The following is a 72,089-nucleotide window of genomic DNA, read 5'->3' on the forward strand; positions in this document are numbered from 1 at the left end:
TACACATTTCTAACACATATAGAATAAAAATTACACAGGTACAGTGCAATTATGATATTTCAAGAATTGTTAAAAAAATTTGATGTAAATCCTTACCTTTTCATAGATTCTATCACTGTTCTATTAAGTTCCTCCTCTGTTAAATTATAATTAACAGGGATGAAACAAATTGCGTCGAATAAATTTTCAGACATTGTGAATTTAAATTAAACACTGTTCTACTAACTTCTACTAAGTTTAGCAAGACACTGAATGAAAACATAGGGAGAACAGAACCATGAAGCTAAAGATCTTCATAGAGCAGATACCTTTTTCTTCTTCTTTTCTTTGGGATCTAGGATTCTATTCTCAAACTTATAATATTGATTTTGAACGATCAAATTGATGAAAACATTATAACAGTATGCCATTAAAAGATTAATTATTCATGTATTTCAAACAGAAAAAATTATTTGGATGAATATGTTAAAATTTTGATATATTTACTTGAACACAGATTCACAATTAGGGTGAAGATCTTCATAGAGCAGATACCTTTTTCTTCTTCTTTTTCTTGGGAAATTTTTTATTATCCCCGTATCACATTAGGCCTTATTTGTGTCCATTTCTGAATGAGTATGCCTACAGGCCTATTTTTGACAATTGAATCAAGCATCAATTAAACATTTTACCCTGATATATCAAAATGCAGGTCGACCAACACCATTTTTATCTGTTTGATGTGGCATTGCTCAAATTATAAAGGACACTTTCTATAACAGCGTTTGTGTTTGCAATTCATGTTTTGTTGATTGTGGAATTGTATTAATGGCGAAAATATTAATCTTTCAAATATTTATTAACAAATCATGAATATAACTTCAAGGTTTGAGAGAATTAATTCTGTCAGCAAAAGATTTTGAGGTTTCATGAGAAAAATATTCGCGAATTATCATTATATTTCGTTTCTTAGTTGAACTTTTCAATATTTAACCTAAATAATGTCATAAAAAATATGTTTCTTATTTTTGATCAGTTATAAAAGTACTTAAGAACTCAATTTAAGCATTATACTATTACTTACTAAATAGATAGTTAAATAATTCTTGAAATTTTTTCTTAAACTTTAAAACTATCCGTTTTTGTAACTAATAGATGGTTTAATAATTCCCTGAATGACTGTTATTATTAGATGAATAACATCAGTTTGATGTCTTCTAAGTATTCAAAATGTTTTTTAAGTCAAACTATTATAAATATCTTACTTTTGAATCTTCTAATTATTCTTAGTACATTTGGACGTAATAAGCCGTGTAGTTTATTGTATTTTTAATAGGGAAATATCAAATTGTTTTCAAAAATGTGAATTCAAGTCGAATCATGTTGACATAATTTTTATTGAATTATATTAACAACCAGTTTTCCAAAAATCGTTAACTACCTACTTTTATGTTGAAAGACTTGAAATTCCTGTACTGATGTGAATTTTTCTTTCAGATATATTTTAGAGGGTTACAACGGTTGATTGTAGAATTGTATTAATGGCGAAAATATTAATCTTTCAAATATTTATTTACAAAACATGAACATAACTTCAAAAACAACTTCAAGGTTTAAGGGAATTAATTCTGTCAGCAAAAGATTTTGAATTTGTTTAATCTTTATTAGTCAATTATTTTTGACATAATATGTACATATGTACATTCATGAAAGACATGTTACATGCAAAGTAAAATATAAAATATGTCCCATTCTACATTCCACACTACACTGTATTTTGTAAAATATTTGAGAATAAAACTACTCTTTTTGCGATAAAAACAGACGTTAATACATATGTGCTTTCAACACTGTCAGTTAAACAAAACAATTAGCATTTTAGACCGTCGTATTGCCGTGAAACCCCGAGGGGGACCACCTAACAGTATAGGTGAATCCTAGACGCGTTTCGTATAATGCGAATTTTTTCGGTTAATCGGGATTTTATTTTTCAATAGTTTGTTTCGGATTTTGGAAAATCGCGATTCGTATAATCGGGATTGTACTGTATATCTGATTCAATTCATCACACCGGTACAATTAAACATTTTAAAAAAGAATTAAACTGTCTTATCTTATCTGATGAAGTCACATTCATTTCAAGAATTATTCATCTAATAATAAATTAGATAGTTAAAAATTCTTAGAAATGCCAATAACCTCATTAGGTAAGCCATTATATATATATGGCAAATAAACATTTTAAAAGTAGGTACTTAAGATCTCAAAAGAGGAAACGTCAAACTTTTGTTGGTTACCTGATGATGTCACGGTCATTAAAGCTAACAGTGTATTCGACTGGCTGCACCAATGCGAAATAAATCGAATTTTTTCAGTGCTAAATGACGTAATTAGTTCGAATTGATTCGCTCTGGTGCAGCCTGTCAATACGCTATAAGATGCATAGGGTTTTCTATGCATCTTAATTAAAGTATAATTTAACTTTCTAATAGCTATCTCAGATATCCATGATAATTTGAGAATAAACTAAATTTAGGTTCTGTTACTAGCAAATACTTGTTGTTTAAGGGTCAGCAATGAATAAATAATACGAAAAAAAATTATTAATAACATAAACAATTTTAAAATACTTGAAAAAAAGTCTAAATTGATTTTTGCTTATCTGATGACGTCATGGTTATTAAAACATTATTTAATTATCTACCAATAGATAGTAAACTCTTTCAAGCACACAGAATCTCCATTGAAATATAACCTGAAAGCACAGCCAAATTTTTTTTTTATTTTCTAAATATTTCTTTAGTGATTATTGGTAAAGGGGCAATAGAATGAAACGTAGTACAATCAAAAACAGATTTTTTTCTACTGAAGTACAGTTTTTGAGGTGGTATATCTTATGTACCACCATGCAATATAAGAAACTCATAACAGTATCGAAAATATTGAAGTTGAATAAAAAATTTTTAATTTGCATGATACTCAGCAAAACAGATTTTAGATTTTGACAGACATAATGGTACACTACAAGTTTTTTGTACTACAATGGTCACATCTTCTTCTGGATGCGTATATCGGCATGTGCGAATTATATTTGTTTTTTATTTCTGGATGCACGGAAGGAAATTGAAATTGTTCGATAAATATCGATACTTTCATTTCAGATACTATCGATAGTCGATATTTTCAATACCGCTACATGTATATTATCTATATTTAAGAGTATCAAATTCGCTATTTCTTAATATTTCGCACTATGATTTCGACCTCACGAAACTTATTATACTTTTTCATTCGGTATTATCTCTCAAAATTATTTCATTTAAAACTCTAGTTCCATTAGTCGAAAATCCTGATTTAGCGGACTCAAAAATAAATATGTAGAGCAGTTTTGAAATTCTACACATCGAAAATAAAAAGTTAACTAACTAAATCATATCCTCTACATGCTATGACTAAGATGTCTAAAAACATGGTGTATGCACTCGTCAATTTTTGAATGCAATGACATTCGACCAAATTGAGAATATTAGTTTGAATTTCAAATTGCGAGTGATGCCAAATATTATAAACACAGCAGTTCGGTTCGAATAATCTATGTTCTAACCTAAAATTTTCATTTACAGTTTACACTGTTATTGTTATAAGATATTTGTTATGAAATGAAGCATTTGATTTGTTCCAACTATCAGCCATCAGTATGAAAATATGGAAATATGTAAAATATTCTGGCTCTGTAATCAATGGAAAATGTTAGACTCCACTTGTAATCAAATTTGTTCTTAATGTGTACCTACATTATAGCCAACTTTACTACTTAATTCATCTTGATTTTGGCATTGAAAATAAATGAGAAGTATTCAATATGAATATCCACAATAGAATATTATCCTGTTTCTTTCAACTCGCCTAATTTGTTTTCACATTAAAACAATTATGGCCCTCTTGGAAGTATGTCAATCATATGCTCTTAGGATGAATTTATGGAATAGCAAAAGAATAAAAGTATTCAATCTCAATCACATGAAAATTTGTCTAGTGGTATGTTTCGATGTGAGTTTGAATGACCCGAAGAAGAAGTATTGTTCGATAGCAGCAGTCTTTAGTGGGAAATGATTGTTGTCATTATAATGGAACTATTTTGTGAAAACTTTTTTAAACACGGGCTTTATGAATAATCTGGACTTTTCAAAAAGAATGTTGATTTTAGTGAAGTATCTTCTTATTATCAGAGCTGTGCCAAAGCTCAGTAATTTGTAATCAAATCGAGGAGTTGAGGTGAGCTTATTCAAATAACTTCATTTTCAAACTAAGTTGGCTAGTACTTCAATTCTAAAATCTGAGACATGACATCATAGTAAATATTCATTTCTGTGGTTTTTTTTCCACAACAGAACAGAGTTGCATTCAGCCAAAGTAACCAATTTTTTGAATTTCACAGATAATTTTTTTTTAAGATCAAGTTATTCGAAAACGGCGCTTTGTACGAGAAAATATGAAGAATACTTTTATTTTTCAAATTAGCCAAATATTCTTCAATGAACGTTCAAATTACTCTTAAGAGTTGGTTTCTTCGAATTTCTGGTATTTTTATGGGATGTAATGTTCATAATAAAGAAACAGAAGAATGTGTATGGAATCTTGTGTTCGGAGAATAATAGCTTTTTCTGCTTCAGAAGTCGACGGAAAAAGGCGTCTGCTCGAAGGATAGGACTTCATAATCGGGGTGCTTTCGCAAAGCGCCAGACCTTGGAGGCTGGTGGTAGGTCGGCTTGGAAGAATTTGCCACGGAGAACTCAAAGGATGGAGCTGGTTGCTTAGCAAGAAGAACCTGCTGAAGGCCTCTCAACATCTTGAGGAATTGTGTACACAGTGTGCCTTTATGTATCCGTCTTCGGTGCCCTGCATCCTTAGCGCTTGCCTGGTCAGTCTGGAGCCAGATACCACATTGAGGTGAGTTTGTCATAGAGAACATTAGAAATTTTAAAATTTGGTTTAGGTAATTCTAAAAATATTTTTTGTGAGGTAATATAAATAACTTAATATCTCCCATTTTTTATGGATGAATGAGATGTCACTTTGACATGTTATACATATATGTTGAACTCATGGAAGAATGTCAATGCCTTCTGCACTTGTATTATAAAAAATATTTGCATTAAAAATAAACTTAAATCCATGCGCATTTCTAAGACATACTGTGAAGCTCTGATATACAGGGTGAGTCTTTGACTTGTACATATATTTTAACCGAAGGTTCTTGAGGTCAAAAGAAACACTTTTTTCATTTACCATTTTTTCCGATTCGGCCCTGTTAAAAAGATATAGCCATTTTAAATTTTCAAAATGAGCTAATTCACCCCTGAAAACCGGAACACTGAAGTTTTCTCAAGCATAAGATATACCTCTTGAACCTTGGAAATAAGCTACTAAATTAGAAAAACCATCATAAACTCACGTTTAACATTCCATTTGTTGAACAAAGTAGTGTTTATAATCAAATAAATGAGTTATTCCAATTTCGTTGACGCTAAAGATTAAATATTCTTCTCTTGATTTCTATTTCATTTTCGATAATTATAACGAATTGAGCTCGCTACCACCCATATTAGCTCTGATACTCATATCCATTCATTCATTATATTTCATTTATATGATATCGTTGTTTATTTTTCGTGCAAGAATTAACCTTAAAATCTCAAATAAATAATATTCATCTATGAAAGATCTAACACAGACTATAGTAATCTGTGGTTTTAAGTTTGAATTTCAAACTTCGAGTGATGCCAAATATAAACACAGCAGTTCGGTTCGAATAATCTATGTTCTAAGTTCTAACCTAAAATTTTCATTTACAGTTTACACTGTTATTGTTATAAGATATTTGTTATGAAATGAAGCATTTGATTTGTTCCAGCTATCTCATAAAAATATTGAAATGCATCAATATTTTTGAAACCATCAGTATGAAAAGATGGAAATATGTAAAATATTCTGGCTCTGTAATCAATGGAAAATGTTAGACTCCACTTGTAATCAAATTTGTTGTTAATGTGTACCTACATTATAGCCAACTTTACTACTTAATTCATCTTGATTTTGGCATTGAAAATAAATGAGAAGTATTCAATATAAATATCCACAATAGAATATTATCCTGTTTCTTTCAACTCGCCTAATTTGTTTTCACATTAAAACAATTATGGCCCTCTTGGAAGTATGTCAATCATATGCTCTTAGGATGAATTTATGGAATAGCAAAAGAATAAAAGTATTCAATCTCAATCACATGAAAATTTGTCTAGTATGTACCTAGTCCTAGTGATATGTTTCGATGTGAGTTTGAATGAGCCGAAGAAGAATACAGTATTGTTCGATAGCAGCAGTCTTTAGTGGGATATTGATTGTTGTCATTATAATGGGACTATTTTGTGAAAACTTTTTTAAACATGGGTTTTATGAATAATCTGGACTTTTCAAAAAGAATGTTGATTTTAGTGAAGTATCTTCTTATTATCAGAGCTGTGCCAAAGCTCAGTGATTTTTAATCAAATCGAGGAGTTGAGGTGAGCTTATTCAAATAACTTCATTTTCAAACTAAGTTGGCTAGTACTTCAATTTTTAAATCTGAGACATGACTTCATAGTAAATATTCATTTCTGTGGTTTTTTTTTCCACAATAGAACAGAGTTGCATTCAGCCAAAATACCCAATTTTTTGAATTTCACAGATAATTTTTTTTTTTTAAGATCAAGTTATTCGAAAACGGCGCTTTGTACGAGAAAATATGAAGAATACTTTTATTTTTCAAATTAGCCAAATATTCTTCAATGAACGTTCAAATTACTATTAAGAGTTGGTTTCTTCGAATTTCTGGTATTTTTATGGTATGTTATGTTCATAACAAAGAAACAGAAGAATGTGTATGGAATCTGGTGTTCGGAGAAGATGTATCACATCAAAAAAAAGCTATATTCCAAAAATCATTTCCTTCGATACAACCATTTACGAGATATAGCCGAAAATCACATTTTTTTAACGATTTTCAACAGCCTGTATCTTTTTAACCGGGCCGAATCGGAAAAAATGGTAAAGGAAAAAAGTGTTTCTTTTGACCTCAGGAATCTTGGGTTAAAATATATGTACAAGTCAAAGACTCACCCTGTATACATAAAAAAAGACATTTAATCAGAAATTGGTTACCACAAATATCCGCTTTATCTTGGTGAACAAATTTTTTATTATCCCCGTATCACATTAGGCCTTCTTTGTGTCCATTTCTGAATGAGCATGCCTATTCTTGACTATTGGATCAAGCGAAATCAATTCTAATTCAAATGCCATATATGGCTGAGATTATTTTTGAAATATATTATTATTGTTTTATTCAGAACATTCATCTACATTTTTAATCAAATGACGCTTCATCAGTTAGCTTTATGGGGATTGGGATGAAGAAAAATTTTTAAATAATTTAAATATATTACATTTTATTAACACAATATTTATACAATGTCAATGATTATATCAAAGATCCTTACAAAATTATACAATTAAAAAAAAGAAAACCTTCCGGATGGAATCGATGAATCATGATTCATCGATTCGATTTCATGTCAAATATCCGGAAGGTTTTCTCTATTATCAGTGATGTCCTACATAAGGGGCAGGACTCATTTGAATGCGCAACCCATTCCTGCAAGCACTCCTTATGATAACAGTGTACGCATCCCGTGAGGTATATGTCTCCTGATATGTCGCTGAGACAAACGCTACATTCTCCATCTAGTACGCCCCTAGAAAAAAAAAATATACGTATTAATTTGTTGTTTGATAGGTACAATATGATTATTATTCATTTCATACACATTTCTAACACAAATAGAATAAAAATTACACAGGTACAGTGCAATTATGATATTTCAAGAATTGTTAAAAAAATTTGATGTAAATCCTTACCTTTTCATAGAGTCTATCACTGTTCTATTAAGTTCCTCCTCTGTTAAATTATAATTAACAGGGATGAAACAAATTGCGTCCAATAGATTTTCAGACATTGTGAATTTAAATTAAACACTGTTCTACTAACTTCTACTAAGTTTAGCAAGACACTGAATGAAAACATAGGGAGAACAGAACCATGAAGCTAAAGATCTTCATAGAGCAGATACCTTTTTCTTCTTCTTTTCTTTGGGATCTAGGATTCTATTCTCAAACTTATAATATTGATTTTGAACGATCAAATTGATGAAAACATTATAACAGTATGCCATTAAAAGATTAATTATTCATGTATTTCAAACAGAAAAAATTATTTGGATGAATATGTTAAAATTTTGATATATTTACTTGAACACAGATTCACAATTAGGGTGAAGATCTTCATAGAGCAGATACCTTTTTCTTCTTCTTTTTATTGGGAAATTTTTTATTATCCCCGTATCACATTAGGCCTTATTTGTGTCCATTTCTGAATGAGTATGCCTACAGGCCTATTTTTGACAATTGAATCAAGCATCAATTAAACATTTTACCCTGATATATCAAAATGCAGGTCGACCAACACCATTTTTATCTGTTTGATGTGGCATTGCTCAAATTATAAAGAACAGCGTTTGTGTTTGCAATTCATGTTTTGTTGATTGTGGAATTGTATTAATGGCGAAAATATTAATCTTTCAAATATTTATTAACAAATCATGAATATAACTTCAAAAACAACTTCAAGGTTTGAGAGAATTAATTCTGTCAGCAAAAGATTTTGAGGTTTCATGAGAAAAATATTCGCGAATTATCATTATATTTCGTTTCTTAGTTGAACTTTTCAATATTTAACCTAAATAATGTCATAAAAAATATGTTTCTTATTTTTGATCAGTTATAAAAGTACTTAAGAACTCAATTTAAGCATTATACTATTACTTACTAAATAGATAGTTAAATAATTCTTGAAATTTTTTCTTAAACTTTAAAACTATCCGTTTTTGTAACTAATAGATGGTTTAATAATTCCCTGAATGACTGTTATTATTAGATGAATAACATCAGTTTGATGTCTTCTAAGTATTCAAAATGTTTTTTAAGTCAAACTATTATAAATATCTTGCTTTTGAATCTTCTAATTATTCTTAGTACATTTGGACGTAATAAGCCGTGTAGTTTATTGTATTTTTAATAGGGAAATATCAAATTGTTTTCAAAAATGTGAATTCAAGTCGAATCATGTTGACATAATTTTTATTGAAATATTAACAACCAGTTTTCCAAAAATCGTTAACTACCTACTTTTATGTTGAAAGACTTGAAATTCCTGTACTGATGTGAATTTTTCTTTCAGATATATTTTAGAGGGTTACAACGGTTGATTGTAGAATTGTATTAATGGCGAAAATATTAATCTTTCAAATATTCATTTACAAAACATGAACATAACTTCAAAAACAACTTCAAGGTTTAAGGGAATTAATTCTGTCAGCAAAAGATTTTGAATTTGTTTAATCTTTATTAGTCAATTATTTTTGACATAATATGTACATAAATGCCTAAATATGTACATATGTATACAGGGTGGGCAAATTTCGATGTTTTAGCACTACAACTTTTAAACCAGAGGAGATAGACAAAATCTGATACCCACTTCTCGATCTCTTTTTCTGAGAAACTAACAAGGGTAGTATTCATTTTTGGCCACCTTCTTTTGTTTTCGAGTTATAAGCGAAAATTGGAAAAATGGCGAAATCGAAAAACATCTATATCTCCGCTAATACTGATGATAGAGCTCTGAAATTAAAACATTCTACAGGCACTTTTTTACGTGGAATCCAGTGGCGTGCTCGTCTTTTCAAAAGGGTTTTTAATTACGAAGCTATGACCCAAAGTTATGTTTTTTTAAATGGGAACACTATATTTCTGTGACATTTTTTGAAAGCTTAATTTTTCCTGATTTCAAAAATATATAACATCATATGGTTCGTATCAATATAAATAAAAGAAAATGGTCAAAAACCATTTTTTACCTAAGATTCTCATTATTTCTATGGTTTCAACTGTTGACGAGCTCAGAAAAATTGAGCTTCCTATAACAAGAGAAGAGTGCTTCCATCAATCTGATTATTTCTATGCTTTTTACTAATTTATACAAAATTCGAATCTAGGTAAGTATATTTTATAAATTTTTTATCTAAAAATAGATTCGGAAATAACGAAAAGATCCACAGGATCGATTGTTTCAATCGAAAGAGTTGTAATGAGATGGATGCATCAGAAGATTATTTTCATAGGTCTCCAGAATGAATACGCACAAGTATATTTTATTCAAAGTCACTTGAACTATTCCATAAAAACTCTTGGCCATAGATGTCTCTTTGAAGTGGATACCGCGATCTGCAAAATACCGGGGTTTATCTAAAAGTATTGTTAGGCAATAAATTCACTGGGGCCAAAGGAATTTCTGGAAACTTAGCCAAACCTTTTATAATTGAAATATTCATCTTCCTCCAAATGACTTTGGATATACTATAGCATTTCAAATAGCACATGAAACAATGCATATATGATTGAACAATTTAATTACGAAGAGAATTAGTAAAAATCACAGAAAAAATCATATCAACGGAAGGACTCTTCTCTTGTTATAGGAAGCTCAATTTTTCTGTGCTCGTCAACAGTTGAAACCATAGAAATAATGAGAATCTTAGGTAAAAAAAGGTTTTTGACCATTTTCTATTATTTATATTGATACGAACCATATGATGTTATATATTTTTGAAATCAGGAAAAATTAAGCTTTCAAAAAATGTCACAGAAATATAGTGTTCCCATTTAAAAAAACATAACTTTGGGTCATAGCTTCATAATTAAAAACCCTTTCGAAAAGACGAGCACGCCACTGGATTCCACGTAAAAAAGTGCCTGTAGAATGTTTTAATTTCAGAGCTCTATCATCAGTATTAGCGGAGATATAGATGTTTTTCGATATCGCCATTTTTCCAATTTTCACTTATAACTCGAAAACAAAAGAAGGTGGCCAAAAATGAATACTACCCTTGTTAGTTTCTCAGAAAAAGAGATCGAGAAGTGGGTATCAGATTTCGTCTATCTCCTCTGGTTTAAAAGTTGTAGTGCTAAAACATCGAAATTTGCCCACCCTGTACATTCATGAAAGACATGTTACATGCAAAGTAAAATATAAAATATGTCCCATTCTACATTCCACACTACACTGTATTTTGTAAAATATTTGAGAATAAAACTACTCTTTTTGCGATAAAAACAGACGTTAATACATATGTGCTTTCAACACTGTCAGTTAAACAAAACAATTAGCATTTTAGACCGTCGTATTGCCGTGAAACCCCGAGGGGGACCACCTAACAGTATAGGTGAATCCTAGACGCGTTTCGTATAATGCGAATTTTTTCGGTTAATCGGGATTTTATTTTTCAATAGTTTGTTTCGGATTTTGGAAAATCGCGATTCGTATAATCGGGATTGTACTGTATATCTGATTCAATTCATCACACCGGTACAATTAAACATTTTAAAAAAGAATTAAACTGTTTTATCTTATCTGATGAAGTCACATTCATTTCAAGAATTATTCATCTAATAATAAATTAGATAGTTAAAAATTCTTAGAAATGCCAATAACCTCATTAGGTAAGCCATTATATATATATATATATATGGCAAATAAACATTTTAAAAGTAGGTACTTAAGATCTCAAAAGAGGAAACGTCAAACTTTTGTTGGTTACCTGATGATGTCACGGTCATTAAAGCTAACAGTGTATTCGACTGGCTGCACCAATGCGAAATAAATCGAATTTTTTCAGTGCTAAATGACGTAATTAGTTCGAATTGATTCGCTCTGGTGCAGCCTGTCAATACGCTATAAGATGCATAGGGTTTTCTATGCATCTTAATTAAAGTATAATTTAACTTTCTAATAGCTATCTCAGATATCCATGATAATTTGAGAATAAACTAAATTTAGGTTCTGTTACTAGCAAATACTTGTTGTTTAAGGGTCAGCAATGAATAAATAATACGAAAAAAAATTATTAATAACATAAACAATTTTAAAATACTTGAAAAAAAGTCTAAATTGATTTTTGCTTATCTGATGACGTCATGGTTATTAAAAGATTATTTAATTATCTACCAATAGATAGTAAACTCTTTCAAGCACACAGAATCTCCATTGAAATATAACCTGAAAGCACAGCCAAATTTTTTTTTTATTTTCTAAATATTTTTTTAGGGATTATTGGTAAAGGGGCAATAGAATGAAACGTAGTACAATCAAAAACAGATTTTTTTCTACAGAAGTACAGTTTTTGAGGTGGTATATCTTATGTACCACCATGCAATATAAGAAACTCATAACAGTATCGAAAATATTGAAGTTGAATAAAAAATTTTTAATTTGCATGATACTCAGCAAAACAGATTTTAGATTTTGACAGACATAATGGTACACTACAAGTTTTTTGTACTACAATGGTCACATCTTCTTCTGGATGCGTATATCGGCATGTGCGAATTATATTTGTTTTTTATTTCTGGATGCACGGAAGGAAATTGAAATTGTTCGATAAATATCGATACTTTCATTTCAGATACTATCGATAGTCGATATTTTCAATACCGCTACATGTATATTATCTATATTTAAGAGTATCAAATTCGCTATTTCTTAATATTTCGCACTATGATTTCGACCTCACGAAACTTATTATACTTTTTCATTCGGTATTATCTCTCAAAATTATTTCATTAAAAACTCTAGTTCCATTAGTCGAAAATCCTGATTTAGCGGACTCAAAAATAAATATGTAGAGCAGTTTTGAAATTCTACACATCGAAAATAAAAAGTTATGTCTCAACCTTTCTTGAAGCACAAGAAATAAATAGACACAATAAAATTGGAATTTAATTCAACGGCCGTTTTCAAATATCTTTCTGCACCTAAACGTCTGAACCATTTATTGGTAATTGCTGGAATTCCCAAGATCCCTTGTACCTACCCCATATTTACCTATTCAATAAGTAGTATTTTCAGTTTTGAAATTATACATATTGAAGATATGCGAACTACTAAATACCTATGTCGTTTTCAACATGATCTGTTCACGATTAATCTGGATTTTCGAATAATAATATTGAAAAATATCGAATTTGACACTCTAAAATAAATATCGAGTACCTTCGATATGTAGAATTTCAGAACTGAAGTATCTACTTCATTTTGAAAACTACTAAATATGTGTTTTCACCTGAATCTGGTCACGATAAATCAGAATTTTTGACTAATTCAACTAGATCATAATATGTTTCGTGTGGTCGAAATCAATATGCGAAATATTAATCGTTTTCAACTGAATTTTATCACAATAAATCAGGATTTTCGACTAATGGAACCAGAACATAATATCTTCCGTCTGCTCGAAATCATGATCTGAAATATTGAAAAATATCGAATTAGATACTCTAAAATAGATATTGATATGTAGAATCGTAACACTAAAATTCTGCTTAACGAAAATTTTCCATAAAAATGGGAGCTAAATGTGTCGTTTTCAACTGAATATCATCATCTGAATCTTATTATTCATTTCATGTTAGAAAAACTTTTTTGAATTCAATAGAATTTTCTCACACCATAATATTACCTACAGCGATATATATATATTAATATATCGATATTTTTACTCTTACATATTTCGATAGCGTCAGAAAATATCGATTGTTTTCTGTCCCTTGCCCATCCCTAATCGAAATGACAAGTGTTCATCCATATTGTAGGGATGGGCAATAAATATCGATATATCGAAATATCGATATTTTCCCAGAAAATTTTCGGTAAATATCGTCGGTATTTTCTAATTCGATACTATCGACTGCCGATATTTTTGCAACCGATATAATCGATATATTTATATAGATTTCAGAGTATCAAATTCGATATTTTTTTATATTTCGCATTATGATTTCGACCTCACGAAATATATTATACTTTAGTTCCAATAGTCGAAAATCCTGATTTAGCGGACTATAAAATAAATATCGAATTTTTTCGATATATGTAGCAGTTTTGAAATTCTACTCATCGAAAATAAAAAGTTATGTCTCGATCTTGCTGAAAGCTCAAGAAAAAAAGACAATAAAATTGTAATAAAATTTAACGGCTGTTGTTAAATACCTTCCTTTCTGTACATAAACGTCCTGAACCATTTATTGGTTATTGCTGGAATTTCCAAGATCCCTTTTACCCAAGGTCTATAGATTTAGTGTAATCTATAGACCTTGCCTTTTACCTACCCCATATTAACCCATACAATAAGAAGCATTTTCAGTTTTGAAATTCTACATATTGAAAGATGGCAAAACTACTAAATATGATGTTTTCAACTGAATCTGGTCACGATGAAACTGGATTTTCGTCTAATGGAATTAGAGCATAATATGTTTCGTGTGGTCAAAATCATAATGCAAAAGATTAAAAAATATCGAATTTGACACTTTCAAATAAATATCGAGTATTTTCGATATGTTGAAAGTACCTACTTCATTTTGAAAATATTTTATAAAAATGGAAGCAAACTACTAAATGTGTTTTCAACTGAATCTGGTCACGATGGATTATAATGCGACATATTGAAAATATCGAATTTGAAACTCTGAAATACCTAAATATCGAAATGTAAATCGCAAAACAGAAATTCTGCATACCGAAAATAATCTGGATTTTCGACTAATGGAAGTAGATCAAAATATGTTTCGTGTGGTCGAAATCATAATACGAAATAATGAAAACTACTAAATATATCTTTTCAACTGAATCCCGTCATCTGAATCTTATTATTCTCCTCTATGATAGAAAAACTTTATTAATTCAACAAAATTTTCCCACACTAAAATATTACAGCGATATATATCGATAAATATCGATATATCGATATTTTTACTCTAACATATTTCGATACATTTCGATAGTGTCAGAAAATATCGATACAATATATATCGATAGTTTTCTGTTCCTTGCCCATCCCTACCATATTGGCGCTAAAACAAAATATAACCTAGATGCACGGTGGTACAAATCTTGAACACATACGTTCATTCACCAGAATAATTTAGTGAAAATAATCCGAATAAAGGAAATAATTGAATATTCCAGAAAATAACGTTGGAAATTAGGCGGTGAATGTTATAAACACTGTGTTATATGAAAAACAATGTCGACAGCTCAGTTTACAGCCTACAAGATCAACAAGTCTGCAAGTTAGTTTTACAATTAACTAAATCAAATCCTCTACAACATGCTATGACTAAGATGTCTAAAAACATGGTGTATGCACTCGTCAATTTTTGAATGCAATGACATTCGACCAAATTGAGAATATTAGTTTGAATTTCAAATTGCGAGTGATGCCTATTAAAACATTAAAACAATTATGGCCCTCTTGGAAGTATGTATGGAAGGATGAATTTATGGAATAGCAAAAGAATAAAAGTATTCAATCTCAATCACATGAAAATTTGTCTAGTGGTATGTTTCGATGTGAGTTTGAATGACCCGAAGAAGAAGTATTGTTCGATAGCAGCAGTCTTTAGTGGGAAATGATTGTTGTCATTATAATGGGACTATTTTGTGAAAACTTTTTTAAACACGGGCTTTATGAATAATCTGGACTTTTCAAAAAGAATGTTGATTTTAGTGAAGTATCTTCTTATTAGCAGAGCTGTGCCAAAGCTCTGTAATTTGTAATCAAATCGAGGAGTTGAGGTGAGCTTATTCAAATAACTTCATTTTCAAACTAAGTTGGCTAGTACTTCAATTCTAAAATCTGAGACATGACATCATAGTAAATATTCATTTCTGTGGTTTTTTTTCCACAACAGAACAGAGTTGCATTCAGCCAAAGTACCCAATTTTTTGAATTTCACAGATAATTTTTTTTTTTAAGATCAAGTTATTCGAAAACGGCGCTTTGTACGAGAAAATATGAAGAATACTTTTATTTTTCAAATTAGCCAAATATTCTTCAATGAACGTTCAAATTACTCTTAAGAGTTGGTTTCTTCGAATTTCTGGTATTTTTATGGGATGTAATGTTCATAATAAAGAAACAGAAGAATGTGTATGGAATCTTGTGTTCGGAGAATAATAGCTTTTTCTGCTTCAGAAGTCGACGGAAAAAGGCGTCTGCTCGAAGGATAGGACTTCATAATCGGGGTGCTTTCGCAAAGCGCCAGACCTTGGAGGCTGGTGGTAGGTCGGCTTGGAAGAATTTGCCACGGAGAACTCAAAGGATGGAGCTGGTTGCTTAGCAAGAAGAACCTGCTGAAGGCCTCTCAACATCTTAAGGAATTGTGTACACAGTGTGCCTTTATGTATCCGTCTTCGGTGCCCTGCATCCTTAGCGCTTGCCTGGTCAGTCTGGAGCCAGATACCACCTTGAGGTGAGTTTGTCATAGAGAACATTAGAAATTTTAAAATTTGGTTTAGGTAATTCTAAAAATATTTTTTGTGAGGTAATATAAATAACTTAATATCTCCCATTTTTTATGGATGAATGAGATGTCACTTTGACATGTTATACATATATGTTGAACTCATGGAAGAATGTCAATGCCTTCTGCACTTGTATTATAAAAAATATTTGCATTAAAAATAAACTTAAATCCATGCGCATTTCTAAGACATACTGTAAAGCTCTGATATATACATAAAAAAAGACATTTAATCAGAAATTGGTTACCACAAATATCCGCTTTATCTTGGTGAACAAATTTTTTATTATCCCCGTATCACATTAGGCCTTCTTTGTGTCCATTTCTGAATGAGCATGCCTATTCTTGACTATTGGATCAAGCGAAATCAATTCTAATTCAAATGCCATATATGGCTGAGATTATTTTTGAAATATATTATTATTGTTTTATTCAGAACATTCATCTACATTTTTAATCAAATGACGCTTCATCAGTTAGCTTTAGGGGGATTGGGATGAAGAAAAATTTTTAAATAATTTAAATATATTACATTTTATTTACACAATATTTATTCCATGTCAATGATTATATCAAAGATCCTTACAAAATTATACAATTAAAAAAAAGAAAACCTTCCGGATGGAATCGATGAATCATGATTCATCGATTCGATTTCATGTCAAATATCCGGAAGGTTTTCTCTATTATCAGTGATGTCCTACATAAGGGGCAGGACTCATTTGAATGCGCAACCCATTCCTGCAAGCACTCCTTATGATAACAGTGTACGCATCCCGTGAGGTATATGTCTCCTGATATGTCGCTGAGACAAACGCTACATTCTCCATCTAGTACGCCCCTAGAAAAAAAAAAATATACGTATTAATTTGTTGTTTGATAGGTACAATATGATTATTATTCATTTCATACACATTTCTAACACATATAGAATAAAAATTACACAGGTACAGTGCAATTATGATATTTCAAGAATTGTTAAAAAAATTTGATGTAAATCCTTACCTTTTCATAGATTCTATCACTGTTCTATTAAGTTCCTCCTCTGTTAAATTATAATTAACAGGGATGAAACAAATTGCGTCGAATAGATTTTCAGACATTGTGAATTTAAATTAAACACTGTTCTACTAACTTCTACTAAGTTTAGCAAGACACTGAATGAAAACATAGGGAGAACAGAACCATGAAGCTAAAGATCTTCATAGAGCAGATACCTTTTTCTTCTTCTTCTTTTCTTTGGGATCTAGGATTCTATTCTCAAACTTATAATATTGATTTTGAACGATCAAATTGATGAAAACATTATAACAGTATGCCATTAAAAGATTAATTATTCATGTATTTCAAACAGAAAAAATTATTTGGATGAATATGTTAAAATTTTGATATATTTACTTGAACACAGATTCACAATTAGGGTGAAGATCTTCATAGAGCAGATACCTTTTTCTTCTTCTTTTTCTTGGGAAATTTTTTATTATCCCCGTATCACATTAGGCCTTATTTGTGTCCATTTCTGAATGAGTATGCCTACAGGCCTATTTTTGACAATTGAATCAAGCATCAATTAAACATTTTACCCTGATATATCAAAATGCAGGTCGACCAACACCATTTTTATCTGTTTGATGTGGCATTGCTCAAATTATAAAGGACACTTTCTATAACAGCGTTTGTGTTTGCAATTCATGTTTTGTTGATTGTGGAATTGTATTAATGGCGAAAATATTAATCTTTCAAATATTTATTAACAAATCATGAATATAACTTCAAGGTTTGAGAGAATTAATTCTGTCAGCAAAAGATTTTGAGGTTTCATGAGAAAAATATTCGCGAATTATCATTATATTTCGTTTCTTAGTTGAACTTTTCAATATTTAACCTAAATAATGTCATAAAAAATATGTTTCTTATTTTTGATCAGTTATAAAAGTACTTAAGAACTCAATTTAAGCATTATACTATTACTTACTAAATAGGTTTAATAATTCCCTGAATGACTGTTATTATTAGATGAATAACATCAGTTTGATGTCTTCTAAGTATTCAAAATGTTTTTTAAGTCAAACTATTATAAATATCTTACTTTTGAATCTTCTAATTATTCTTAGTACATTTGGACGTAATAAGCCGTGTAGTTTATTGTATTTTTAATAGGGAAATATCAAATTGTTTTCAAAAATGTGAATTCAAGTCGAATCATGTTGACATAATTTTTATTGAATTATATTAACAACCAGTTTTCCAAAAATCGTTAACTACCTACTTTTATGTTGAAAGACTTGAAATTCCTGTACTGATGTGAATTTTTCTTTCAGATATATTTTAGAGGGTTACAACGGTTGATTGTAGAATTGTATTAATGGCGAAAATATTAATCTTTCAAATATTTATTTACAAAACATGAACATAACTTCAAAAACAACTTCAAGGTTTAAGGGAATTAATTCTGTCAGCAAAAGATTTTGAATTTGTTTAATCTTTATTAGTCAATTATTTTTGACATAATATGTACATATGTACATTCATGAAAGACATGTTACATGCAAAGTAAAATATAAAATATGTCCCATTCTATATTCCACACTACACTGTATTTTGTAAAATATTTGAGAATAAAACTACTCTTTTTGCGATAAAAACAGACGTTAATACATATGTGCTTTCAACACTGTCAGTTAAACAAAACAATTAGCATTTTAGACCGTCGTATTGCCGTGAAACCCCGAGGGGGACCACCTAACAGTATAGGTGAATCCTAGACGCGTTTCGTATAATGCGAATTTTTTCGGTTAATCGGGATTTTATTTTTCAATAGTTTGTTTCGGATTTTGGAAAATCGCGATTCGTATAATCGGGATTGTACTGTATATCTGATTCAATTCATCACACCGGTACAATTAAACATTTTAAAAAAGAATTAAACTGTCTTATCTTATCTGATGAAGTCACATTCATTTCAAGAATTATTCATCTAATAATAAATTAGATAGTTAAAAATTCTTAGAAATGCCAATAACCTCATTAGGTAAGCCATTATATATATATATATATATGGCAAATAAACATTTTAAAAGTAGGTACTTAAGATCTCAAAAGAGGAAACGTCAAACTTTTGTTGGTTACCTGATGATGTCACGGTCATTAAAGCTAACAGTGTATTCGACTGGCTGCACCAATGCGAAATAAATCGAATTTTTTCAGTGCTAAATGACGTAATTAGTTCGAATTGATTCGCTCTGGTGCAGCCTGTCAATACGCTATAAGATGCATAGGGTTTTCTATGCATCTTAATTAAAGTATAATTTAACTTTCTAATAGCTATCTCAGATATCCATGATAATTTGAGAATAAACTAAATTTAGGTTCTGTTACTAGCAAATACTTGTTGTTTAAGGGCCAGCAATGAATAAATAATACGAAAAAAAATTATTAATAACATAAACAATTTTAAAATACTTGAAAAAAGTCTAAATTGATTTTTGCTTATCTGATGACGTCATGGTTATTAAAAGATTATTTAATTATCTACCAATAGATAGTAAACTCTTTCAAGCACACAGAATCTCCATTGAAATATAACCTGAAAGCACAGCCAAATTTTTTTTTTATTTTCTAAATATTTTTTTAGTGATTATTGGTAAAGGGGCAATAGAATGAAACGTAGTACAATCAAAAACAGATTTTTTTCTACTGAAGTACAGTTTTTGAGGTGGTATATCTTATGTACCACCATGCAATATAAGAAACTCATAACAGTATCGAAAATATTGAAGTTGAATAAAAAATTTTTAATTTGCATGATACTCAGCAAAACAGATTTTAGATTTTGACAGACATAATGGTACACTACAAGTTTTTTGTACTACAATGGTCACATCTTCTTCTGGATGCGTATATCGGCATGTGCGAATTATATTTGTTTTTTATTTCTGGATGCACGGAAGGAAATTGAAATTGTTCGATAAATATCGATACTTTCATTTCAGATACTATCGATAGTCGATATTTTCAATACCGCTACATGTATATTATCTATATTTAAGAGTATCAAATTCGCTATTTCTTAATATTTCGCACTATGATTTCGACCTCACGAAACTTATTATACTTTTTCATTCGGTATTATCTCTCAAAATTATTTCATTTAAAACTCTAGTTCCATTAGTCGAAAATCCTGATTTAGCGGACTCAAAAATAAATATGTAGAGCAGTTTTGAAATTCTACACATCGAAAATAAAAAGTTAACTAACTAAATCAAATCCTCTACATGCTATGACTAAGATGTCTAAAAACATGGTGTATGCTGCACTCGTCAATTTTTGAATGCAATGACATTCGACCAAATTGGGAATATTAGTTTGAATTTCAAATTGCGAGTGATGCCAAATATTATAAACACAGCAGTTCGGTTCGAATAATCTATGTTCTAACCTAAAATTTTCATTTACAGTTTACACTGTTATTGTTATAAGATATTTGTTATGAAATGAAGCATTTGATTTGTTCCAACTATCAGCCATCAGTATGAAAATATGGAAATATGTAAAATATTCTGGCTCTGTAATCAATGGAAAATGTTAGACTCCACTTGTAATCAAATTTGTTCTTAATGTGTACCTACATTATAGCCAACTTTACTACTTAATTCATCTTGATTTTGGCATTGAAAATAAATGAGAAGTATTCAATATAAATATCCACAATAGAATATTATCCTGTTTCTTTCAACTCGCCTAATTTGTTTTCACATTAAAACAATTATGGCCCTCTTGGAAGTATGTCAATCATATGCTCTTAGGATGAATTTATGGAATAGCAAAAGAATAAAAGTATTCAATCTCAATCACATGAAAATTTGTCTAGTGGTATGTTTCGATGTGAGTTTGAATGACCCGAAGAAGAAGTATTGTTCGATAGCAGCAGTCTTTAGTGGGAAATGATTGTTGTCATTATAATGGAACTATTTTGTGAAAACTTTTTTAAACACGGGCTTTATGAATAATCTGGACTTTTCAAAAAGAATGTTGATTTTAGTGAAGTATCTTCTTATTATCAGAGCTGTGCCAAAGCTCAGTAATTTGTAATCAAATCGAGGAGTTGAGGTGAGCTTATTCAAATAACTTCATTTTCAAACTAAGTTGGCTAGTACTTCAATTCTAAAATCTGAGACATGACATCATAGTAAATATTCATTTCTGTGGTTTTTTTTCCACAACAGAACAGAGTTGCATTCAGCCAAAGTAACCAATTTTTTGAATTTCACAGATAATTTTTTTTTTTAAGATCAAGCTATTCGAAAACGGCGCTTTGTACGAGAAAATATGAAGAATACTTTTATTTTTCAAATTAGCCAAATATTCTTCAATGAACGTTCAAATTACTCTTAAGAGTTGGTTTCTTCGAATTTCTGGTATTTTTATGGGATGTAATGTTCATAATAAAGAAACAGAAGAATGTGTATGGAATCTTGTGTTCGGAGAATAATAGCTTTTTCTGCTTCAGAAGTCGACGGAAAAAGGCGTCTGCTCGAAGGATAGGACTTCATAATCGGGGTGCTTTCGCAAAGCGCCAGACCTTGGAGGCTGGTGGTAGGTCGGCTTGGAAGAATTTGCCACGGAGAACTCAAAGGATGGAGCTGGTTGCTTAGCAAGAAGAACCTGCTGAAGGCCTCTCAACATCTTAAGGAATTGTGTACACAGTGTGCCTTTATGTATCCGTCTTCGGTGCCCTGCATCCTTAGCGCTTGCCTGGTCAGTCTGGAGCCAGATACCACCTTGAGGTGAGTTTGTCATAGAGAACATTAGAAATTTTAAAATTTGGTTTAGGTAATTCTAAAAATATTTTTTGTGAGGTAATATAAATAACTTAATATCTCCCATTTTTTATGGATGAATGAGATGTCACTTTGACATGTTATACATATATGTTGAACTCATGGAAGAATGTCAATGCCTTCTGCACTTGTATTATAAAAAATATTTGCATTAAAAATAAACTTAAATCCATGCGCATTTCTAAGACATACTGTGAAGCTCTGATATATACATAAAAAAAGACATTTAATCAGAAATTGGTTACCACAAATATCCGCTTTATCTTGGTGAACAAATTTTTTATTATCCCCGTATCACATTAGGCCTTCTTTGTGTCCATTTCTGAATGAGCATGCCTATTCTTGACTATTGGATCAAGCGAAATCAATTCTAATTCAAATGCCATATATGGCTGAGATTATTTTTGAAATATATTATTATTGTTTTATTCAGAACATTCATCTACATTTTTAATCAAATGACGCTTCATCAGTTAGCTTTATGGGGATTGGGATGAAGAAAAATTTTTAAATAATTTAAATATATTACATTTTATTAACACAATATTTATACAATGTCAATGATTATATCAAAGATCCTTACAAAATTATACAATTAAAAAAAAGAAAACCTTCCGGATGGAATCGATGAATCATGATTCATCGATTCGATTTCATGTCAAATATCCGGAAGGTTTTCTCTATTATCAGTGATGTCCTACATAAGGGGCAGGACTCATTTGAATGCGCAACCCATTCCTGCAAGCACTCCTTATGATAACAGTGTACGCATCCCGTGAGGTATATGTCTCCTGATATGTCGCTGAGACAAACGCTACATTCTCCATCTAGTACGCCCCTAGAAAAAAAAAAATATACGTATTAATTTGTTGTTTGATAGGTACAATGTGATTATTATTCATTTCATACACATTTCTAACACATATAGAATAAAAATTACACAGGTACAGTGCAATTATGATATTTCAAGAATTGTTAAAAAAATTTGATGTAAATCCTTACCTTTTCATAGATTCTATCACTGTTCTATTAAGTTCCTCCTCTGTTAAATTATAATTAACAGGGATGAAACAAATTGCGTCGAATAAATTTTCAGACATTGTGAATTTAAATTAAACACTGTTCTACTAACTTCTACTAAGTTTAGCAAGACACTGAATGAAAACATAGGGAGAACAGAACCATGAAGCTAAAGATCTTCATAGAGCAGATACCTTTTTCTTCTTCTTTTCTTTGGGATCTAGGATTCTATTCTCAAACTTATAATATTGATTTTGAACGATCAAATTGATGAAAAATTATAACAGTATGCCATTAAAAGATTAATTATTCATGTATTTCAAACAGAAAAAATTATTTGGATGAATATGTTAAAATTTTGATATATTTACTTGAACACAGATTCACAATTAGGGTGAAGATCTTCATAGAGCAGATACCTTTTTCTTCTTCTTTTTCTTGGGAAATTTTTTATTATCCCCGTATCACATTAGGCCTTATTTGTGTCCATTTCTGAATGAGTATGCCTACAGGCCTATTTTTGACAATTGAATCAAGCATCAATTAAACATTTTACCCTGATATATCAAAATGCAGGTCGACCAACACCATTTTTATCTGTTTGATGTGGCATTGCTCAAATTATAAAGGACACTTTCTATAACAGCGTTTGTGTTTGCAATTCATGTTTTGTTGATTGTGGAATTGTATTAATGGCGAAAATATTAATCTTTCAAATATTTATTAACAAATCATGAATATAACTTCAAGGTTTGAGAGAATTAATTCTGTCAGCAAAAGATTTTGAGGTTTCATGAGAAAAATATTCGCGAATTATCATTATATTTCGTTTCTTAGTTGAACTTTTCAATATTTAACCTAAATAATGTCATAAAAAATATGTTTCTTATTTTTGATCAGTTATAAAAGTACTTAAGAACTCAATTTAAGCATTATACTATTACTTACTAAATAGATAGTTAAATAATTCTTGAAATTTTTTCTTAAACTTTAAAACTATCCGTTTTTGTAACTAATAGATGGTTTAATAATTCCCTGAATGACTGTTATTATTAGATGAATAACATCAGTTTGATGTCTTCTAAGTATTCAAAATGTTTTTTAAGTCAAACTATTATAAATATCTTACTTTTGAATCTTCTAATTATTCTTAGTACATTTGGACGTAATAAGCCGTGTAGTTTATTGTATTTTTAATAGGGAAATATCAAATTGTTTTCAAAAATGTGAATTCAAGTCGAATCATGTTGACATAATTTTTATTGAATTATATTAACAACCAGTTTTCCAAAAATCGTTAACTACCTACTTTTATGTTGAAAGACTTGAAATTCCTGTACCGATGTGAATTTTTCTTTCAGATATATTTTAGAGGGTTACAACGGTTGATTGTAGAATTGTATTAATGGCGAAAATATTAATCTTTCAAATATTTATTTACAAAACATGAACATAACTTCAAAAACAACTTCAAGGTTTAAGGGAATTAATTCTGTCAGCAAAAGATTTTGAATTTGTTTAATCTTTATTAGTCAATTATTTTTGACATAATATGTACATATGTACATTCATGAAAGACATGTTAGATGCAAAGTGAAATATAAAATATGTCCCATTCTATATTCCACACTACACTGTATTTTGTAAAATATTTGAGAATAAAACTACTCTTTTTGCGATAAAAACAGACGTTAATACATATGTGCTTTCAACACTGTCAGTTAAACAAAACAATTAGCATTTTAGACCGTCGTATTGCCGTGAAACCCCGAGGGGGACCACCTAACAGTATAGGTGAATCCTAGACGCGTTTCGTATAATGCGAATTTTTTCGGTTAATCGGGATTTTATTTTTCAATAGTTTGTTTCGGATTTTCGAAAATCGCGATTCGTATAATCGGGATTGTACTGTATATCTGATTCAATTCATCACACCGGTACAATTAAACATTTCAAAAAAGAATTAAACTGTCTTATCTTATCTGATGAAGTCACATTGATTTCAAGAATTATTCATCTAATAATAAATTAGATAGTTAAAAATTCTTAGAAATGCCAATAACCTCATTAGGTAAGCCATTGTATATATATATATATATACAATGGCTTACCTAATGAGGTTATATATATATATATATATATATATATATATATCAACAATTTTAATTCCCAATATACAACAATAGTTATAAGTATGATAAGGGGTGTGGGAAAATTGATAAGTGTTATAATTTCACTCTTCTTTATTTCATTTAGTCGACATTTCACAAGTTCTACAGTCGGGATAACGTAATAATGAAATCTGTGTTCCGGACTATTTCTGTGAGAGGGGATTGGATTCGGTTCATGGAGTCTTTCAATAATCGCATTTGTTCTGAGTTCGGTGAGAGTGAATTACTGCGACCAAGTGTGATTTAATGCTATTCTATGTTTCATTTGTCATGTGCGTGTATTCTGTGGCAAGTCTGGTTGACAGCATTTTTGACAACCTCTCATTTTGTTGATTTTTCTGTTGACCTTATTTACATATGATAATTGATTTCTACTCTTGTGCTAACGAAATATCAGATCTTTTTCACAAGTTCTACAGTCGGGATAACGTAATAATGAAATCTGTGTTCCGGACTATTTCTGTGAGAGGGGATTGGATTCGGTTCATGGAGTCTTTCAATAATCGCATTTGTTCTGAGTTCGGTGAGAGTGAATTACTGCGACCAAGTGTGATTTAATGCTATTCTATGTTTCATTTGTCATGTGCGTGTATTCTGTGGCAAGTCTGGTTGACAGCATTTTTGACAACCTCTCATTTTGTTGATTTTTCTGTTTACCTTATTTACATATGATAATTGATTTCTACTCTTGTGCTAACGAAATATCAGATCTTTTTTCGCTAAAATTGTTGATGTTCTTGTTCATTGCTTTCTTGAGAGCTATTGATTTGTGTTCAAATAAGATCTTTACAACTCTGTATTTCGGTATGTACTATTTTTACATGTTTTGTGGTTGCCATGTTTTTGACTGTTTTCTATTGCTATTGTAGAGTCCTGAAGAAGGTCCCCATCGGGATCGAAACGTCGACTAAATGAAATAAAGAAGAGTGAAATTATAACACTTATCAATTTTCCCACACCCCTTATCATACTTATAACTATTTTTATATATATATATATATATATATATGGCAAATAAACATTTTAAAAGTAGGCATTTAAGATCTCAAAAGAGGAAACGTCAAACTTTTGTTGGTTACCTGATGATGTCACGGTCATTAAAGCTAACAGTGTATTCGACTGGCTGCACCAATGCGAAATAAATCGAATTTTTTCAGTGCTAAATGACGTAATTAGTTCGAATTGATTCGCTCTGGTGCAGCCTGTCAATACGCTATAAGATGCATAGGGTTTTCTATGCATCTTAATTAAAGTATAATTTAACTTTCTAATAGCTATCTCAGATATCCATGATAATTTGAGAATAAACTAAATTTAGGTTCTGTTACTAGCAAATACTTGTTGTTTAAGGGTCAGCAATGAATAAATAATACGAAAAAAAATTATTAATAACATAAACAATTTTAAAATACTTGAAAAAAAGTCTAAATTGATTTTTGCTTATCTGATGACGTCATGGTTATTAAAAGATTATTTAATTATCTACCAATAGATAGTAAACTCTTTCAAGCACACAGAATCTCCATTGAAATATAACCTGAAAGCACAGCCAAATTTTTTTTTTATTTTCTAAATATTTTTTTAGTGATTATTGGTAAAGGGGCAATAGAATGAAACGTAGTACAATCAAAAACAGATTTTTTTCTACTGAAGTACAGTTTTTGAGGTGGTATATCTTATGTACCACCATGCAATATAAGAAACTCATAACAGTATCGAAAATATTGAAGTTGAATAAAAAATTTTTAATTTGATTGATACTCAGCAAAACAGATTTTAGATTTTGACAGACATAATGGTACACTACAAGTTTTTTGTACTACAATGGTCACATCTTCTTCTGGATGCGTATATCGGCATGTGCGAATTATATTTGTTTTTTATTTCTGGATGCACGGAAGGAAATTGAAATTGTTCGATAAATATCGATACTTTCATTTCAGATACTATCGATAGTCGATATTTTCAATACCGCTACATGTATATTATCTATATTTAACCCTTCGTTAGGCGCGTGGATTACGATTGTAATCCACCACTATTCCAACGCCGATATTTTCCTAATTTCATTGGTTATGTAAGCGCGGACCTCTGTAGCTGTCAATTACATCTCTTTCTAGCGATTCAGTATTCAGTGAGCGGTGGGAAATATTTTTGCTGGAATTTAGGAGCCTCTAAACACGACTGGATTACCATTGTAATCCGCGCGCCTAACTGCGTTACGTTTGCTCCTTCGAGCAAACGTAACGCAGTGTTGTCATAAATTTGGTAAGTATAGTTTTTTTTGCATTATTACGAACATTATCGAATGCATATGTATTCTTATATCATTATCTCATGATTATTGATGTTTCAGGAATATAATATGTCTGACCCTAAAAATAAATCCGTTATTTTAGTATCTTCAATGCACCATGATGTTGCGATCGATCTGGAAACAGAAGATAAAAGAGAACCAGAAATAGTGACATTTTATAACCACACCAAAATTGGCGTCGACTTAGTGGACCAACTATGCCAAAAATACAACATTGCGAAAAATGCAATGGTTGTTTTTTACAATCTGCTGAACGTAGCTGGAATAAATGCCGTCTGCATTTACAAAGCGAACCATCCTACGGAAAAAAAAAGTAAGGAGTGATTTCATTGAAAAATTTGCTTGGGAACTCATCAAGACACAAAAAGAGGCCAGGTCGAATATGACCTGCTTACCCATGGAACTCAGAAGACGAGCGCGTTCCCTCCTTGGACTCGAAGCGACATTACCCCCGCCTTCTGATCTACCAAGGCAAGAAAATCCTATAAGACGATGTAATATATGTCCTAGAAGCCGTAACAAGTCAACAAGGAAAGTGTGCGTGAAATGCAAAAGACACGCTTGCAAGCAACATGCAGTAGATATTTGCACTGAATGTTTAGATGGTTGAAGAAATCACCATAATTGTGTGAATTTTCCATGAATATGATAACTTCTATCGAATGTAGCAAATTGTATTTTTCATATTTGGTTTGTCTTTTTTCAGAATATCTGTTTTTTTTTCAGCTATTCATAATTGTTTTTTGTTTGTTGTCCAAAATGTACAAGACGCAGATAAAACTATGAAAAACGTGATTCTTTCGCTTTCTTATTCAAACAGTGAGATTCTTGAGAATTTTCATAAAAAATTTTTTTCATCATTGAAGCAGATACATCAACAAAACTGAATAACCAATTTAGCCAATGATTATAGTCTGAGTATGTGATTTAATGACAAATCATTTTGGATTACGTTTGTAATCCACGCGCCTAAACGCGTTAGGAAATACCGCGCGCCTAACGAAGGGTTAAGAGTATCAAATTCGCTATTTCTTAATATTTCGCACTATGATTTCGACCTCACGAAACTTATTATAGTTTTTCATTCGGTATTATCTCTCAAAATTATTTCATTTAAAACTCTAGTTCCATTAGTCGAAAATCCTGATTTAGCGGACTCAAAAATAAATATGTAGAGCAGTTTTGAAATTCTACACATCGAAAATAAAAAGTTAACTAACTAAATCAAATCCTCTACATGCTATGACTAAGATGTCTAAAAGCATGGTGTATGCACTTGTCAATTTTTGAATGCAATGACATTCGACCAAATTGAGAATATTAGTTTGAATTTCAAATTGCGAGTGATGCCAAATATTATAAACACAGCAGTTCGGTTCGAATAATCTATGTTCTAACCTAAAATTTTCATTTACAGTTTACACTGTTATTGTTATAAGATATTTGTTATGAAATGAAGCATTTGATTTGTTCCAACTATCAGCCATCAGTATGAAAATATGGAAATATGTAAAATATTCTGGCTCTGTAATCAATGGAAAATGTTAGACTCCACTTGTAATCAAATTTGTTCTTAATGTGTACCTACATTATAGCCAACTTTACTACTTAATTCATCTTGATTTTGGCATTGAAAATAAATGAGAAGTATTCAATATAAATATCCACAATAGAATATTATCCTGTTTCTTTCAACTCGCCTAATTTGTATACTATATTAAACTCGTAAGCGCTCCTCCCACCGAAAATCGAACGATTTTGGACCGATTTTGCGGTCGAGTGTTCTCGGCTCTGGGAGAGATACGAGAAAAACTAAAATTACGGAAAGAAAGAGAAAATGTCGAATTAACTCCCGCGGATATTCCCGTTTCCCGATTTTTCGGGATTACCTGGGAATGAACGGATAAAGTTTGGGAAATTTCCCGACGAATTTCCAGATTCACGTCGACGTGAACGACCAATAGGAAAATACTACGATGTCCTTGGGTAGCAACGGGCCTAGCAACGTCCGCGGCAATTGACGTTTCTAGAATATTTAGGTTTTATATTATTTTTACTGTGTCCATTAGAGGGCTCTTGATGAATAGAACTATTTGAAATATGAATAACTGTATAAAAAAATCAAGGATCAATCTAATAATCTATTCAAAATATTCTGACGTTTCAACCAATTCTGTGCTCATTCATGAAATCGTCGAAATACAGAATGAAAATGGGAAACGTCAGATGATATTTTAATGGAAATGTTGAAATTTGGACGAATCGAGAGGAAATATGCAAGAAAAGATGAATCAGATGCGATTTATATCCCTTTTTCCATGTATATTTTATGATATTTTCAAGCGGAATCGTTTTGTGTCAGTGGAAAGCTTGGTTTGCCAGAAGCCTCTACAGGAGTCATTTGATTATTTGAAAAGTTTTTAACGAGAAATTTGAGGAAATAATAGACTACACCTGTATGTACCGCCCTTTTAGAATAGAATAGAATTAATTCAAATATTACATTGATTTTTTTTTTTATGATGGTATTTTTGCGTTTTGTTGATATTTTCATGGAAATTGGTCAAATCTTGAAGCATTCCGTTTCATGTGAATTGTCAAGGTAAATATATCATTTTGGAAAGATATCAGCATTTGAGGCGAAGAAAACTGGTAGGTAGAGATATTTTAATTCGATTTCCTTTATATTTAACGATTTTTTAAACGAAATTCATGAAAATTCATCAATTTATAGAATCTCTGTCACCAGTTATTTTGACATTATTCCTAAAAGAAGCATAAATGCAACCAATTATGCAAAGGCATTGTGGCCGGGTCGTTAGGGATGCGGTCGTACAATCTAAGGTCTCTTTTGGGATGCGAGTTCAAATCTTGCAGCAGGTGATAATTTTTTTTTTCTTAATTTTTCGCCAGTTATTAATTTTTATATTATTTGGCGGTGAATGCTTCGGATGATTGAAATGGATCAATTTTTTGTTTAGTCTATTGTGTGAATGATTTCGTAGTATACACATATAATTATGTTTTTCCGATTTTCAAAGTACATATAAGAATAACGATTATACATTGTTTTTTTTCAAGTTGCCTATTGGAGGTTTTTCGATAAATTGACCATATTATACAGGGTGTACAATTTTCGAGCGCCAATTATGCTTTTCTGTAAAATTGAAAACTTATGAAATCTGAAAATTGAAATTTCAAGTTAGATTTCTCTCACATAATTTGCGAAGATATACGTGTGATGAATAACGTTTATACAGAGTGTACAATTTCCGAGATGTCTCTGGAGAACTGAAAACTTTTCTTATAGTTGTCATGTTAGCTCTATAGGTTATCATTCAATTGCATAATTCTTGAAGGTATACAGGTGGGGATTGACGATTATATACAGGGTGTACAATTTTCAAGCGCCAATTATACATTTCTGGAAAATCGAGACCTTATGAAATCTGGAAATTGGAATAAGAGCTTTAGATTTGTTTTCTCTTGCATAATTTGCGAAGATATACGTGCGATGAATATTTTTTATACAGTGCGATATCGATTTAACAGGAGATATGGAAGTATTTATGAATGAATTAAAATATGGATCTATGGGCTATATTGATCAACCTAAAAGGTAGATCTATGGGCTATGATGATCTACCTACAAGGTAGATCTGTGGGCAACATTGATCTACCTACAAGGTAGATCTATGGACAACATTGATCTACCTATTAGGTAGATCTACAGGATATATTGATCTACCTACAAGGTAGATCTATGGGCGTACTAGTTTTCACATTAAAACAATTATGGCCCTCTTGGAAGTATGTCAATCATATGCTCTTAGGATGAATTTATGGAATAGCAAAAGAATAAAAGTATTCAATCTCAATCACATGAAAATTTGTCTAGTGGTTTGTTTCGATGTGAGTTTGAATGACCCGAAGAAGAAGTATTGTTCGATAGCACCAGTCTTTAGTGGGAAATGATTGTTGTCATTATAATGGGACTATTTTGTGAAAACTTTTTTAAACACGGGCTTTATGAATAATCTGGACTTTTCAAAAAGAATGTTGATTTTAGTGAAGTATCTTCTTATTATCAGAGCTGTGCCAAAGCTCAGTAATTTGTTATCAAATCGAGGAGTTGAGGTGAGCTTATTCAAATAACTTCATTTTCAAACTAAGTTGGCTAGTACTTCAATTCTAAAATCTGAGACATGACATCATAGTAAATATTCATTTCTGTGGTTTTTTTTCCACAACAGAACAGAGTTGCATTCAGCCAAAGTACCCAATTTTTTGAATTTCACAGATAATTTTTTTTTTTTAAGATCAAGTTATTCGAAAACGGCGCTTTGTACGAGAAAATATGAAGAATACTTTTATTTTTCAAATTAGCCAAATATTTTTCAATGATCGTTCAAATTACTCTTAAGAGTTGGTTTCTTCGAATTTCTGGTATTTTTATGGGATGTAATGTTCATAATAAAGAAACAGAAGAATGTGTATGGAATCTTATGTTCGGAGAATAATAGCTTTTTCTGCTTCAGAAGTCGACGGAAAAAGGCGTCTGCTTGAAGGATAGGACTTCATAATCGGGGTGCTTTCGCAAAGCGCCAGACCTTGGAGGCTGGTGGTAGGTCGGCTTGGAAGAATTTGCCACGGAGAACTCAAAGGATGGAGCTGGTTGCTTAGCAAGAAGAACCTGCTGAAGGCCTCTCAACATCTTAAGGAATTGTGTACACAGTGTGCCTTTATGTATCCGTCTTCGGTGCCCTGCATCCTTAGCGCTTGCCTGGTCAGTCTGGAGCCAGATACCACCTTGAGGTGAGTTTGTCATAGAGAACATTAGAAATTTTAAAATTTGGTTTAGGTAATTCTAAAAATATTTTTTGTGAGGTAATATAAATAACTTAATATCTCCCATTTTTTATGGATGAATGAGATGTCACTTTGACATGTTATACATATATGTTGAACTCATGGAAGAATGTCAATGCCTTCTGCACTTGTATTATAAAAAATATTTGCATTAAAAATAAACTTAAATCCATGCGCATTTCTAAGACATACTGTGAAGCTCTGATATATACATAAAAAAAGACATTTAATCAGAAATTGGTTACCACAAATATCCGCTTTATCTTGGTGAACAAATTTTTTATTATCCCCGTATCACATTAGGCCTTCTTTGTGTCCATTTCTGAATGAGCATGCCTATTCTTGACTATTGGATCAAGCGAAATCAATTCTAATTCAAATGCCATATATGGCTGACATTATTTTTGAAATATATTATTATTGTTTTATTCAGAACATTCATCTACATTTTTAATCAAATGACGCTTCATCAGTTAGCTTTATGGGGATTGGGATGAAGAAAAATTTTTAAATAATTTAAATATATTACATTTTATTTACACAATATTTATTATATCAAAGATCCTTACAAAATTATACAATTAAAAAAAAGAAAACCTTCCGGATGGAATCGATGAATGATTCATCGATTCGATTTCATGTCAAATATCCGGAAGGTTTTCTCTATTATCAGTGATGTCCTACATAAGGGGCAGGACTCATTTGAATGCGCAACCCATTCCTGCAAGCACTCCTTATGATAACAGTGTACGCATCCCGTGAGGTATATGTCTCCTGATATGTCGCTGAGACAAACGCTACATTCTCCATCTAGCACGCCCCTAGAAAAAAAAAAATATACGTATTAATTTGTTGTTTGATAGGTACAATATGATTATTATTCATTTCATACACATTTCTAACACATATAGAATAAAAATTACACAGGTACAGTGCAATTATGATATTTCAAGAATTGTTAAAAAAATTTGATGTAAATCCTTACCTTTTCATAGATTCTATCACTGTTCTATTAAGTTCCTCCTCTGTTAAATTATAATTAACAGGGATGAAACAAATTGCGTCGAATAAATTTTCAGACATTGTGAATTTAAATTAAACACTGTTCTACTAACTTCTACTAAGTTTAGCAAGACACTGAATGAAAACATAGGGAGAACAGAACCATGAAGCTAAAGATCTTCATAGAGCAGATACCTTTTTCTTCTTCTTTTCTTTGGGATCTAGGATTCTATTCTCAAACTTATAATATTGATTTTGAACGATCAAATTGATGAAAACATTATAACAGTATGCCATTAAAAGATTAATTATTCATGTATTTCAAACAGAAAAAATTATTTGGATGAATATGTTAAAATTTTGATATATTTACTTGAACACAGATTCACAATTAGGGTGAAGATCTTCATAGAGCAGATACCTTTTTCTTCTTCTTTTTCTTGGGAAATTTTTTATTATCCCCGTATCACATTAGGCCTTATTTGTGTCCATTTCTGAATGAGTATGCCTACAGGCCTATTTTTGACAATTGAATCAAGCATCAATTAAACATTTTACCCTGATATATCAAAATGCAGGTCGACCAACACCATTTTTATCTGTTTGATGTGGCATTGCTCAAATTATAAAGGACACTTTCTATAACAGCGTTTGTGTTTGCAATTCATGTTTTGTTGATTGTGGAATTGTATTAATGGCGAAAATATTAATCTTTCAAATATTTATTAACAAATCATGAATATAACTTCAAAAACAACTTCAAGGTTTGAGAGAATTAATTCTGTCAGCAAAAGATTTTGAGGTTTCATGAGAAAAATATTCGCGAATTATCATTATATTTCGTTTCTTAGTTGAACTTTTCAATATTTAACCTAAATAATGTCATAAAAAATATGTTTCTTATTTTTGATCAGTTATAAAAGTACTTAAGAACTCAATTTAAGCATTATACTATTACTTACTAAATAGGTTTAATAATTCCCTGAATGACTGTTATTATTAGATGAATAACATCAGTTTGATGTCTTCTAAGTATTCAAAATGTTTTTTAAGTCAAACTATTATAAATATCTTACTTTTGAATCTTCTAATTATTCTTAGTACATTTGGACGTAATAAGCCGTGTAGTTTATTGTATTTTTAATTGGGAAATATCAAATTGTTTTCAAAAATGTGAATTCAAGTCGAATCATGTTGACATAATTTTTATTGAATTATATTAACAACCAGTTTTCCAAAAATCGTTAACTACCTACTTTTATGTTGAAAGACTTGAAATTCCTGTACTGATGTGAATTTTTCTTTCAGATATATTTTAGAGGGTTACAACGGTTGATTGTAGAATTGTATTAATGGCGAAAATATTAATCTTTCAAATATTTATTTACAAAACATGAACATAACTTCAAAAACAACTTCAAGGTTTAAGGGAATTAATTCTGTCAGCAAAAGATTTTGAATTTGTTTAATCTTTATTAGTCAATTATTTTTGACATAATATGTACATAAATGCCTAAATATAACCTGAAAGCACAGCCAAATTTTTTTTTTATTTTCTAAATATTTCTTTAGTGATTATTGGTAAAGGGGCAATAGAATGAAACGTAGTACAATCAAAAACAGATTTTTTTCTACTGAAGTACAGTTTTTGAGGTGGTATATCTTATGTACCACCATGCAATATAAGAAACTCATAACAGTATCGAAAATATTGAAGTTGAATAAAAAATTTTTAATTTGCATGATACTCAGCAAAACAGATTTTAGATTTTGACAGACATAATGGTACACTACAAGTTTTTTGTACTACAATGGTCACATCTTCTTCTGGATGCGTATATCGGCATGTGCGAATTATATTTGTTTTTTATTTCTGGATGCACGGAAGGAAATTGAAATTGTTCGATAAATATCGATACTTTCATTTCAGATACTATCGATAGTCGATATTTTCAATACCGCTACATGTATATTATCTATATTTAAGAGTATCAAATTCGCTATTTCTTAATATTTCGCACTATGATTTCGACCTCACGAAACTTATTATACTTTTTCATTCGGTATTATCTCTCAAAATTATTTCATTAAAAACTCTAGTTCCATTAGTCGAAAATCCTGATTTAGCGGACTCAAAAATAAATATGTAGAGCAGTTTTGAAATTCTACACATCGAAAATAAAAAGTTAACTAACTAAATCAAATCCTCTACATGCTATGACTAAGATGTCTAAAAACATGGTGTATGCACTCGTCAATTTTTGAATGCAATGACATTCGACCAAATTGAGAATATTAGTTTGAATTTCAAATTGCGAGTGATGCCAAATATTATAAACACAGCAGTTCGGTTCGAATAATCTATGTTCTAACCTAAAATTTTCATTTACAGTTTACACTGTTATTGTTATAAGATATTTGTTATGAAATGAAGCATTTGATTTGTTCCAACTATCAGCCATCAGTATGAAAATATGGAAATATGTAAAATATTCTGGCTCTGTAATCAATGGAAAATGTTAGACTCCACTTGTAATCAAATTTGTTCTTAATGTGTACCTACATTATAGCCAACTTTACTACTTAATTCATCTTGATTTTGGCATTGAAAATAAATGAGAAGTATTCAATATAAATATCCACAATAGAATATTATCCTGTTTCTTTCAACTCGCCTAATTTGTTTTCACATTAAAACAATTATGGCCCTCTTGGAAGTATGTCAATCATATGCTCTTAGGATGAATTTATGGAATAGCAAAAGAATAAAAGTATTCAATCTCAATCACATGAAAATTTGTCTAGTGGTATGTTTCGATGTGAGTTTGAATGACCCGAAGAAGAAGTATTGTTCGATAGCAGCAGTCTTTAGTGGGAAATGATTGTTGTCATTATAATGGAACTATTTTGTGAAAACTTTTTTAAACACGGGCTTTATGAATAATCTGGACTTTTCAAAAAGAATGTTGATTTTAGTGAAGTATCTTCTTATTATCAGAGCTGTGCCAAAGCTCAGTAATTTGTTATCAAATCGAGGAGTTGAGGTGAGCTTATTCAAATAACTTCATTTTCAAACTAAGTTGGCTAGTACTTCAATTCTAAAATCTGAGACATGACATCATAGTAAATATTCATTTCTGTGGTTTTTTTTCCACAACAGAACAGAGTTGCATTCAGCCAAAGTACCCAATTTTTTGAATTTCACAGATAATTTTTTTTTTTTAAGATCAAGTTATTCGAAAACGGCGCTTTGTACGAGAAAATATGAAGAATACTTTTATTTTTCAAATTAGCCAAATATTTTTCAATGATCGTTCAAATTACTCTTAAGAGTTGGTTTCTTCGAATTTCTGGTATTTTTATGGGATGTAATGTTCATAATAAAGAAACAGAAGAATGTGTATGGAATCTTATGTTCGGAGAATAATAGCTTTTTCTGCTTCAGAAGTCGACGGAAAAAGGCGTCTGCTTGAAGGATAGGACTTCATAATCGGGGTGCTTTCGCAAAGCGCCAGACCTTGGAGGCTGGTGGTAGGTCGGCTTGGAAGAATTTGCCACGGAGAACTCAAAGGATGGAGCTGGTTGCTTAGCAAGAAGAACCTGCTGAAGGCCTCTCAACATCTTAAGGAATTGTGTACACAGTGTGCCTTTATGTATCCGTCTTCGGTGCCCTGCATCCTTAGCGCTTGCCTGGTCAGTCTGGAGCCAGATACCACCTTGAGGTGAGTTTGTCATAGAGAACATTAGAAATTTTAAAATTTGGTTTAGGTAATTCTAAAAATATTTTTTGTGAGGTAATATAAATAACTTAATATCTCCCATTTTTTATGGATGAATGAGATGTCACTTTGACATGTTATACATATATGTTGAACTCATGGAATAATGTCAATGCCTTCTGCACTTGTATTATAAAAAATATTTGCATTAAAAATAAACTTAAATCCATGCGCATTTCTAAGACATACTGTGAAGCTCTGATATATACATAAAAAAAGACATTTAATCAGAAATTGGTTACCACAAATATCCGCTTTATCTTGGTGAACAAATTTTTTATTATCCCCGTATCACATTAGGCCTTCTTTGTGTCCATTTCTGAATGAGCATGCCTATTCTTGACTATTGGATCAAGCGAAATCAATTCTAATTCAAATGCCATATATGGCTGAGATTATTTTTGAAATATATTATTATTGTTTTATTCAGAACATTCATCTACATTTTTAATCAAATGACGCTTCATTAGTTAGCTTTAGGGGGATTGGGATGAAGAAAAATTTTTAAATAATTTAAATATATTACATTTTATTTACACAATATTTATTCCATGTCAATGATTATATCAAAGATCCTTACAAAATTATACAATTAAAAAAAAGAAAACCTTCCGGATGGAATCGATGAATCATGATTCATCGATTCGATTTCATGTCAAATATCCGGAAGGTTTTCTCTATTATCAGTGATGTCCTACATAAGGGGCAGGACTCATTTGAATGCGCAACCCATTCCTGCAAGCACTCCTTATGATAACAGTGTACGCATCCCGTGAGGTATATGTCTCCTGATATGTCGCTGAGACAAACGCTACATTCTCCATCTAGTACGCCCCTAGAAAAAAAAAAATATACGTATTAATTTGTTGTTTGATAGGTACAATATGATTATTATTCATTTCATACACATTTCTAACACATATAGAATAAAAATTACACAGGTACAGTGCAATTATGATATTTCAAGAATTGTTAAAAAAATTTGATGTAAATCCTTACCTTTTCATAGATTCTATCACTGTTCTATTAAGTTCCTCCTCTGTTAAATTATAATTAACAGGGATGAAACAAATTGCGTCGAATAAATTTTCAGACATTGTGAATTTAAATTAAACACTGTTCTACTAACTTCTACTAAGTTTAGCAAGACACTGAATGAAAACATAGGGAGAACAGAACCATGAAGCTAAAGATCTTCATAGAGCAGATACCTTTTTCTTCTTCTTTTCTTTGGGATCTAGGATTCTATTCTCAAACTTATAATATTGATTTTGAACGATCAAATTGATGAAAACATTATAACAGTATGCCATTAAAAGATTAATTATTCATGTATTTCAAACAGAAAAAATTATTTGGATGAATATGTTAAAATTTTGATATATTTACTTGAACACAGATTCACAATTAGGGTGAAGATCTTCATAGAGCAGATACCTTTTTCTTCTTCTTTTTCTTGGGAAATTTTTTATTATCCCCGTATCACATTAGGCCTTATTTGTGTCCATTTCTGAATGAGTATGCCTACAGGCCTATTTTTGACAATTGAATCAAGCATCAATTAAACATTTTACCCTGATATATCAAAATGCAGGTCGACCAACACCATTTTTATCTGTTTGATGTGGCATTGCTCAAATTATAAAGGACACTTTCTATAACAGCGTTTGTGTTTGCAATTCATGTTTTGTTGATTGTGGAATTGTATTGATGGCGAAAATATTAATCTTTCAAATATTTATTAACAAATCATGAATATAACTTCAAAAACAACTTCAAGGTTTGAGAGAATTAATTCTGTCAGCAAAAGATTTTGAGGTTTCATGAGAAAAATATTCGCGAATTATCATTATATTTCGTTTCTTAGTTGAACTTTTCAATATTTAACCTAAATAATGTCATAAAAAATATGTTTCTTATTTTTGATCAGTTATAAAAGTACTTAAGAACTCAATTTAAGCATTATACTATTACTTACTAAATAGATAGTTAAATAATTCTTGAAATTTTTTCTTAAACTTTAAAACTATCCGTTTTTGTAACTAATAGATGGTTTAATAATTCCCTGAATGACTGTTATTATTAGATGAATAACATCAGTTTGATGTCTTCTAAGTATTCAAAATGTTTTTTAAGTCAAACTATTATAAATATCTTACTTTTGAATCTTCTAATTATTCTTAGTACATTTGGACGTAATAAGCCGTGTAGTTTATTGTATTTTTAATTGGGAAATATCAAATTGTTTTCAAAAATGTGAATTCAAGTCGAATCATGTTGACATAATTTTTATTGAATTATATTAACAACCAGTTTTCCAAAAATCGTTAACTACCTACTTTTATGTTGAAAGACTTGAAATTCCTGTACTGATGTGAATTTTTCTTTCAGATATATTTTAGAGGGTTACAACGGTTGATTGTAGAATTGTATTAATGGCGAAAATATTAATCTTTCAAATATTTATTTACAAAACATGAACATAACTTCAAAAACAACTTCAAGGTTTAAGGGAATTAATTCTGTCAGCAAAAGATTTTGAATTTGTTTAATCTTTATTAGTCAATTATTTTTGACATAATATGTACATAAATGCCTAAATATGTACATATGTACATTCATGAAAGACATGTTACATGCAAAGTAAAATATAAAATATGTCCCATTCTACATTCCACACTACACTGTATTTTGTAAAATATTTGAGAATAAAACTACTCTTTTTGCGATAAAAACAGACGTTAATACATATGTGCTTTCAACACTGTCAGTTAAACAAAACAATTAGCATTTTAGACCGTCGTATTGCCGTGAAACCCCGAGGGGGACCACCTAACAGTATAGGTGAATCCTAGACGCGTTTCGTATAATGCGAATTTTTTCGGTTAATCGGGATTTTATTTTTCAATAGTTTGTTTCGGATTTTGGAAAATCGCGATTCGTATAATCGGGATTGTACTGTATATCTGATTCAATTCATCACACCGGTACAATTAAACATTTTAAAAAAGAATTAAACTGTCTTATCTTATCTGATGAAGTCACATTCATTTCAAGAATTATTCATCTAATAATAAATTAGATAGTTAAAAATTCTTAGAAATGCCAATAACCTCATTAGGTAAGCCATTATATATATATATATATATATATATATACAGGGTGAGTCTTTGACTTGTACATATATTTTAACCCAAGATTCCTGAGGTCAAAAGAAACACTTTTTTCCTTTACCATTTTTTCCGATTCGGCCCGGTTAAAAAGATACAGGCTGTTGAAAATCGTTAAAAAAATGTGATTTTCGGCTATATCTCGTGAATGGTTGTATCGAAGGAAATGATTTTTGAAATATAGCTTTTTTTTGATGTGATACATCTTATCCGAACACAAGATTCCATACACATTCTTCTGTTTCTTTATTATGAACATTACATCACATAAAAATACCAGAAATTCGAAGAATCTAACTCTTAAGAGTAATTTGAATGTTCATTGAAAAATATTTGGCTAATTTGAAAAATAAAAGTATTCTTCATGTTTTCTCGTACAAAGCGCCGTTTTCGAATAACTTGATCTTAAAAAAAAAAAATTATCTGTGAAATTCAAAAAATTGGGTACTTTGGCTGAATGCAACTCTGTTCTGATGTGGAAAAAAAAACCACAGAAATGAATATTTACTATGATGTCATGTCTCAGATTTTAGAATTGAAGTACTAGCCAACTTAGTTTGAAAATGAAGTTGTAAAAGTGAATAAGCTCACCTCAACTCCTCGATTTGATTACAAATTACTGAGCTTTGGCACAGCTCTGATAATAAGAAGATACTTCACTAAAATCAACATTCTTTTTGAAAAGTCCAGATTATTCATAAAGCCCGTGTTTAAAAAATTTTTCACAAAATAGTCCCATTATAATGACAACAATCAATATCCCACTAAAGACTGCTGCTATCGAACAATACTGTATTCTTCTTCGGCTCATTCAAACTCACATCGAAACATACCACTAGGACTTGGTACATACTAGACAAATTTTCATTTGATTGAATACTTTTATTGTTTTGCTATTCCATAAATTCATCCTAAGAGCATATGATTGACATACTTCCAAGAGGGCCATAATTGTTTTAATGTGAAAACAAATTAGGTGAGTTGAAAGAAACTGGATATTCTATTGTGGATATTTAAATTGAATACTTCTCATTTATTTTCAATTCCAAAATCAAGACGAATTAAGTAGTAAAGTTGGCTATAATGTAGGTACACATTAAGAACAAATTTGATTACAAGTGGAGTCTAACATTTTCCATTGATTACAGAGCCAGAATATTTTACATATTTCCATATTTTCATACTGATGGCTTCAAAAATATTGATGCATTTCAATATTTTTATGAGATAGTTGGAACAAATCAAATGCTTCATTTCATAACAAATATCTTATAACCAGTGCTGCCAACCCACTGAGCTCAAATAAAGGTAGATAGAGGTTCGAAATTTAGGTAGATGTTGCCAAATTTAGGTAGATTATTTTTTCCTTTATTTTTAGGAGTTTTGAAAGAACTGAGTCCATAGTATTATACTTTATTAATGATAAATATTGATGAATTAATAAAAAAATATAAGAATTTACATAAAAAAAAAATTGAAAAACTACTTTACTACTTGAACACGAAAGAATAAATAGTCTTTCAAATATTTCATTTCAACAGATGTGGATAATTTGCAAGAAAACGCTTGTTGTCCAAAAACTTTCATTATTTTAACACCCAAAAGGGTTTTTTATTGCTTCCCGACGGCAGCCTTCGATGCATTCAGACGGTCTCATCTCATTCCTTTCGACGATCTTACTTTATTCTGTTTTTTTTAAGCATAAGGATCGATTCAATTAATCTGCGAGCAATACGAACCTATCTATTATTCCTACGTACATGCGACCATATTTGCCATCGCTATTTTTCTATCAAGCAAGTGCGTATTGAGGCGCAGCCGTCGTTATTTATTAGTTTATTACCCATTTCGGTCCTTTCTTTGCATCTGTATGTTTCTGAAACTCCGCCGCTGATCTCCGCAGATCTTTGTATCCAATGGCGTGCGTAAAAATTACGATGTGAGAGCTTTAATGAGGAATAGTTTTTTTCATAGTCACGTTACTGTTACTGGTAAAACGGTTTGTCGTTGATCTAAAACCGTAAAGTTCGCGCGGAGCTGAATTAAGGTAGATCGAGCTCAAAAAAGGTAGATAGGTAGATTAGTTCGAATTTAGGTAGATCTACCTAAATTTAGGTAGGGTTGGCAGCACTGCTTATAACAATAACAGTGGAAACTGTTAATGAGAATTTTAGGTTAGAACATAGAACTGCTGTGTTTATATTTGGCATCACTCGAAATTTGAAATTCAAACTTAAAACCACAGATTACTATAGTCTGTGTTAAAACTTTCATAGATGAATATTATTGATTTGAGATTTTAAGGTTAAATGCCAATTCTTGTTAACAACGATATCATATAAATGAAATATAATGAATGAATGGATATGAGTATCAGATCAGAGCTAATATGGGTGGTAGCGAGCTCAATTCGTTATAATTATCGAAAATGAAATAGAAATCATAAGAAGAATATTTAATCTTTAGCGTCAACGAAATTGGAATAACTCATTTATTTTATTATAAACACTACTTTGTTCAACAAATGGAATGTTAAACGTGAGTTTATGATGGTTTTTCTAATTTAGTAGCTTATTTTCAAGGTTCAAAAGGTGTATCTTATGCTTGAGAAAACTTCAGTGTTCCGGTTTTCAGGGGTGAATTAGCTCATTTTGAAAATTTAAAATGGCTATATCTTTTTAACAGGGCCGAATCGGAAAAAATGGTAAATGAAAAAAGTATTTCTTTTGACCTCAGGAACCTTCCGTTAAAATATATGTACAAGTCAAAGACTCACCCTGTATATATATATGGCAAATAAACATTTTAAAAGTAGGTACTTAAGATCTCAAAAGAGGAAACGTCAAACTTTTGTTGGTTACCTGATGATGTCACGGTCATTAAAGCTAACAGTGTATTCGACTGGCTGCACCAATGCGAAATAAATCGAATTTTTTCAGTGCTAAATGACGTAATTAGTTCGAATTGATTCGCTCTGGTGCAGCCTGTCAATACGCTATAAGATGCATAGGGTTTTCTATGCATCTTAATTAAAGTATAATTTAACTTTCTAATAGCTATCTCAGATATCCATGATAATTTGAGAATAAACTAAATTTAGGTTCTGTTACTAGCAAATACTTGTTGTTTAAGGGCCAGCAATGAATAAATAATACGAAAAAAAATTATTAATAACATAAACAATTTTAAAATACTTGAAAAAAGTCTAAATTGATTTTTGCTTATCTGATGACGTCATGGTTATTAAAAGATTATTTAATTATCTACCAATAGATAGTAAACTCTTTCAAGCACACAGAATCTCCATTGAAATATAACCTGAAAGCACAGCCAAATTTTTTTTTTATTTTCTAAATATTTTTTTAGTGATTATTGGTAAAGGGGCAATAGAATGAAACGTAGTACAATCAAAAACAGATTTTTTTCTACTGAAGTACAGTTTTTGAGGTGGTATATCTTATGTACCACCATGCAATATAAGAAACTCATAACAGTATCGAAAATATTGAAGTTGAATAAAAAATTTTTATTTTGCATGATACTCAGCAAAACAGATTTTAGATTTTGACAGACATAATGGTACACTACAAGTTTTTTGTACTACAATGGTCACATCTTCTTCTGGATGCGTATATCGGCATGTGCGAATTATATTTGTTTTTTATTTCTGGATGCACGGAAGGAAATTGAAATTGTTCGATAAATATCGATACTTTCATTTCAGATACTATCGATAGTCGATATTTTCAATACCGCTACATGTATATTATCTATATTTAAGAGTATCAAATTCGCTATTTCTTAATATTTCGCACTATGATTTCGACCTCACGAAACTTATTATACTTTTTCATTCGGTATTATCTCTCAAAATTATTTCATTAAAAACTCTAGTTCCATTAGTCGAAAATCCTGATTTAGCGGACTCAAAAATAAATATGTAGAGCAGTTTTGAAATTCTACACATCGAAAATAAAAAGTTAACTAACTAAATCAAATCCTCTACATGCTATGACTAAGATGTCTAAAAACATGGTGTATGCACTCGTCAATTTTTGAATGCAATGACATTCGACCAAATTGAGAATATTAGTTTGAATTTCAAATTGCGAGTGATGCCAAATATTATAAACACAGCAGTTCGGTTCGAATAATCTATGTTCTAACCTAAAATTTTCATTTACAGTTTACACTGTTATTGTTATAAGATATTTGTTATGAAATGAAGCATTTAATTTGTTCCAACTATCAGCCATCAGTATGAAAATATGGAAATATGTAAAATATTCTGGCTCTGTAATCAATGGAAAATGTTAGACTCCACTTGTAATCAAATTTGTTCTTAATGTGTACCTACATTATAGCCAACTTTACTACTTAATTCATCTTGATTTTGGCATTGAAAATAAATGAGAAGTATTCAATATAAATATCCACAATAGAATATTATCCTGTTTCTTTCAACTCGCCTAATTTGTTTATTTCATACTGATACATTACAAAGGAATAAATGCTTAGTTACCGTAACTATAAACATTGTCATAACTCTCTTGGGAGTTAAACAGGGCAGTTATAGATCTTTAACTCCCTCTAAAGTGTTCACAAAAACAAACCGACATTTGTCGAATTTACCACTAAATTTGTTACCCGAATTGCAAGGATTTTCTATTAAACGGTTGTCAATGTTAATGACTGTATTCAAACATGAAGTTGTTTCCCTTCTTTCATCTGACATGCCAACTAACAGTCTTGCAGTTTTGTTTTTCAATTCCATGCTGTCGGCCAAATACCCTTCTGCCACCGTTGAACTTCGCCATCCATCATGTCTCTTCAATGTTGTCATATTTGCTCCTGCATTGACCAAGGCAGTCGCAGAAGTCCTTCGCAGACAATGTCCTGTGAATGTTTCTGGATACGGCAATTCCAAAAAACTAGCAAAGAAATTTGTCATATTCCTTTTTGTACTTAAGTTCCGACTTTGTTGGTAGTAGTACGGAACGAGCTTTTTCAGCCTTTTCCGACAAATCTCTTGAAATCTCAATTCTCTCTGAGTTTGCATTCATTTTCACTAATTTGAATATGATGAGAAACACGATATGACAAATATCTACAATGTTGTCAGTGACATTTCCATGGCAACCATGCCTACTTAATTCTTAATAAAGATAATTCGTTTTGTTCTGAAAACCAAAACAATTTGGTTTTTATATTTCATGCAGTATGAAATAAAATTAATTATCTATCTTGTGAGTTATTGGATTTTAACCACCTCGGGCAACGCAACAATCCCTCGGGACTTACGTCCCTCGGGATTGAAATCTGTTGCCCTCTGTGGTTAAAACCCTCATAACTCCCTTGATACATAAATAACTATTTCACATTAAAACAATTATGGCCCTCTTGGAAGTATGTCAATCATATGCTCTTAGGATGAATTTATGGAATAGCAAAAGAATAAAAGTATTCAATCTCAATCACATGAAAATTTGTCTAGTGGTATGTTTCGATGTGAGTTTGAATGACCCGAAGAAGAAGTATTGTTCGATAGCAGCAGTCTTTAGTGGGAAATGATTGTTGTCATTATAATGGGACTATTTTGTGAAAACTTTTTTAAACACGGGCTTTATGAATAATCTGGACTTTTCAAAAAGAATGTTGATTTTAGTGAAGTATCTTCTTATTATCAGAGCTGTGCCAAAGCTCAGTAATTTGTAATCAAATCGAGGAGTTGAGGTGAGCTTATTCAAATAACTTCATTTTCAAACTAAGTTGGCTAGTACTTCAATTCTAAAATCTGAGACATGACATCATAGTAAATATTCATTTCTGTGGTTTTTTTTCCACAACAGAACAGAGTTGCATTCAGCCAAAGTACCCAATTTTTTGAATTTCACAGATAATTTTTTTTTAAGATCAAGTTATTCGAAAACGGCGCTTTGTACGAGAAAATATGAAGAATACTTTTATTTTTCAAATTAGCCAAATATTCTTCAATGAACGTTCAAATTACTCTTAAGAGTTGGTTTCTTCGAATTTCTGGTATTTTTATGGGATGTAATGTTCATAATAAAGAAACAGAAGAATGTGTATGGAATCTTGTGTTCGGAGAGTAATAGCTTTTTCTGCTTCAGAAGTCGACTGAAAAAGGCGTCTGCTCGAAGGATAGGACTTCATAATCGGGATGCTTTCGCAAAGCGCCAGACCTTGGAGGCTGGTGGTAGGTCGGCTTGGAAGAATTTGCCACGGAGAACTCAAAGGATGGAGCTGGTTGCTTAGCAAGAAGAACCTGCTGAAGGCCTCTCAACATCTTAAGGAATTGTGTACACAGTGTGCCTTTATGTATCCGTCTTCGGTGCCCTGCATCCTTAGCGCTTGCCTGGTCAGTCTGGAGCCAGATACCACCTTGAGGTGAGTTTGTCATAGAGAACATTAGAAATTTTAAAATTTGGTTTAGGTAATTCTAAAAATATTTTTTGTGAGGTAATATAAATAACTTAATATCTCCCATTTTTTATGGATGAATGAGATGTCACTTTGACATGTTATACATATACAGGGTGAGTCTTTGACTTGTACATATATTTTAACCCAAGATTCCTGAGGTCAAAAGAAACACTTTTTTCCTTTACCATTTTTTCCGATTCGGCCCGGTTAAAAAGATACAGGCTTTTAAAAATCGTTGAAAAAATGTGATTTTCGGCTATATCTCATAAATGGTTGTATCGAAGGAAATGATTTTTGAAATATAGCTTTTTTTTGATGTGATACATCTTATCCGAACACAAGATTCCATACACATTCTTCCGTTTCTTTATTATGAACATTATATCCCATAGAAATACCAGAAATTCGAAGAAACCAACTCTTAAGAGTAATTTGAACGTTCATTGAAGAATATTTGGCTAATTTGAAAAATAAAAGTATTCTTCATGTTTTCTCGTACAAAGCGCCGTTTTCGAATAACTTGATCTTAAAAAAAAAATTATCTGTGAAATTCAAAAAATTGGGTACTTTGGCTGAATGCAACTCTGTTCTGTTGTGGAAAAAAAAACCACAGAAATGAATATTTACTATGATGTCATGTCTCAGATTTTAGAATTGAAGTACTAGCCAACTTAGTTTGAAAATGAAGTTATTTGAATGAGCTCACCTCAACTCTTCTATTTGATTACAAATTACTGAGCTTTGACACAGCTCTTATAATAAGAAGATACTTCATTAAAATCAACATTCTATTTTGAAAAGTCCAGATTTCCCATAAAGCCCATGTTTAAAAAAGTTTTCATAAAATAGTCCCACTATAATGACAATGGTCAATATCCCACTAAAGACTGCTGCTATCGAACAATACTGTATTCTTCGAGGGTCATTCAAACTCACACCGAAACATACCACTAAGTACATACTAGACAAATTTTCATGTGATTGAGGTAAAATACTTTTATTCTTTTGCTATTCCATAAATTCATCCTAGAGCATATGATTGACATACTTCCAAGAGTGCCATAATTGTTTTAATATGAAAACAAATGGGTGAGTTGAAAGAAACAGGATATTCAACTGTGGATATTTATATTGAATACTTCTCATTTATTTTCAATGGCAAAATCAAGATGAATCAAGTAGTAGAGTTGACTATAATGTAGGTACATATTAAAGAACAAATTTGATTACAAGTGGAGTCTAACATTTTCCATTGATTACAGAGCCATAAAACTTCATTTCCATATTTTCACACTGATGGCTCCAAAAATATTGAAGCAGATCATTATTTTTATTTTTATGAGATAGTTGGAGCAAATCAAATGCTTCATTTCATAAAGGAATTACTTTCTATCAGAATGCACACTTATTTATTTTGTATCCACACAATTATTTTGGAAATTGTTTTTAAATTTCTCGAAAATATGTATGGAACTTCAATATTCTGTTGGATTCTTCAAATCTTCGATGATTTTCATTTCATGCTAACCATAATATCAAATAAAATATCATAATAAAAACAACAGTGTAATCTCACTGTTAATAAATATTTTAGGTTAGAACATAGATTATTCGAACTGCTGTGTTTAAATTTGCAACACTCGAAATTTGAGGTTCAAACTTAAAACCACAGACTACTAGCACAGATTACTAGTTAGTCTGTGTTAGAACTCAGATGAATATTATTTATTTGAGAATGTGAGGTTGAATTGTACGTAATGAAATAAACAACGATATATTATAAATGCGATATAATAAATGAATGGATATAAATTATGAATATCAGAGCTAAGCTAATATGGGTGGTAATTCGTTGTGATTATCGAAAATGAAATAGAAAATCAACAGAAAAACATTTAATCTTTATCGTCAATGAAATTGGGATAACTCATTTATTGTATTATAAATACTACTTTGTTCAACAAATGGAATGTTAAAGTGAGTTTATGATGATTTTCCAATCTAGTAGCTTATTTCCAAGGTTCAAACTGTATATCTTATACTTGCGAAAACTTCAGTGTTCCGGTTACCAGGGGTGAATTGACTCATTATGAAAATTTAAAATGGCTATATCTTTTTAACAGGGCCGAATCGGAAAAAATGGTAAATGAAAAAAGTGTTTCTTTTGACCTCAAGAATCTTCGGTTAAAATATATGTACAAGTCAAAGACTCACCCTGTATGTTGAACTCATGGAAGAATGTCAATGCCTTCTGCACTTGTATTATAAAAAATATTTGCATTAAAAATAAACTTAAATCCATGCGCATTTCTAAGACATACTGTGAAGCTCTGATATATACATAAAAAAAGACATTTAATCAGAAATTGGTGGTTACCACAAATATCCGCTTTATCTTGGTGAACAAATTTTTTATTATCCCCGTATCACATTAGGCCTTCTTTGTGTCCATTTCTGAATGAGCATGCCTATTCTTGACTATTGGATCAAGCGAAATCAATTCTAATTCAAATGCCATATATGGCTGAGATTATTTTTGAAATATATTATTATTGTTTTATTCAGAACATTCATCTACATTTTTAATCAAATGACGCTTCATCAGTTAGCTTTAGGGGGATTGGGATGAAGAAAAATTTTTAAATAATTTAAATATATTACATTTTATTTACACAATATTTATTATATCAAAGATCCTTACAAAATTATACAATTAAAAAAAAGAAAACCTTCCGGATGGAATCGATGAATCATGATTCATCGATTCGATTTCATGTCAAATATCCGGAAGGTTTTCTCTATTATCAGTGATGTCCTACATAAGGGGCAGGACTCATTTGAATGCGCAACCCATTCCTGCAAGCACTCCTTATGATAACAGTGTACGCATCCCGTGAGGTATATGTCTCCTGATATGTCGCTGAGACAAACGCTACATTCTCCATCTAGCACGCCCCTAGAAAAAAAAAAATATACGTATTAATTTGTTGTTTGATAGGTACAATATGATTATTATTCATTTCATACACATTTCTAACACATATAGAATAAAAATTACACAGGTACAGTGCAATTATGATATTTCAAGAATTGTTAAAAAAATTTGATGTAAATCCTTACCTTTTCATAGATTCTATCACTGTTCTATTAAGTTCCTCCTCTGTTAAATTATAATTAACAGGGATGAAACAAATTGCGTCGAATAAATTTTCAGACATTGTGAATTTAAATTAAACACTGTTCTACTAACTTCTACTAAGTTTAGCAAGACACTGAATGAAAACATAGGGAGAACAGAACCATGAAGCTAAAGATCTTCATAGAGCAGATACCTTTTTCTTCTTCTTTTCTTTGGGATCTAGGATTCTATTCTCAAACTTATAATATTGATTTTGAACGATCAAATTGATGAAAACATTATAACAGTATGCCATTAAAAGATTAATTATTCATGTATTTCAAACAGAAAAAATTATTTGGATGAATATGTTAAAATTTTGATATATTTACTTGAACACAGATTCACAATTAGGGTGAAGATCTTCATAGAGCAGATACCTTTTTCTTCTTCTTTTTCTTGGGAAATTTTTTATTATCCCCGTATCACATTAGGCCTTATTTGTGTCCATTTCTGAATGAGTATGCCTACAGGCCTATTTTTGACAATTGAATCAAGCATCAATTAAACATTTTACCCTGATATATCAAAATGCAGGTCGACCAACACCATTTTTATCTGTTTGATGTGGCATTGCTCAAATTATAAAGGACACTTTCTATAACAGCGTTTGTGTTTGCAATTCATGTTTTGTTGATTGTGGAATTGTATTAATGGCGAAAATATTAATCTTTCAAATATTTATTAACAAATCATGAATATAACTTCAAGGTTTGAGAGAATTAATTCTGTCAGCAAAAGATTTTGAGGTTTCATGAGAAAAATATTCGCGAATTATCATTATATTTCGTTTCTTAGTTGAACTTTTCAATATTTAACCTAAATAATGTCATAAAAAATATGTTTCTTATTTTTGATCAGTTATAAAAGTACTTAAGAACTCAATTTAAGCATTATACTATTACTTACTAAATAGATAGTTAAATAATTCTTGAAATTTTTTCTTAAACTTTAAAACTATCCGTTTTTGTAACTAATAGATGGTTTAATAATTCCCTGAATGACTGTTATTATTAGATGAATAACATCAGTTTGATGTCTTCTAAGTATTCAAAATGTTTTTTAAGTCAAACTATTATAAATATCTTACTTTTGAATCTTCTAATTATTCTTAGTACATTTGGACGTAATAAGCCGTGTAGTTTATTGTATTTTTAATAGGGAAATATCAAATTGTTTTCAAAAATGTGAATTCAAGTCGAATCATGTTGACATAATTTTTATTGAATTATATTAACAACCAGTTTTCCAAAAATCGTTAACTACCTATTTTTATGTTGAAAGACTTGAAATTCCTGTACTGATGTGAATTTTTCTTTCAGATATATTTTAGAGGGTTACAACGGTTGATTGTAGAATTGTATTAATGGCGAAAATATTAATCTTTCAAATATTTATTTACAAAACATGAACATAACTTCAAAAACAACTTCAAGGTTTAAGGGAATTAATTCTGTCAGCAAAAGATTTTGAATTTGTTTAATCTTTATTAGTCAATTATTTTTGACATAATATGTACATATGTACATTCATGAAAGACATGTTACATGCAAAGTAAAATATAAAATATGTCCCATTCTACATTCCACACTACACTGTATTTTGTAAAATATTTGAGAATAAAACTACTCTTTTTGCGATAAAAACAGACGTTAATACATATGTGCTTTCAACACTGTCAGTTAAACAAAACAATTAGCATTTTAGACCGTCGTATTGCCGTGAAACCCCGAGGGGGACCACCTAACAGTATAGGTGAATCCTAGACGCGTTTCGTATAATGCGAATTTTTTCGGTTAATCGGGATTTTATTTTTCAATAGTTTGTTTCGGACTTTGGAAAATCGCGATTCGTATAATCGGGATTGTACTGTATATCTGATTCAATTCATCACACCGGTACAATTAAACATTTTAAAAAAGAATTAAACTGTCTTATCTTATCTGATGAAGTCACATTCATTTCAAGAATTATTCATCTAATAATAAATTAGATAGTTAAAAATTCTTAGAAATGCCAATAACCTCATTAGGTAAGCCATTATATATATATGGCAAATAAACATTTTAAAAGTAGGTACTTAAGATCTCAAAAGAGGAAACGTCAAACTTTTGTTGGTTACCTGATGATGTCACGGTCATTAAAGCTAACAGTGTATTCGACTGGCTGCACCAATGCGAAATAAATCGAATTTTTTCAGTGCTAAATGACGTAATTAGTTCGAATTGATTCGCTCTGGTGCAGCCTGTCAATACGCTATAAGATGCATAGGGTTTTCTATGCATCTTAATTAAAGTATAATTTAACTTTCTAATAGCTATCTCAGATATCCATGATAATTTGAGAATAAACTAAATTTAGGTTCTGTTACTAGCAAATACTTGTTGTTTAAGGGTCAGCAATGAATAAATAATACGAAAAAAAATTATTAATAACATAAACAATTTTAAAATACTTGAAAAAAAGTCTAAATTGATTTTTGCTTATCTGATGACGTCATGGTTATTAAAACATTATTTAATTATCTACCAATAGATAGTAAACTCTTTCAAGCACACAGAATCTCCATTGAAATATAACCTGAAAGCACAGCCAAATTTTTTTTTTATTTTCTAAATATTTCTTTAGTGATTATTGGTAAAGGGGCAATAGAATGAAACGTAGTACAATCAAAAACAGATTTTTTTCTACTGAAGTACAGTTTTTGAGGTGGTATATCTTATGTACCACCATGCAATATAAGAAACTCATAACAGTATCGAAAATATTGAAGTTGAATAAAAAATTTTTAATTTGCATGATACTCAGCAAAACAGATTTTAGATTTTGACAGACATAATGGTACACTACAAGTTTTTTGTACTACAATGGTCACATCTTCTTCTGGATGCGTATATCGGCATGTGCGAATTATATTTGTTTTTTATTTCTGGATGCACGGAAGGAAATTGAAATTGTTCGATAAATATCGATACTTTCATTTCAGATACTATCGATAGTCGATATTTTCAATACCGCTACATGTATATTATCTATATTTAAGAGTATCAAATTCGCTATTTCTTAATATTTCGCACTATGATTTCGACCTCACGAAACTTATTATACTTTTTCATTCGGTATTATCTCTCAAAATTATTTCATTTAAAACTCTAGTTCCATTAGTCGAAAATCCTGATTTAGCGGACTCAAAAATAAATATGTAGAGCAGTTTTGAAATTCTACACATCGAAAATAAAAAGTTAACTAACTAAATCAAATCCTCTACATGCTATGACTAAGATGTCTAAAAACATGGTGTATGCACTCGTCAATTTTTGAATGCAATGACATTCGACCAAATTGAGAATATTAGTTTGAATTTCAAATTGCGAGTGATGCCAAATATTATAAACACAGCAGTTCGGTTCGAATAATCTATGTTCTAACCTAAAATTTTCATTTACAGTTTACACTGTTATTGTTATAAGATATTTGTTATGAAATGAAGCATTTGATTTGTTCCAACTATCAGCCATCAGTATGAAAATATGGAAATATGTAAAATATTCTGGCTCTGTAATCAATGGAAAATGTTAGACTCCACTTGTAATCAAATTTGTTCTTAATGTGTACCTACATTATAGCCAACTTTACTACTTAATTCATCTTGATTTTGGCATTGAAAATAAATGAGAAGTATTCAATATGAATATCCACAATAGAATATTATCCTGTTTCTTTCAACTCGCCTAATTTGTTTTCACATTAAAACAATTATGGCCCTCTTGGAAGTATGTCAATCATATGCTCTTAGGATGAATTTATGGAATAGCAAAAGAATAAAAGTATTCAATCTCAATCACATGAAAATTTGTCTAGTGGTATGTTTCGATGTGAGTTTGAATGACCCGAAGAAGAAGTATTGTTCGATAGCAGCAGTCTTTAGTGGGAAATGATTGTTGTCATTATAATGGGACTATTTTGTGAAAACTTTTTTAAACACGGGCTTTATGAATAATCTGGACTTTTCAAAAAGAATGTTGATTTTAGTGAAGTATCTTCTTATTATCAGAGCTGTGCCAAAGCTCAGTAATTTGTAATCAAATCGAGGAGTTGAGGTGAGCTTATTCAAATAACTTCATTTTCAAACTAAGTTGGCTAGTACTTCAATTCTAAAATCTGAGACATGACATCATAGTAAATATTCATTTCTGTGGTTTTTTTTCCACAACAGAACAGAGTTGCATTCAGCCAAAGTACCCAATTTTTTGAATTTCACAGATAATTTTTTTTTAAGATCAAGTTATTCGAAAACGGCGCTTTGTACGAGAAAATATGAAGAATACTTTTATTTTTCAAATTAGCCAAATATTCTTCAATGAACGTTCAAATTACTCTTAAGAGTTGGTTTCTTCGAATTTCTGGTATTTTTATGGGATGTAATGTTCATAATAAAGAAACAGAAGAATGTGTATGGAATCTTGTGTTCGGAGAGTAATAGCTTTTTCTGCTTCAGAAGTCGACTGAAAAAGGCGTCTGCTCGAAGGATAGGACTTCATAATCGGGATGCTTTCGCAAAGCGCCAGACCTTGGAGGCTGGTGGTAGGTCGGCTTGGAAGAATTTGCCACGGAGAACTCAAAGGATGGAGCTGGTTGCTTAGCAAGAAGAACCTGCTGAAGGCCTCTCAACATCTTAAGGAATTGTGTACACAGTGTGCCTTTATGTATCCGTCTTCGGTGCCCTGCATCCTTAGCGCTTGCCTGGTCAGTCTGGAGCCAGATACCACCTTGAGGTGAGTTTGTCATAGAGAACATTAGAAATTTTAAAATTTGGTTTAGGTAATTCTAAAAATATTTTTTGTGAGGTAATATAAATAACTTAATATCTCCCATTTTTTATGGATGAATGAGATGTCACTTTGACATGTTATACATATACAGGGTGAGTCTTTGACTTGTACATATATTTTAACCCAAGATTCCTGAGGTCAAAAGAAACACTTTTTTCCTTTACCATTTTTTCCGATTCGGCCCGGTTAAAAAGATACAGGCTTTTAAAAATCGTTGAAAAAATGTGATTTTCGGCTATATCTCATAAATGGTTGTATCGAAGGAAATGATTTTTGAAATATAGCTTTTTTTTGATGTGATACATCTTATCCGAACACAAGATTCCATACACATTCTTCCGTTTCTTTATTATGAACATTATATCCCATAGAAATACCAGAAATTCGAAGAAACCAACTCTTAAGAGTAATTTGAACGTTCATTGAAGAATATTTGGCTAATTTGAAAAATAAAAGTATTCTTCATGTTTTCTCGTACAAAGCGCCGTTTTCGAATAACTTGATCTTAAAAAAAAAATTATCTGTGAAATTCAAAAAATTGGGTACTTTGGCTGAATGCAACTCTGTTCTGTTGTGGAAAAAAAAACCACAGAAATGAATATTTACTATGATGTCATGTCTCAGATTTTAGAATTGAAGTACTAGCCAACTTAGTTTGAAAATGAAGTTATTTGAATGAGCTCACCTCAACTCTTCTATTTGATTACAAATTACTGAGCTTTGACACAGCTCTTATAATAAGAAGATACTTCATTAAAATCAACATTCTATTTTGAAAAGTCCAGATTTCCCATAAAGCCCATGTTTAAAAAAGTTTTCATAAAATAGTCCCACTATAATGACAATGGTCAATATCCCACTAAAGACTGCTGCTATCGAACAATACTGTATTCTTCGAGGGTCATTCAAACTCACACCGAAACATACCACTAAGTACATACTAGACAAATTTTCATGTGATTGAGGTAAAATACTTTTATTCTTTTGCTATTCCATAAATTCATCCTAGAGCATATGATTGACATACTTCCAAGAGTGCCATAATTGTTTTAATATGAAAACAAATGGGTGAGTTGAAAGAAACAGGATATTCAACTGTGGATATTTATATTGAATACTTCTCATTTATTTTCAATGGCAAAATCAAGATGAATCAAGTAGTAGAGTTGACTATAATGTAGGTACATATTAAAGAACAAATTTGATTACAAGTGGAGTCTAACATTTTCCATTGATTACAGAGCCATAAAACTTCATTTCCATATTTTCACACTGATGGCTCCAAAAATATTGAAGCAGATCATTATTTTTATTTTTATGAGATAGTTGGAGCAAATCAAATGCTTCATTTCATAAAGGAATTACTTTCTATCAGAATGCACACTTATTTATTTTGTATCCACACAATTATTTTGGAAATTGTTTTTAAATTTCTCGAAAATATGTATGGAACTTCAATATTCTGTTGGATTCTTCAAATCTTCGATGATTTTCATTTCATGCTAACCATAATATCAAATAAAATATCATAATAAAAACAACAGTGTAATCTCACTGTTAATAAATATTTTAGGTTAGAACATAGATTATTCGAACTGCTGTGTTTAAATTTGCAACACTCGAAATTTGAGGTTCAAACTTAAAACCACAGACTACTAGCACAGATTACTAGTTAGTCTGTGTTAGAACTCAGATGAATATTATTTATTTGAGAATGTGAGGTTGAATTGTACGTAATGAAATAAACAACGATATATTATAAATGCGATATAATAAATGAATGGATATAAATTATGAATATCAGAGCTAAGCTAATATGGGTGGTAATTCGTTGTGATTATCGAAAATGAAATAGAAAATCAACAGAAAAACATTTAATCTTTATCGTCAATGAAATTGGGATAACTCATTTATTGTATTATAAATACTACTTTGTTCAACAAATGGAATGTTAAAGTGAGTTTATGATGATTTTCCAATCTAGTAGCTTATTTCCAAGGTTCAAACTGTATATCTTATACTTGCGAAAACTTCAGTGTTCCGGTTACCAGGGGTGAATTGACTCATTATGAAAATTTAAAATGGCTATATCTTTTTAACAGGGCCGAATCGGAAAAAATGGTAAATGAAAAAAGTGTTTCTTTTGACCTCAAGAATCTTCGGTTAAAATATATGTACAAGTCAAAGACTCACCCTGTATGTTGAACTCATGGAAGAATGTCAATGCCTTCTGCACTTGTATTATAAAAAATATTTGCATTAAAAATAAACTTAAATCCATGCGCATTTCTAAGACATACTGTGAAGCTCTGATATATACATAAAAAAAGACATTTAATCAGAAATTGGTGGTTACCACAAATATCCGCTTTATCTTGGTGAACAAATTTTTTATTATCCCCGTATCACATTAGGCCTTCTTTGTGTCCATTTCTGAATGAGCATGCCTATTCTTGACTATTGGATCAAGCGAAATCAATTCTAATTCAAATGCCATATATGGCTGAGATTATTTTTGAAATATATTATTATTGTTTTATTCAGAACATTCATCTACATTTTTAATCAAATGACGCTTCATCAGTTAGCTTTAGGGGGATTGGGATGAAGAAAAATTTTTAAATAATTTAAATATATTACATTTTATTTACACAATATTTATTATATCAAAGATCCTTACAAAATTATACAATTAAAAAAAAGAAAACCTTCCGGATGGAATCGATGAATCATGATTCATCGATTCGATTTCATGTCAAATATCCGGAAGGTTTTCTCTATTATCAGTGATGTCCTACATAAGGGGCAGGACTCATTTGAATGCGCAACCCATTCCTGCAAGCACTCCTTATGATAACAGTGTACGCATCCCGTGAGGTATATGTCTCCTGATATGTCGCTGAGACAAACGCTACATTCTCCATCTAGCACGCCCCTAGAAAAAAAAAAATATACGTATTAATTTGTTGTTTGATAGGTACAATATGATTATTATTCATTTCATACACATTTCTAACACATATAGAATAAAAATTACACAGGTACAGTGCAATTATGATATTTCAAGAATTGTTAAAAAAATTTGATGTAAATCCTTACCTTTTCATAGATTCTATCACTGTTCTATTAAGTTCCTCCTCTGTTAAATTATAATTAACAGGGATGAAACAAATTGCGTCGAATAAATTTTCAGACATTGTGAATTTAAATTAAACACTGTTCTACTAACTTCTACTAAGTTTAGCAAGACACTGAATGAAAACATAGGGAGAACAGAACCATGAAGCTAAAGATCTTCATAGAGCAGATACCTTTTTCTTCTTCTTTTCTTTGGGATCTAGGATTCTATTCTCAAACTTATAATATTGATTTTGAACGATCAAATTGATGAAAACATTATAACAGTATGCCATTAAAAGATTAATTATTCATGTATTTCAAACAGAAAAAATTATTTGGATGAATATGTTAAAATTTTGATATATTTACTTGAACACAGATTCACAATTAGGGTGAAGATCTTCATAGAGCAGATACCTTTTTCTTCTTCTTTTTCTTGGGAAATTTTTTATTATCCCCGTATCACATTAGGCCTTATTTGTGTCCATTTCTGAATGAGTATGCCTACAGGCCTATTTTTGACAATTGAATCAAGCATCAATTAAACATTTTACCCTGATATATCAAAATGCAGGTCGACCAACACCATTTTTATCTGTTTGATGTGGCATTGCTCAAATTATAAAGGACACTTTCTATAACAGCGTTTGTGTTTGCAATTCATGTTTTGTTGATTGTGGAATTGTATTAATGGCGAAAATATTAATCTTTCAAATATTTATTAACAAATCATGAATATAACTTCAAGGTTTGAGAGAATTAATTCTGTCAGCAAAAGATTTTGAGGTTTCATGAGAAAAATATTCGCGAATTATCATTATATTTCGTTTCTTAGTTGAACTTTTCAATATTTAACCTAAATAATGTCATAAAAAATATGTTTCTTATTTTTGATCAGTTATAAAAGTACTTAAGAACTCAATTTAAGCATTATACTATTACTTACTAAATAGATAGTTAAATAATTCTTGAAATTTTTTCTTAAACTTTAAAACTATCCGTTTTTGTAACTAATAGATGGTTTAATAATTCCCTGAATGACTGTTATTATTAGATGAATAACATCAGTTTGATGTCTTCTAAGTATTCAAAATGTTTTTTAAGTCAAACTATTATAAATATCTTGCTTTTGAATCTTCTAATTATTCTTAGTACATTTGGACGTAATAAGCCGTGTAGTTTATTGTATTTTTAATAGGGAAATATCAAATTGTTTTCAAAAATGTGAATTCAAGTCGAATCATGTTGACATAATTTTTATTGAATTATATTAACAACCAGTTTTCCAAAAATCGTTAACTACCTACTTTTATGTTGAAAGACTTGAAATTCCTGTACTGATGTGAATTTTTCTTTCAGATATATTTTAGAGGGTTACAACGGTTGATTGTAGAATTGTATTAATGGCGAAAATATTAATCTTTCAAATATTTATTTACAAAACATGAACATAACTTCAAAAACAACTTCAAGGTTTAAGGGAATTAATTCTGTCAGCAAAAGATTTTGAATTTGTTTAATCTTTATTAGTCAATTATTTTTGACATAATATGTACATAAATGCCTAAATATGTACATATGTACATTCATGAAAGACATGTTACATGCAAAGTAAAATATAAAATATGTCCCATTCTACATTCCACACTACACTGTATTTTGTAAAATATTTGAGAATAAAACTACTCTTTTTGCGATAAAAACAGACGTTAATACATATGTGCTTTCAACACTGTCAGTTAAACAAAACAATTAGCATTTTAGACCGTCGTATTGCCGTGAAACCCCGAGGGGGACCACCTAACAGTATAGGTGAATCCTAGACGCGTTTCGTATAATGCGAATTTTTTCGGTTAATCGGGATTTTATTTTTCAATAGTTTGTTTCGGATTTTGGAAAATCGCGATTCGTATAATCGGGATTGTACTGTATATCTGATTCAATTCATCACACCGGTACAATTAAACATTTTAAAAAAGAATTAAACTGTCTTATCTTATCTGATGAAGTCACATTCATTTCAAGAATTATTCATCTAATAATAAATTAGATAGTTAAAAATTCTTAGAAATGCCAATAACCTCATTAGGTAAGCCATTATATATATATATATATATATGGCAAATAAACATTTTAAAAGTAGGTACTTAAGATCTCAAAAGAGGAAACGTCAAACTTTTGTTGGTTACCTGATGATGTCACGGTCATTAAAGCTAACAGTGTATTCGACTGCAGGGGCGGATCCAGGCGATGTCTGAGGGGGGGGCCATAGAAACTCACGGCTCATATCGATTAGCAAAATAGCGGAATTTTTGTTGGTATCTATCGAGACACGTGTTTTTTTATAGAAAGGTTTATTTTAGTATATCATATCAAATTCAGTTTTCAAAATTTTTGTAGTACAAAACACAAGTTCAAACAATTTCATGAATATATGTAGATTTATTTCATGAGAAAACTAATGGCACAAGAAAGTATGAGGTATAGAAAAAAATTAATATTTTTGCATAGAAATCAACATTTCAATTACCACAGTTAGAATGATCCGATTCCGGTCGAATATGCGCAGTTTTTTTCTTTAACGTGTTGCTATTTTGAAGGTTTGTTTATGTCCCTCATAGAAGCCCTAGTCGCTATTCGCAAAAAATTGAGACATTCGAATTTCACGAGCCTTTGTTGAAACAAATTTTTCACCAGCAAAATTGTTTGGCATGGACAGCAAGAGAGGTAATCACTTGGGCCAGGTCCGGACTATAAGGTGGATGCATAAGAACCTCTGGCGAGTCACTATCGATGTGTGTGGCCTTACGTTGTCCCTATGGAACACAATTCCTCTCCTATTGGTTGCTTCTGGGCGATTGCTTCCTTCAGGTCCGGACTATAAGGTGGATGCATAAGAACCTCTGGCGAGTCACTATCGATGTGTGTGGCCTTACGTTGTCCCTATGGAACACAATTCCTCTCCTATTGGTTGCTTCTGGGCGATTGCTTCCTTCAGAAGGTCCAAATGTTGACAGTACAGTTCCGAGTCAATATTTGTGCCTTAGGGGAGCAGCTTATGTAGATAATTCCCTGCCAAACCCACCAAATACATAGCAAAACCTTCCTGACCGTTTCCGACAGCTCACCGCTTTTTTACTAGGACCGTTTTCGCTTGACGTTGTCGGAAGTCATCCACTTTTCATCACCAGCCACCAACCGTTTCCAAAATAGGGTTATTTTGTTGCGATTCAGCAGCGATTCGCAGATGGAAATTCGGTCCAAGAAGTTTTTTGCGGTAACTCGTTTGGTACCCATACATCTAGCTTCTTCTTGAAACCAGCCTTATGCAAATGGTTCCAAACGGTTTTTTGTGCAATCTTTAACTCTTGAGCAATGGAAACAGGACCAGAAAATGTCCATGATTTTGTCGATATTTTCGTCAATTGGTCTCCAGCGCGTGATGCATCTTTGGCATAGAAATTACCGGAACGGAATCGACGAAACCAAAATTGCGCTTAATTGGCTATTACGGTATCAAGACCAAAAACACTATTTAAATTTTCAGCCGCTTGGCTCGCATTTTCGCCTTTATCGAAGAAACACTCAAATATAACGTATTTCTTCCTTGTTATTTTGTCCATCTTTAACGCGCGCTTGAACTAAACTGAGTAAACTAATCACAAAACTGTCGCAAAAGATAATGTGGTACGAAACCTCATCTTTCTAACGCCATGTAGTGGAACCCGATCGGAGCTATCCATTGGAAAAAATATTAAAAACTAAATAAGTGCATTTTCTTCGATGATTCAGGATACACTTTTATATTCATAAAGTCCGCGAGGGGGGGGCCATGGCCCCCATGGCCCCCCCCCTGGATCCGCCCCTGTTCGACTGGCTGCACCAATGCGAAATAAATCGAATTTTTTCAGTGCTAAATGACGTAATTAGTTCGAATTGATTCGCTCTGGTGCAGCCTGTCAATACGCTATAAGATGCATAGGGTTTTCTATGCATCTTAATTAAAGTATAATTTAACTTTCTAATAGCTATCTCAGATATCCATGATAATTTGAGAATAAACTAAATTTAGGTTCTGTTACTAGCAAATACTTGTTGTTTAAGGGCCAGCAATGAATAAATAATACGAAAAAAAATTATTAATAACATAAACAATTTTAAAATACTTGAAAAAAGTCTAAATTGATTTTTGCTTATCTGATGACGTCATGGTTATTAAAAGATTATTTAATTATCTACCAATAGATAGTAAACTCTTTCAAGCACACAGAATCTCCATTGAAATATAACCTGAAAGCACAGCCAAATTTTTTTTTTATTTTCTAAATATTTTTTTAGTGATTATTGGTAAAGGGGCAATAGAATGAAACGTAGTACAATCAAAAACAGATTTTTTTCTACTGAAGTACAGTTTTTGAGGTGGTATATCTTATGTACCACCATGCAATATAAGAAACTCATAACAGTATCGAAAATATTGAAGTTGAATAAAAAATTTTTATTTTGCATGATACTCAGCAAAACAGATTTTAGATTTTGACAGACATAATGGTACACTACAAGTTTTTTGTACTACAATGGTCACATCTTCTTCTGGATGCGTATATCGGCATGTGCGAATTATATTTGTTTTTTATTTCTGGATGCACGGAAGGAAATTGAAATTGTTCGATAAATATCGATACTTTCATTTCAGATACTATCGATAGTCGATATTTTCAATACCGCTACATGTATATTATCTATATTTAAGAGTATCAAATTCGCTATTTCTTAATATTTCGCACTATGATTTCGACCTCACGAAACTTATTATACTTTTTCATTCGGTATTATCTCTCAAAATTATTTCATTAAAAACTCTAGTTCCATTAGTCGAAAATCCTGATTTAGCGGACTCAAAAATAAATATGTAGAGCAGTTTTGAAATTCTACACATCGAAAATAAAAAGTTATGTCTCCACCTTTCTTGAAGCACAAGAAATAAATAGACACAATAAAATTGGAATTTAATTCAACGGCCGTTTTCAAATATCTTTCTGCACCTAAACGTCTGAACCATTTATTGGTAATTGCTGGAATTCCCAAGATCCCTTGTACCTACCCCATATTTACCTATTCAATAAGTAGTATTTTCAGTTTTGAAATTATACATATTGAAGATATGCGAACTACTAAATACCTATGTCGTTTTCAACATGATCTGTTCACGATTAATCTGGATTTTCGAATAATAATATTGAAAAATATCGAATTTGACACTCTAAAATAAATATCGACTACCTTCGATATGTAGAATTTCAGAACTGAAGTATCTACTTCATTTTGAAAACTACTAAATATGTGTTTTCACCTGAATCTGGTCACGATAAATCAGAATTTTTGACTAATTCAACTAGATCATAATATGTTTCGTGTGGTCGAAATCAATATGCGAAATATTAATCGTTTTCAACTGAATTTTATCACAATAAATCAGGATTTTCGACTAATGGAACCAGAACATAATATCTTCCGTCTGCTCGAAATCATGATCTGAAATATTGAAAAATATCGAATTAGATACTCTAAAATAGATATTGATATGTAGAATCGTAACACTAAAATTCTGCTTAACGAAAATTTTCCATAAAAATGGGAGCTAAATGTGTCGTTTTCAACTGAATATCATCATCTGAATCTTATTATTCATTTCATGTTAGAAAAACTTTTTTGAATTCAATAGAATTTTCTCACACCAAAATATTACCTACAGCGACATATATATCAATATATCGATATTTTTACTCTTACATATTTCGATAGCGTCAGAAAATATCGATTGTTTTCTGTCCCTTGCCCATCCCTAATCGAAATGACAAGTGTTCATCCATATTGGCGCTAAAACAAAATATAACCTAGATGCACGGTGGTACAAATCTTGAACACATACGTTCATTCGCCAGAATAATTTAGTGAAAATAATCCGAATGAAGGAAATTGAATATTCCAGAAAATAACGTTGGAAATCAGGCGGTGAATGTTTAAACACTGTGTTATATGAAAAACAATGTCGACAGCTCAGTTTACAGTCTACAAAATCAACAAGTCTGCAAGTTAGTTTTACAATTAACTAAATCAAATCCTCCACAACATGCTATGACTAAGATGTCTAAAAACATGGTGTATGCACTCGTCAATTTTTGAATGCAATGACATTCGACCAAATTGAGAATATTAGTTTGAATTTCAAATTGCGAGTGATGCCAATTAAAACATTGAAACAATTATGGCCCTCTTGGAAGTATGTCAATCATATGCTCTTAGGATGAATTTATGGAATAGCAAAAGAATAAAAGTATTCAATCTCAATCACATGAAAATTTGTCTAGTGGTATGTTTCGATGTGAGTTTGAATGACCCGAAGAAGAAGTATTGTTCGATAGCAGCAGTCTTTAGTGGGAAATGATTGTTGTCATTATAATGGGACTATTTTGTGAAAACTTTTTTAAACACGGGCTTTATGAATAATCTGGACTTTTCAAAAAGAATGTTGATTTTAGTGAAGTATCTTCTTATTATCAGAGCTGTGCCAAAGCTCAGTAATTTGTAATCAAATCGAGGAGTTGAGGTGAGCTTATTCAAATAACTTCATTTTCAAACTAAGTTGGCTAGTACTTCAATTCTAAAATCTGAGACATGACATCATAGTAAATATTCATTTCTGTGGTTTTTATTCCACAACAGAACAGAGTTGCATTCAGCCAAAGTACCCAATTTTTTGAATTTCACAGATAATTTTTTTTTTAAGATCAAGTTATTCGAAAACGGCGCTTTGTACGAGAAAATATGAAGAATACTTTTATTTTTCAAATTAGCCAAATATTCTTCAATGAACGTTCAAATTACTCTTAAGAGTTGGTTTCTTCGAATTTCTGGTATTTTTATGGGATGTAATGTTCATAATAAAGAAACAGAAGAGTGTGTATGGAATCTTGTGTTCGGGGAATAATAGCTTTTTCTGCTTCAGAAGTCGACGGAAAAAGGCGTCTGCTCGAAGGATAGGACTTCATAATCGGGGTGCTTTCGCAAAGCGCCAGACCTTGGAGGCTGGTGGTAGGTCGGCTTGGAAGAATTTGCCACGGAGAACTCAAAGGATGGAGCTGGTTGCTTAGCAAGAAGAACCTGCTGAAGGCCTCTCAACATCTTAAGGAATTGTGTACACAGTGTGCCTTTATGTATCCGTCTTCGGTGCCCTGCATCCTTAGCGCTTGCCTGGTCAGTCTGGAGCCAGATACCACCTTGAGGTGAGTTTGTCATAGAGAACATTAGAAATTTTAAAATTTGGTTTAGGTAATTCTAAAAATATTTTTTGTGAGGTAATATAAATAACTTAATATCTCCCATTTTTTATGGATGAATGAGATGTCACTTTGACATGTTATACATATATGTTGAACTCATGGAAGAATGTCAATGCCTTCTGCACTTGTATTATAAAAAATATTTGCATTAAAAATAAACTTAAATCCATGCGCATTTCTAAGACATACTGTGAAGCTCTGATATATACATAAAAAAAGACATTTAATCAGAAATTGGTTACCACAAATATCCGCTTTATCTTGGTGAACAAATTTTTTATTATCCCCGTATCACATTAGGCCTTCTTTGTGTCCATTTCTGAATGAGCATGCCTATTCTTGACTATTGGATCAAGCGAAATCAATTCTAATTCAAATGCCATATATGGCTGAGATTATTTTTGAAATATATTATTATTGTTTTATTCAGAACATTCATCTACATTTTTAATCAAATGACGCTTCATTAGTTAGCTTTAGGGGGATTGGGATGAAGAAAAATTTTTAAATAATTTAAATATATTACATTTTATTTACACAATATTTATTCCATGTCAATGATTATATCAAAGATCCTTACAAAATTATACAATTAAAAAAAAGAAAACCTTCCGGATGGAATCGATGAATCATGATTCATCGATTCGATTTCATGTCAAATATCCGGAAGGTTTTCTCTATTATCAGTGATGTCCTACATAAGGGGCAGGACTCATTTGAATGCGCAACCCATTCCTGCAAGCACTCCTTATGATAACAGTGTACGCATCCCGTGAGGTATATGTCTCCTGATATGTCGCTGAGACAAACGCTACATTCTCCATCTAGTACGCCCCTAGAAAAAAAAAAATATACGTATTAATTTGTTGTTTGATAGGTACAATATGATTATTATTCATTTCATACACATTTCTAACACATATAGAATAAAAATTACACAGGTACAGTGCAATTATGATATTTCAAGAATTGTTAAAAAAATTTGATGTAAATCCTTACCTTTTCATAGATTCTATCACTGTTCTATTAAGTTCCTCCTCTGTTAAATTATAATTAACAGGGATGAAACAAATTGCGTCGAATAAATTTTCAGACATTGTGAATTTAAATTAAACACTGTTCTACTAACTTCTACTAAGTTTAGCAAGACACTGAATGAAAACATAGGGAGAACAGAACCATGAAGCTAAAGATCTTCATAGAGCAGATACCTTTTTCTTCTTCTTTTCTTTGGGATCTAGGATTCTATTCTCAAACTTATAATATTGATTTTGAACGATCAAATTGATGAAAACATTATAACAGTATGCCATTAAAAGATTAATTATTCATGTATTTCAAACAGAAAAAATTATTTGGATGAATATGTTAAAATTTTGATATATTTACTTGAACACAGATTCACAATTAGGGTGAAGATCTTCATAGAGCAGATACCTTTTTCTTCTTCTTTTTCTTGGGAAATTTTTTATTATCCCCGTATCACATTAGGCCTTATTTGTGTCCATTTCTGAATGAGTATGCCTACAGGCCTATTTTTGACAATTGAATCAAGCATCAATTAAACATTTTACCCTGATATATCAAAATGCAGGTCGACCAACACCATTTTTATCTGTTTGATGTGGCATTGCTCAAATTATAAAGGACACTTTCTATAACAGCGTTTGTGTTTGCAATTCATGTTTTGTTGATTGTGGAATTGTATTAATGGCGAAAATATTAATCTTTCAAATATTTATTAACAAATCATGAATATAACTTCAAGGTTTGAGAGAATTAATTCTGTCAGCAAAAGATTTTGAGGTTTCATGAGAAAAATATTCGCGAATTATCATTATATTTCGTTTCTTAGTTGAACTTTTCAATATTTAACCTAAATAATGTCATAAAAAATATGTTTCTTATTTTTGATCAGTTATAAAAGTACTTAAGAACTCAATTTAAGCATTATACTATTACTTACTAAATAGATAGTTAAATAATTCTTGAAATTTTTTCTTAAACTTTAAAACTATCCGTTTTTGTAACTAATAGATGGTTTAATAATTCCCTGAATGACTGTTATTATTAGATGAATAACATCAGTTTGATGTCTTCTAAGTATTCAAAATGTTTTTTAAGTCAAACTATTATAAATATCTTACTTTTGAATCTTCTAATTATTCTTAGTACATTTGGACGTAATAAGCCGTGTAGTTTATTGTATTTTTAATAGGGAAATATCAAATTGTTTTCAAAAATGTGAATTCAAGTCGAATCATGTTGACATAATTTTTATTGAATTATATTAACAACCAGTTTTCCAAAAATCGTTAACTACCTACTTTTATGTTGAAAGACTTGAAATTCCTGTACTGATGTGAATTTTTCTTTCAGATATATTTTAGAGGGTTACAACGGTTGATTGTAGAATTGTATTAATGGCGAAAATATTAATCTTTCAAATATTTATTTACAAAACATGAACATAACTTCAAAAACAACTTCAAGGTTTAAGGGAATTAATTCTGTCAGCAAAAGATTTTGAATTTGTTTAATCTTTATTAGTCAATTATTTTTGACATAATATGTACATATGTACATTCATGAAAGACATGTTACATGCAAAGTAAAATATAAAATATGTCCCATTCTACATTCCACACTACACTGTATTTTGTAAAATATTTGAGAATAAAACTACTCTTTTTGCGATAAAAACAGACGTTAATACATATGTGCTTTCAACACTGTCAGTTAAACAAAACAATTAGCATTTTAGACCGTCGTATTGCCGTGAAACCCCGAGGGGGACCACCTAACAGTATAGGTGAATCCTAGACGCGTTTCGTATAATGCGAATTTTTTCGGTTAATCGGGATTTTATTTTTCAATAGTTTGTTTCGGATTTTGGAAAATCGCGATTCGTATAATCGGGATTGTACTGTATATCTGATTCAATTCATCACACCGGTACAATTAAACATTTTAAAAAAGAATTAAACTGTCTTATCTTATCTGATGAAGTCACATTCATTTCAAGAATTATTCATCTAATAATAAATTAGATAGTTAAAAATTCTTAGAAATGCCAATAACCTCATTAGGTAAGCCATTATATATATATGGCAAATAAACATTTTAAAAGTAGGTACTTAAGATCTCAAAAGAGGAAACGTCAAACTTTTGTTGGTTACCTGATGATGTCACGGTCATTAAAGCTAACAGTGTATTCGACTGGCTGCACCAATGCGAAATAAATCGAATTTTTTCAGTGCTAAATGACGTAATTAGTTCGAATTGATTCGCTCTGGTGCAGCCTGTCAATACGCTATAAGATGCATAGGGTTTTCTATGCATCTTAATTAAAGTATAATTTAACTTTCTAATAGCTATCTCAGATATCCATGATAATTTGAGAATAAACTAAATTTAGGTTCTGTTACTAGCAAATACTTGTTGTTTAAGGGTCAGCAATGAATAAATAATACGAAAAAAAATTATTAATAACATAAACAATTTTAAAATACTTGAAAAAAAGTCTAAATTGATTTTTGCTTATCTGATGACGTCATGGTTATTAAAACATTATTTAATTATCTACCAATAGATAGTAAACTCTTTCAAGCACACAGAATCTCCATTGAAATATAACCTGAAAGCACAGCCAAATTTTTTTTTTATTTTCTAAATATTTCTTTAGTGATTATTGGTAAAGGGGCAATAGAATGAAACGTAGTACAATCAAAAACAGATTTTTTTCTACTGAAGTACAGTTTTTGAGGTGGTATATCTTATGTACCACCATGCAATATAAGAAACTCATAACAGTATCGAAAATATTGAAGTTGAATAAAAAATTTTTAATTTGCATGATACTCAGCAAAACAGATTTTAGATTTTGACAGACATAATGGTACACTACAAGTTTTTTGTACTACAATGGTCACATCTTCTTCTGGATGCGTATATCGGCATGTGCGAATTATATTTGTTTTTTATTTCTGGATGCACGGAAGGAAATTGAAATTGTTCGATAAATATCGATACTTTCATTTCAGATACTATCGATAGTCGATATTTTCAATACCGCTACATGTATATTATCTATATTTAAGAGTATCAAATTCGCTATTTCTTAATATTTCGCACTATGATTTCGACCTCACGAAACTTATTATACTTTTTCATTCGGTATTATCTCTCAAAATTATTTCATTAAAAACTCTAGTTCCATTAGTCGAAAATCCTGATTTAGCGGACTCAAAAATAAATATGTAGAGCAGTTTTGAAATTCTACACATCGAAAATAAAAAGTTAACTAACTAAATCAAATCCTCTACATGCTATGACTAAGATGTCTAAAAACATGGTGTATGCACTCGTCAATTTTTGAATGCAATGACATTCGACCAAATTGAGAATATTAGTTTGAATTTCAAATTGCGAGTGATGCCAAATATTATAAACACAGCAGTTCGGTTCGAATAATCTATGTTCTAACCTAAAATTTTCATTTACAGTTTACACTGTTATTGTTATAAGATATTTGTTATGAAATGAAGCATTTGATTTGTTCCAACTATCAGCCATCAGTATGAAAATATGGAAATATGTAAAATATTCTGGCTCTGTAATCAATGGAAAATGTTAGACTCCACTTGTAATCAAATTTGTTCTTAATGTGTACCTACATTATAGCCAACTTTACTACTTAATTCATCTTGATTTTGGCATTGAAAATAAATGAGAAGTATTCAATATGAATATCCACAATAGAATATTATCCTGTTTCTTTCAACTCGCCTAATTTGTTTTCACATTAAAACAATTATGGCCCTCTTGGAAGTATGTCAATCATATGCTCTTAGGATGAATTTATGGAATAGCAAAAGAATAAAAGTATTCAATCTCAATCACATGAAAATTTGTCTAGTGGTATGTTTCGATGTGAGTTTGAATGACCCGAAGAAGAAGTATTGTTCGATAGCAGCAGTCTTTAGTGGGAAATGATTGTTGTCATTATAATGGAACTATTTTGTGAAAACTTTTTTAAACACGGGCTTTATGAATAATCTGGACTTTTCAAAAAGAATGTTGATTTTAGTGAAGTATCTTCTTATTATCAGAGCTGTGCCAAAGCTCAGTAATTAAAGAAATAGATCTCTCGCTCAACACTTGGTGAAACATCGTTATTAATAAATAAATAAAAACACTTGACTATACGTTCACAAAGCTCAGTAATTTGTAATCAAATCGAGGAGTTGAGGTGAGCTTATTCAAATAACTTCATTTTCAAACTAAGTTGGCTAGTACTTCAATTCTAAAATCTGAGACATGACATCATAGTAAATATTCATTTCTGTGGTTTTTTTTCCACAACAGAACAGAGTTGCATTCAGCCAAAGTAACCAATTTTTTGAATTTCACAGATATTTTTTTTTTTTAAGATCAAGCTATTCGAAAACGGCGCTTTGTACGAGAAAATATGAAGAATACTTTTTCAAATTAGCCAAATATTCTTCAATGAACGTTCAAATTACTCTTAAGAGTTGGTTTCTTCGAATTTCTGGTATTTTTATGGGATGTAATGTTCATAATAAAGAAACAGAAGAATGTGTATGGAATCTTGTGTTCGGAGAATAATAGCTTTTTCTGCTTCAGAAGTCGACTGAAAAAGGCGTCTGCTCGAAGGATAGGACTTCATAATCGGGATGCTTTCGCAAAGCGCCAGACCTTGGAGGCTGGTGGTAGGTCGGCTTGGAAGAATTTGCCACGGAGAACTCAAAGGATGGAGCTGGTTGCTTAGCAAGAAGAACCTGCTGAAGGCCTCTCAACATCTTAAGGAATTGTGTACACAGTGTGCCTTTATGTATCCGTCTTCGGTGCCCTGCATCCTTAGCGCTTGCCTGGTCAGTCTAGAGCCAGATACCACCTTGAGGTGAGTTTGTCATAGAGAACATTAGAAATTTTAAAATTTGGTTTAGGTAATTCTAAAAATATTTTTTGTGAGGTAATATAAATAACTTAATATCTCCCATTTTTTATGGATGAATGAGATGTCACTTTGACATGTTATACATATACAGGGTGAGTCTTTGACTTGTACATATATTTTAACCCAAGATTCCTGAGGTCAAAAGAAACACTTTTTTCCTTTACCATTTTTTCCGATTCGGCCCGGTTAAAAAGATACAGGCTTTTAAAAATCGTTGAAAAAATGTGATTTTCGGCTATATCTCATAAATGGTTGTATCGAAGGAAATGATTTTTGAAATATAGCTTTTTTTTGATGTGATACATCTTATCCGAACACAAGATTCCATACACATTCTTCCGTTTCTTTATTATGAACATTATATCCCATAGAAATACCAGAAATTCGAAGAAACCAACTCTTAAGAGTAATTTGAACGTTCATTGAAGAATATTTGGCTAATTTGAAAAATAAAAGTATTCTTCATGTTTTCTCGTACAAAGCGCCGTTTTCGAATAACTTGATCTTAAAAAAAAAATTATCTGTGAAAT

At 30.9% G+C, this 72,089-nt stretch overlaps 5 protein-coding genes across 5 annotated transcripts; all 5 read right to left on the reverse strand.

The window, feature by feature from the left end:
* Positions 1-7,113: 7,113 nt before the first annotated feature.
* LOC123681967 (probable E3 ubiquitin-protein ligase XERICO) lies at positions 7,114-8,078 on the reverse strand. Its single transcript, XM_045620352.1, has 2 exons — positions 7,936-8,078; positions 7,114-7,772 (listed from the first exon to the last, which is right to left on the reverse strand). Exons 1-2 carry the CDS (start codon positions 8,031-8,033, stop codon positions 7,574-7,576), a joined length of 297 nt encoding a protein of 98 aa, XP_045476308.1. The 5' UTR covers positions 8,034-8,078; the 3' UTR covers positions 7,114-7,573.
* A 9,058-nt stretch (positions 8,079-17,136) lies between these two features.
* LOC123682383 (probable E3 ubiquitin-protein ligase XERICO) lies at positions 17,137-17,718 on the reverse strand. Its single transcript, XM_045620981.1, has 2 exons — positions 17,500-17,718; positions 17,137-17,335 (listed from the first exon to the last, which is right to left on the reverse strand). The coding sequence occupies exons 1-2, from the start codon at positions 17,595-17,597 to the stop codon at positions 17,137-17,139; spliced, it is 297 nt and encodes a 98-aa protein (XP_045476937.1). The 5' UTR covers positions 17,598-17,718.
* A 4,960-nt stretch (positions 17,719-22,678) lies between these two features.
* Positions 22,679-23,475, reverse strand: LOC123681965 (probable E3 ubiquitin-protein ligase XERICO). The gene is made up of 2 exons (XM_045620351.1): positions 23,337-23,475; positions 22,679-23,172 (listed from the first exon to the last, which is right to left on the reverse strand). The coding sequence occupies exons 1-2, from the start codon at positions 23,432-23,434 to the stop codon at positions 22,974-22,976; spliced, it is 297 nt and encodes a 98-aa protein (XP_045476307.1). The 5' UTR covers positions 23,435-23,475; the 3' UTR covers positions 22,679-22,973.
* Positions 23,476-38,128: 14,653 nt separating this feature from the next.
* Positions 38,129-38,630, reverse strand: LOC123682387 (probable E3 ubiquitin-protein ligase XERICO). Its single transcript, XM_045620984.1, has 2 exons — positions 38,492-38,630; positions 38,129-38,327 (listed from the first exon to the last, which is right to left on the reverse strand). Exons 1-2 carry the CDS (start codon positions 38,587-38,589, stop codon positions 38,129-38,131), a joined length of 297 nt encoding a protein of 98 aa, XP_045476940.1. The 5' UTR covers positions 38,590-38,630.
* A 27,585-nt stretch (positions 38,631-66,215) lies between these two features.
* Positions 66,216-66,717, reverse strand: LOC123682388 (probable E3 ubiquitin-protein ligase XERICO). Its single transcript, XM_045620985.1, has 2 exons — positions 66,579-66,717; positions 66,216-66,414 (listed from the first exon to the last, which is right to left on the reverse strand). The coding sequence occupies exons 1-2, from the start codon at positions 66,674-66,676 to the stop codon at positions 66,216-66,218; spliced, it is 297 nt and encodes a 98-aa protein (XP_045476941.1). The 5' UTR covers positions 66,677-66,717.
* Between the last annotated feature and the right edge of the window lie 5,372 nt (positions 66,718-72,089).

This window comes from Harmonia axyridis, chromosome 6 (assembly GCF_914767665.1).
Source record: "Harmonia axyridis chromosome 6, icHarAxyr1.1, whole genome shotgun sequence".
Lineage (NCBI taxonomy): Eukaryota > Metazoa > Arthropoda > Insecta > Coleoptera > Coccinellidae > Harmonia > Harmonia axyridis.

Coding starts and splice junctions, on each gene's coding strand:
- LOC123681967 (XM_045620352.1), bottom strand. CDS start 8,033: ATGTCTGAAAATCTATTGGACGCAATTTGTTTCATCCCTGTTAATTAT. Junction 7,773..7,935: donor GTGATAGACTCTATGAAAAG/GTAAGGATTTAC, acceptor TTTTTTTTCTAG/GGGCGTACTAGATGGAGAAT.
- LOC123682383 (XM_045620981.1), bottom strand. CDS start 17,597: ATGTCTGAAAATCTATTCGACGCAATTTGTTTCATCCCTGTTAATTAT. Junction 17,336..17,499: donor GTGATAGAATCTATGAAAAG/GTAAGGATTTAC, acceptor TTTTTTTTCTAG/GGGCGTACTAGATGGAGAAT.
- LOC123681965 (XM_045620351.1), bottom strand. CDS start 23,434: ATGTCTGAAAATTTATTCGACGCAATTTGTTTCATCCCTGTTAATTAT. Junction 23,173..23,336: donor GTGATAGAATCTATGAAAAG/GTAAGGATTTAC, acceptor TTTTTTTTCTAG/GGGCGTACTAGATGGAGAAT.
- LOC123682387 (XM_045620984.1), bottom strand. CDS start 38,589: ATGTCTGAAAATTTATTCGACGCAATTTGTTTCATCCCTGTTAATTAT. Junction 38,328..38,491: donor GTGATAGAATCTATGAAAAG/GTAAGGATTTAC, acceptor TTTTTTTTCTAG/GGGCGTACTAGATGGAGAAT.
- LOC123682388 (XM_045620985.1), bottom strand. CDS start 66,676: ATGTCTGAAAATTTATTCGACGCAATTTGTTTCATCCCTGTTAATTAT. Junction 66,415..66,578: donor GTGATAGAATCTATGAAAAG/GTAAGGATTTAC, acceptor TTTTTTTTCTAG/GGGCGTACTAGATGGAGAAT.